This window comes from Quercus suber, unplaced genomic scaffold, assembly GCF_002906115.3.
Source record: "Quercus suber isolate HL8 unplaced genomic scaffold, Cork oak 2.0 scaffold_293, whole genome shotgun sequence".
In the NCBI taxonomy this organism is placed as follows: Eukaryota; Viridiplantae; Streptophyta; class Magnoliopsida; order Fagales; family Fagaceae; genus Quercus; species Quercus suber.
In genome coordinates, this window is record NW_027069749.1 from 711,767 (window position 1) to 783,855 (window position 72,089).

The window sequence follows — 72,089 nt, forward strand, 5'->3', positions numbered from 1 at the left end:
TTTTGTTCAAATGTGATTTGAAGAGAAAGAGAGAGAGAGAGAAAAAAAAAGCCTTTACTTCTATGTGTGTTCTTTCAAAGTGTTGATGACTTAAGAGAGGTTTTGGAGTAAAGGCTCTAATCTAGATTGTTCTTGGTCAATGCATGTTTGGAAAAGCTGGTTTGATTGGATAGGCTATGCGCGCGCACACACACACACTCCAAAAGTGAAGCTAGTAAAAACTCTTTAATATGATGGATAGTATCCCAACTCAAAAATTGAAAATTCATTTGTATGATATAATGATAAAGCAGACTAACATTTGCTGCAGAAACTTTCAGGTAACCTTTGACTTTTGTGGGTAAAGTTACTGTAAACCCTCATGAGAGTAAACTTGTCCACTGGGGGTGACCTATGGGTTCAAAGACTTGCTGCACATGAGAAGTGCAATTGTGTAGCCTACGAAAGTGGCTTATATTTTAGTTTTAATTTTTCACTTTCAGTAGACATGGGTGCTTTGTGGATTGCTAGGGACTAGCAAGATTTAAGTTAGGGGGTGTGATAATACCTTAAAATGTATACGTGTTATATATTTATGTGAGCGTTATCTCCTTATTACTATGCTTAATTTGCATAATTAAGCCATGATTTGCATTAGTCCATATTATTTATCTTTACATAATTTCTTGAACAAGATGTTATTCATTGCGTGTAATTTTCTACATTTAAGAAATCATATGAAAAAGATGAGTTTACAGGGGTTTATAAGAGAATGGAGGCCAAACTAGAATTAAAGAGGAGCTAAAGGATCATGCTTAAATGTCTAAGGAAGTGTAGCTGGAGTGCTTGGGTTGTCTACCATGTTTGGAAGCTTCAAATATAGAAAGAAATCAAAGAGGCGGAATCTGAAAAGGAAAAATCAAATTTGAGCATTGATCAGTAGTTTAGGCGTATCTCTCTCTTCAAAAATCCAATTGATACAAGGCTAGATGGGTTGGAACTATGACTTAAATATCTACAACTTTCTAGTTTTGAGTTTTTTGAAGTATACAATTTTGAAGGCCCAAATTAACTCACAAGTTACCGTTGTAAATCTAGACGAAAATTAAAATAGTAAAAGTTTTATTTTCTTTGAACACTTTTACATTAGGGTTTTGAAGGGAGGTGATGTAGAACCAACTTGAAAAGAAAACCTTGTATTTTCCTTTCTCTAATGGCAGCCTGAACTCTTTGCTAGGGCTAAGAGTTATGTTTTTTCTATATGGTATGAATATTCAATGTGATTCTTCCTAAGATTTTAGACAATAACATATTTGATTGTTCAATTAGATTTCTTTTGATGTATTAGTTCGTCCATGCTTTCAATAAGTTCAATTATGTTTTTCCTGTTGTTTAGATGAATTCTAATAGTTTCAAATAGAAATCATGTTTTAAAGTGAATGGATTTTTCTGAAAACTATTCTAACCGCATTATTAATCTAGGTTATCATGCGTTCTTGAATTGTCTCAGTTCAATCAAATCATAAGTTTTTAGTTGTATAAGAATAATCAATTATGAAATATATATTTTCTTAAGTCGCAAAGAATTTACATTATTGATTTAAATCAGTTTTTATTATTATTCTTGTTAACAATCACCAAGCAAAAATAATTTTCTTCTTCACCCAAATTGTTGTTTAATTATATTGTCCTTGAATTTACCCAGCTCCTTATGCTTCGACCTTGGTACTTAGAGAATTATATTACTACGATCTTCTGCATTAGATTGTATATTTTTAAAAGTCAATATGTGTTATTTGAAATTATGTTTTATATTAGAAGTTTTTCTTGTGGTATAACAACTAAAAAATTAAATATATTTTGTAGTTGGGTATTGTATATAGTGAGATATGTATGAAAATACAATGCAATAATTTTTTAATAAAATAAAAATTTTATAGTGTGAGAACTATTAGACCAAGTTCAAACCATGTATATTTTGTTTATTAATTACTATACAAACGTATGCGATTCAACACTTATAGGTATATTTTTCTCCAAAACATAGATTCATGTCTCTTTCTTCCACACAATTGGAACTAAGTGAAAAAGTATATAAAGATAACTATGCAAATGATCATAATCAATAAATCATATATCATAAAGTGGAAAAATAAAATAAAATGCAAAGATCAAACTTTATTTCATCGTAAAATCCCGCAATATATAACTCTTCAAATTCATAAACCACACGATTACTTAGATTTTATAGTAAAATAAGACCAATCCATCCATCATGACATTGCAGTATAGTCTAGATATAATTCTATAAAAATCACGTTTTGTTGATCATGTTTCATAAACCAAAAGTACCATCTATACATCTAATTAAATCTTTAAAGAGTAACACATGAGAATTCTTAATTTGAATAGCCGATTATATATATATATATATATAAAGAGAGAGAGAGAGAGAGAGAGAGAGAGAGAGAGAGAGAGAGAAGTACATGGTGGTGGAGGGGGGATGGTGGGTTTGAACCACAAATAGGGGACACCCGAAGGAATGTTGCTAGGTGATCACTTGAACCTCTAAAAATTAATCTGAGAGGTTAGACGTAATGATAATAGGAATTCTAAGAAAGAATTAATCAAGTTCCTTAAGTATCTATACATAAAAACGTTAATAGCATAATGATATTCTAGAGTAAATTATATTTTGGCTTATTCTCTTTTTGGCTTTTTCCTTAAAGATGATCAACTAAACAAAGTAAAAGCTTACCATGAAAGCTAAAATTAGTGAAAAATTTAATAGTGGAGATGTCTATTATTTGTAATGGAATGAACAAAATAAAAATCACAAACAGATTTGAGAAAGACGTATAAGATCTCTAAAAGAAATTTTACCAAGCACATGGGATGCAACAATAACAAAATTACTACACTGAATACATTTTGAATTTTTGACATTCTACAAATAAGCACCAAAAATATTCATTATCAATATGTTTCATATCAGCATTAGGAATTTCCACAACAATGATAGGCCAAATAAAACTGTATTAACAATTCTAAGTCAATTAAAAATAACAAAAATCAATATCATTGAAGATTTTGGAAAGGAAAACAACAAAATCACTTCAAAAAATGCAAGAATACTAAAAAGAAAGGAAAATGAAAAAAAAAAAATTATTGTGCATTTTGTTTACCTCAATGATCTTCCTATTGTTGCCTTAACTTTGAAAGTTTCTGACAAAAATAACTGATATCTTCTCAAATGGTGAAAACTAAAACTTGATTGAAAAATATGGAGAACAATTAGTATTTTGCTAATATTTTTGTTGTAGATGATGGATGATTGTATATAGAATGTGCATTGGTATATATAACATTGTAAAATTTAAATAAATAATCAATGTATGAGTGAGAGAGATAAGGTTGTGAAAAACCAAAATTTTGGAAGAGAAAACACTATAACGGTAAATAAACGAAGAGACACTTAACACTTGATGTCTTCTCAAAATGGTGAAAACTAAAGTTTGATTGAAAAATATGGAAAACAATTAGTATTGTGCTAAATTTTTTGTTGTAGATGATGGGTGATTGTATCTAAATGTGCATTGTTATATATAACATTGTAAAACTTAAATAAATAATCAATTTATGAGTGAGAGAGATAAAGTTGTAAAAAATTGAAATTTTGAAAGAGGAAACACTATAACAGCAGATAAATGAAAAGACACTTAAGACATCTCTGGGTTGGAGATTTAAGTGCTAAAGTTTGGTTTGGATACTTGAAATATTAATTTTATCCACTAAAAGGATAATAAATTATTCAATTTTAGCAATTACTTGAAATTAGAAAGAAGAAAACAAAAAGTTGAAATCAATTTAGTTAGCTGAATAGTCAAATATTTGTATCTAATGAATAATAATGTTTGTCCATGATCTATATTTAATTATTTTATATAAAAAAATTCAAAAAATGATAAAGAGAAAAATGATTTAAAAAGAAAAAGAGTATGATGTGACTGATGAGATAACTCAACAGGAGCATAGCAACATTAAATTTGGAAATGAACAAAGGTAATTTAGGTACCCTTATACAATTTTTTTATTTATTAAGTTTTTTTGTTGAAGACTTGAAGCTAATGTTTTTACACTTTTCTTTTTGGTTGCCTTTCAACATAGTTTTGAGATGTTTAAATTTATCAAGCTGACAAAATCTCAAAAACTTATTGAAACCCCAGACATCATTAAAGTCCCAAATCTTATGACATTGGTTATTGAAGATTGTATAAATTTACGTACGATTCACCCATCAATTGGAATTCATAAAATGCTTACTATTCTTAATTTAGAAGGATGCAAGAACCTCACAAGCCTTCCAAGCAAGTTTGAAATGGAGTGTTTTACGCATCTTAATCTTTCCAGATGAGCCACATCATCATCTATGTCATTATCTTTTTTCTTTCTAATTTTCCTACAATTGTTCTTAACATTTATATTTTTTTAATATTTACACTTTTCCAAAATTTCTCTTTCTTTTACTTTTTCATCTCCTCACTACTTCTCTAACATTTCTCCCTCTCTTACCTTTTCATCTCCCCACTACTTTATACATTAATATTATTCTTCATTTTTCCCTTCATCTTCCCTTATTTTTATCTCTTCTTATTCACACCCTCTTACTATAAAATTGTCACTATCTCTTCCATTCCATGCATAGTTTTCCCTCACAAAAAAAAAAAAGGTTGTTTCTCTCTGTCAATTTTTGGGTAGATTTTTTATTTTTCTTGCATCTCTACTTTAGGTTGATAATTTTTTATATTCTTTAAAACTCTACTTTGGGTTAATGTGATTTTGTTTTGTTTTGTTTTTTTGTTTTTTTTTTTTTTTTTGTTTTTTGATTATTAAATGTTATCCTATTGTGTTGTAAATAATCTATATATATATATATATATCTAAAGCTAAAGCGTAGCATTTATTGTTGCTACGCTCTAGTTGAACCATATCAGCATCTACGTCATTATCTTTTTTCCTTCCAATTTTCCTATAATTGTTTTTAACATTTATTTTTTTAATATTTACACTTCTTCAACCTTTCTCCTTCCCTTACTTTTTCATGTCCCCACTATTTCTCCAACATTTCTCTCTCCCTTACTTTTTCATTTCCTCACTATCCTTAACATTAATATTATTCTTCCTCTTTCCCTTCATTTTCCCTTATTTTTGTCTTTTCTTATTCACATCCTCTTACTATAAATTTGTCACTATCTCTTCCATTCTATGCATAGTTTTCTCTCACAAAAAAAGGTTGTCTCTCTCTCTCTCTCTCTCAATTTTTTGGTAGATTTTTTATTCTTTATTTTGCATCTCTACTTTAGGTTGATAATTTTTTTATATTTTTTAAAACTCTACTTTGGGTTAATGCGATTTAGTTTTGTTTTTGTTTTTTTTTTTTTGTTTTTTTTTTTTTTTGTTCTCTTTGATTGTTAAATGTTATCTTATTGTGTTATAAATAATTAAATATAACATATAAAAATATAATATTATTCTATTACAAAGCATGATTTGGATAATTTGGTATTTATTCTATTACATAGCATGATTTTTTTTTTTATAGTGCTCAATTTAGACGTTAAACTATGAGACTTTACTAATTTTTGTTTATTTTTTAATCCTTTGTGGTGCATAAAGTTCCCTTAATAGTTGTATTAGAAGTACTCTATATAATGCTATTTATTTAGTAAAAAGAAAAGGTTAGCCAAACGAAAATAATTAGATGGGTGACAAATTATAGTTTTTGCAATTTTATTTTTATTTTTATTTTTATTTTATAACAATGCATATATAGAAATTTAATTCTTAGATTTTGCTAATAATTGTTTATTTGATAATATGTTTTGGGTAGATGAAATTAAAATTTCTACAAAGAAAATAACCTTAATAGATTATCAACAAGAAATTGTTTTCCTTTTTGGTCCAATTAATCTTTGCTAAGTTTTTTTTAATTTTTTTAGTTATGTTTTTCGGTGTTTTGGATTGTAGGCAGAAAAAAAAATAAGGTTTGAGAAAGTTTGTTTAAAACTAAAAGAATAATTTTCAAATTTTATATTCTTTTTAATGATTCACAAAATGTTATAAATAACTTTTATTAAAAATGAATATTTTCGTTAACTTGCCTTTTGAATTTCTAAGAAATATTGTATTGTTTTCATTTTAGTACGACAAAATTTATATTTATGATTTATGATTGTTCCTATATTGCATTTATAATTGTTCCTATAATAAATAAAAATATGATTACAAAATGCATTATTCGTTATTAAATTAGTTTATATTGTAAAAAAAAATTATAAAATCACTATAAAAATAATTATCACGCGTAACGCATGGGTTTGCAGCTAGTAGAAAATAAAACTCAAATCTAAAACAAAGGAAGGCTAGATTCTACAAATTCCACCCTCCTCCTTTGTTCTTACAACCGTGCCGACACAAGAGCAAAGGTTACCCCTAAAAATCCAGCCCATCGCAAGCCTTACATGGACTGCCTAACCATCTGTTATACCATTTATTTAGTTGTATTAGAAGTACTCTATATAATGCCATTTATTTAGTAAAAAGAAAAGATTAGCCAGACGAAAATAATTGGATGGGTAACAAATTTTAGCTTTTGCAATTTTATTTTAATTTTTATTATTATTTTATAACAATGCATATATAGAAATTTAATAATTTATTTTCTTCTCATACGTGCAACATTTTGTCAATACAAAATTACAAATATTAGTTTGCTTTACGGCTTTACTCATTCAAGCCAATTTTGAAATTGTCTAGAGCTTTCTGCCGGTTATGATAAAATAGAGGAGGTAACGGGGCAGTTTGCAATCTTTTCTTTGTTTTAGATTTGAGTTTTCTTTTTTCTTTTTTTAATAGGAAAAGAAAGAAAATGAATTAATAAACTCAAAATATGATTTTTTTTTCTTAATAACTAATGTGGCACCATTATTTTAAGAATTTTATCAGTAAATTAATGACATGTCATAATTTCAACAATTTATTATGTAATGATAAGTTAAAATTAAGAGAACTCTATTTAATAGAGTACTCTAGAAACTTTAAAGGATTTTAATTCATAAAGTTTTAAATAGTGACTTGTCCTTAATTGTAAGGTCTAAATGTTTAATAGGCACAACTAAAACCCTAGTTTTTAAGCAAGTTGTACACATACAACTTCTTGAAATGCCCTCTCAGTATGAAAAAGTAATAGCTTTCATAATGATGATAAAAAGTAATAGCTTTCATAATGTTCTCTTAGTAAAGGCCTCAACTTGAAAAAAAAAAAAAAAAAAAAAAATCTCATTATGTGCTTTCATTCTTTTATGTGCCATATTGGCCTCGTGCTTAAAAGTTTCAGCTACCTTTTTCATACTTCTCCTTCATAAATATTTTACCCATATTACTTAGGTTATCCACTCACTGCATCGATATGTGATCATTATTAATTCTTTCCTCTCTTCTTCCTGGTGGATGCTGCAATTGAAGTACTAGATGGATTATTTGAAATTGTAGCCGACCCAATTGCTCTATCTTCCCCAAAAGTAAGGGTAAGTTCATTGTAGTGAGGGAATGACTTATTCCTTAAACGAGCAGCAGATGGGATGGACTCATGGACCTACAATATTAACATTTTAATTTCATTATGTATTAATTAATTTCATTATTAAAATTTAATTTGAATCCCCCTCAAAAAAAAAAAAAAAAAAAAAATTGAATAACTCACCTTAAATAAAGAATGACATGATAAGCATCTGGCACTACCTTTTCAATAAACTGGTCTTGGAGTAAATATGAGGTAGAGCCCCAAGGTTACAACTAGTTATCTTTTGTAACAACATCTTCTCTAACTCCAAAAGGAAACCATTCTTCCATCGAAAGTTCCCATTTATGACCCATATTATTCATCCCCACAAGACATCCTGGTCTTGGAGTATTGTCACTTTGCTTGGACCATCTTCTTCTTTTTCTTTTTCTTTTTTCTCTCTCTCTCAAATAGAATTCTACTCTAGTCTAATATAAATGTATAAATGTTTGAAGCTCATTCCTGAAAATTTGAACTCCTGCCCTTACCTTCCTCACACCCCACAATCACTTGTGGAGTGACCATCACACTAATGATGCGCGATGGTGACCATCTTTTGAAATAGTGGCCATTTAACCATTTTTCCCTTTGCCAGTTTGTGTGAATTCACCATTCCTTTGTTGCAATGATATCACCAGCATCTAAAAAAATTATCATTATATAACAATAATAATTTTTCGTTTCACAATTTACAACAATATCAAGTAAATTTATCTCTATTTTCTTTAGTTCAGGTTAGTGTAAATAAATAAAAGTTCAAGGCAAAAGAAGGTGAAAAAATCAATAATTAGGCAGGCAAAAATTTCAATACTCTAGTGGGATTCAACTTTAATTGGCTCGTCAATCATTATTGGAAAATAAATAATAATAATAAAAAGAACTCGCAATCTAGAAGTTGGACATTTGATATATGGTTTACTTGAAAATTATGCCACAGTAGAAAATTCATAATGGTTAACAAGTCAAAAAGCAAAAGTAGTCAAAAAGTACATAACATTCATACTTATGAAGAATATCTATGCGGTTAAGTGAAAAATGATCATCAAGTGGAATAATTGTCATTTGTTCCCCATTGAATATTTAATTTTATGCTCCAGTAAATGTGATATACTAGGCGTCCTATTCTTTCCACTTTGATTACTTTATTAGGGAAAAAGTAATCAAAGTGGATAACATTGGAATTTATGTAGAATATCTATGATGTTAAGTGAAAAATGAGCATCAAGTGGAATAATAGTCTTTTGTTCCACTATGAATATTTAAGTTTTTGCTCCACCATCTTGTAGAGTGACCATCACGCCAAGGGTGCACAGTGGTGACCATCTTTTGAAATAGTGGTCATTCAACCATTTTTCCCTTTGCCAGTTTGTGTCGAGTCACCATTCCTTCGTTGCAATGATATCACCAGCATCTAGAAAAATTATCATTATATAACAATAATAATTTGTCATTTCACAATTTACAACAATATCAAGTAAATTTACCTCCGCTTCCTTTAGTTCAGGTTAGTGTAAATAAATAAAAGTTTAAGGCAAAAGAAGGTGAAAAAATCAACAATTAGGCAGGCAAAAGTTTCAATACTTGTAGTGGGATTCAACTTTATTTGGCTCATCAATGATTATTGGAAAAATAATAATAATAAAAAGAACACGCCATCTTGAAGTTGGACATTTGTTATATAGTTTTACATGAAAATTATGCCACACGGTAGAAAATTCATAATGGTTAACAAGTCACAAAGCAAAAGAAGTCAAAAAGTGGATAACATTCATACTTATGAAGAATATCTATGCGGTTAAGTGAAAAATGATCATCAAGCGGAATAATAGTCATTTGTTCCCCAATGAATATTTAATTTTATGCTCACTATATGTGATATACTATGCGTCCTATTCTTTCCACTTTGATTACTTTATTAGGGAAAAAGTAATCAAAGTGGATAACATTGGAACTTATGTAGAATACCTATGCTATTAAGTGAAAAATGAGCATCAAGTGGAATAACAGTCCTTTGTTAATCCATTATGAATATTCAAGTTTTTGCTCCACCAATTATAACATACTATGCGTCTTATTTCTTTCCACTTTGATTACTTTGTTAGGAAAAAATGGTGTGTAGCAAATTGCAATTAGTGAAGGACAAAGTGGAACATGAAATTTTTATTTCGTCTAATGAACCTAACATATCTCATCACTTATCTGTGGCAAGAATAGATCTATGGGGGGTTTCGCTTAAAGCCTATACTATCACTAAGGGAATTATGCCATTAATAACACACATACACATGAGATTTTACACCATCATGAGCCTTAAGCTCCGGACAAATGAATTTCTGGATTTGTATTTCTTGTATACTCTCATTTCCTTACCTTCTAACAATCACATTGCTTAAATATTGTATCAAGTATCAACAACACTGTAATGGAAAATAGCTCCCCAAAAAACCATCCTTTAGCATGGAAAATTTGAACCAAATATTTGTAGGCTGCCTAAAGAAGGAGCACGTTGCCTGCAACAAGCACATTCAAAATCAAATCAGCAGCATTATCAATTTTGTTAACTTGTAGGTGATAGATTGGTGTCGTTGTAATTTTGTTACAGGTGTCGCAACAATAGTAGTAATTGGCTGGTTACAAGAAACAAAAAGTAGTGAACAAATCAACTCAAAGTCTTGAAGAGCAATCACTATGCTATTTCGAGAAACAAGAGTGTAGACACTTGATTTTGCACCCATAATTTAATTTTGGAAGATGGCTTAAATGACCATTCATATACCAAAAAAATTAGAGTTGCATTACATGCATTAAATCATTTTTTGCATATCATAAAAATGATCTTGAGATTCTAACAGTCGCGACAGTGTGCTCGATTTCCAAATCGGACCGTCAGATTGAAAGATATGACATGATCAAGTTTTCACAGTCTGCATGCATTTTGTTTGGGTGGAACCGATCACGTGTGATTAATTTAAATTAATTTTGATTGGTTAAACAATTAAATTAATTAAATAATTTTGTGATTGGTTGTTGGTTTTTGACAAAAATAAGCCTATTTGCATGAGAATAATGGATAATCAGATAATAAGGAAATTATTGATAATTAAGTCTTTTTAGAATATTTATCTATCAAATAATTATTACTTTGAAGACCTGATTATCAAGATTAATTTTAGAATATGAGTTAAAAATGCATCTAGGTGCAATTCCCAACTTAAAAATGCTTAAAAAAGGGTCCAAATCGAACCAAAATTAGAAGAGGGGCTCGGCATCCAAGAGGGCTAGTCGAAACTCTTGGAGTGCTGATTGGCACAAATTTGAGGCCTGGCCTGGGAACCTTTTGATTAAGATAAAACCTATCCTAATATCTAAATATCATTTTTTTTTTTTTTTTTAGAATCAAATATCTAAATATCTAAAGGTGACTTTACACATTCTAAAATAATAATTAAATATATGTAACTTACCAACTATAATAATGCTATTATAATTGTGGGGGGAAAAAGCCCAAAGCAACTTAATGGGCCCGAAACCCCCTGTTAAGGACTATTGTATTTCCGAGGATCAATAGGTGGTTGGGGCGGCCCATCTAAAGCAGGAAGCCCAGAAGCAGTGGGGGAGTGTCGTCCGAAGAGGTCACCATTGGTCCGAAGATGTCTTGCTCCTCGGCTACGATGAGCCTTGATCAAACGAACATGTGGAGGGTTCGACTAATCTGCCTAACAATCCCAACGGTAATGATAGGTCCTAAGTGGATCCGAAGATGATCAGAACTAAAAAATATCTAAATGAAAAGCTGCTACCACCGCATTTAATGCTCAGCAATAGCTTTTCTGGCCGCATTTATGTGAAGAAGACCCCTGAACAGTACAACCTCAACTACTGCCACTCACAAAGAACTAAAGTAGACACATGACATGACATGCACTTGAGTAGATGCGCGATGAAGAACAGGTGGACGATGGAGATGATAGGAAGGGATGCTATATAAAGAAGAAGAGTCACTGATAATAGGGACCGGAAAAAGAAAAAGAGAAAGAGAGAGAAAGGCTTTACTGTAGCTCTGAATGTTGTAATCACTGTTCACTCAATAAAACGCCTCTTTGGACATTCATTCATAGAGTTATCTGAGCTTTAGTTCATGTTATCGTCATTGCACGTAACCTAGCCAACTGTTCTGTGCTTCATAACCAGCCCAGCTCTTTCGCCCACTCTCTACAAATTCATTGTTCTGGGTTCGTTGGGCCTTTAACCCATATCCTTTGGGCTTGGGCTACAAAAACAGACCCTACAATAATTATCATCAAAAATATGTAGTCATAAAATACGCTATTTATAAATAATTTTTTTTAAAAAAAAGTAGGAATTCTTCACCGAACATATCATCAATTTTTTTTTTTTTGGTTAACCCCTCTTATGTGATAGAAAACTACAAATTAATGGTGGGATTATCTTTAGCATGCCACTTTGTTGATGGCAATCCATAGTAAAAGAGACATGATAGAAATAGAAATACCACTTAACACTCCAATATATTTAGCATTATATATATATATATAATACTAAACATATTAAATATTAAAATATTCAATATTGGACATAAAAAAAATAAAAATAAAAATTGTATTATCAGTTTATGACCTTACACATTCTCTTGAACGAACATATGAATACTTAATTATCCCCAAGTGAATTATGGCAAAATAAATTATCATATTACACATGTAACTTACCAACTATAATAAAATGTTAATATCTAAATATCTAAAGATGACTTTAAACATTCTAAAATAATAATTAAATACATGTAACTTACCAACTACAATAATGCTATTATAATTATCATTGAAAACATATAGTCATAAAATATGTTATTTATAAATAATAATAATAAAAAAACCAAAATAGAAAAGTAGGAATTCTTCATTGGATATACCATCTTTTTTTTTTTTGGTTAACCCTTCTCATAGGCATTTTATCAAACATGTAACATAAAACTACAAATGGTGGGATTATAATTTATTGTATTGATTGTTTGTTGACACATGATAGTTTATCATTCAATGTCTTTCTCTCTTCCTTCTTGCTAGAACTTATAGAATGTATTTAACAACTATTATCATATTGGACAACACAATATGAATTGGATCTGCAATTAAACTTTTTTTTTTCTTTTTTTGTTTAGGCTTGGTGCTCCACAAATGAGTATGCTCTTTCTCGAAGTTTTCTTTTGTTTTCTTCTCTTACTATTTTCTTGGTTGATTTGTTAAAATGTAGAAATTGTGTTTGGCTTCATCTTACTTGGTTCATTTTTCATGATAATTGGTTTATATGGTTTGTGAAATTTTAAAGTATTCACAAGTGTATAAACCGTATCGAAGTATAATTTGACAAGAACGAGGTCGAACCCACAAGGACTTGAATAAACATAGGAAAATTAATCAAATCTTAACCAAATTAATCCTAATCTAGTTTAATGAAAATTGGTTGTTTGAAATTAAATATACTAAGCAAATAATTAAACTAAGCAATGATATAATATAAAGTAGTAAAGAGATGTAAACAATCTAGAGAAAGGAATTAAGGTTTTGGAATTTACCTTGTTAATTCATATCAGCATATATTTATGATCATTAATTTTTCCCAAACACTGCATGATAATCTAGAAATGAATCTTGCTATCATGGAAAATATTCTCATTAAAATCCTTATTTTAAAAATCTAAAGCATGCTCTTCTTCGCTTTCTAGGTATAAAATCAAATCATCAATTGTATCAAACAAATCACAAGAGATATCAAATTTTTAAATCAAGAAATAATAAACCAAACATTCAATTAATTAAGACAAATCTTAAATCATGAGAAAAACATGTTTGAACTCATATCTAGAATTTCATCTTAGTCAATTATTATGAAGGAAGAACAATTTAAATCATTAAAAAACAACTATTGTGGGAAAAATCAAATCACATAAATATTACTGATAATCCTTAACAAGGTTTCATCTTTAACCATAATTATAAATTTAGCTAGGTAATTGAAATAAAACACAAGAATAAAATACTAAACATTAAACTAAACAAATAAAATAGAGAAAGAAATAGTTACAATGCTATCATGGAGAAAAGCTACAGAGAAGCCACATGCAGCACTACCTATTGCTGCAATTTTCTATTTTGCATCCCAACCCTGGCACTAGCATCCCTTGAATTTTTCTCTAAAGAGTCTTGTGGGGCCAGAAAGTCAGACAGCCCCGGCCCACTTCGAACTAGGCCCAAAATCCCATGCCAAGGATGTATGTAGGGTCCGAGAATAAAAGTAAGAAGTCCAGTGTCCAAGGAGCTCATTCGAGGACGATTCTGTCCTCGGACATCCGAGGACGATTCTGTCCTCGAACATCTGAGACCATAAAAGTGCACAAGCACCACACCATCAAGGGGGGTCTTCTTGAATATCCGAGGAGGAAAGAGCAAGTGCCACGCGTCAACAATGGGAGCACGGTGGAGGAGCAAGTCTAAGACGAGCTGTCACCTCTACATTAAATGTCCACAACTAACGTCTTGGTCGCATTAATGAGGAGGGGATAACAGAACAGTGTTGCCTTGGTTGTTGCAACCCACAGGAAGAATGGGAAGGTGGCTGATGGGACAGGTACTCAAGTAGTGGCCTGGTTGCTCAACAAATGTAGGGCTAGGATCAATAGGGAAAGGAGTATATAATGTAAGGGATCTCTCTTGGAAAAGAGGGAGAGAGGAAAGGAAAAAGAAAAAGGAAGGGGAAGACGGTAGCAATCTGCATTCTCCTGGAAGCAATTGTAACCAATCACCAAAGAAGTAATAAGAACTGCAAGCTCCCAAGAGAAAGGCCGAGGAGCATCATTGTTCACCTTCATCTGCGAGTTACCACGCATGGTCGTTACATCCCTTACTAGGGCCTAGTTCTTGATCCCGCTCTCTACAAATTAATTGCAGGGTTAGCTGTGCTTGGGTCCACTCCCTTAACACCGAAGGAGGCCCGAACCTGGTCCCTACAAGTCTTTAAATAGGTCAAGGAATTCTATTACAAGTTAAATTTATGTTTGGAGAAAATCCCAGATTTTTAGGCTTCAATTAACTGATGATTTTGGCCCATTTAATATCAGAATTAGGACTTTTGGTAAACTACAAAGTTGTAGCCCTTTAAGTTAAATTTCCAGCCCAACTTGAATAATCTCAATTGGACATTTGATACTAACTGATGTGCAAGCAAAAATCCTAATCCGAATTGGACTTCGATTTAGTGTAAATTTCCTTTGATTCCTTGCTCCAATTGGACTTAAATTTAATTGGGTTGGTCTTCTTTAACTTCATCATAGCCCTTGTAAAAGTAAAGTCCATTAGCTTCCTTCTTTGCACAAATCTACTTATTTAATTTAATTTTCCTACAAAAGACAAATTTACGTAATAAAATTCAATTAAGAACAAAATTGATTATTTAGCATTATTCCAAAACCAAATATAAAATGCATGAATTACCTTAAAATAAGTATGATAATGCTTTCTAACAATGATATAAATATTCAAAATTAAGCTATTATCAATGCACATTAATATGCTACGATTTCATTCTCAAAAAAAAAAAAAATGCCACGATTTGGGCTAAAGCTGTAGACATGGAACTGGAAGAGATCAAACCAGATATAGTCATAGAGCTTCCATAAGAATCTTTTAGAGAACAAGAGTATTAAATGTATAAATTTGTGAATGGCTCAATAAAATGAACTGGTTCCATGGTATTAAAAAACAAATATGAGCATGTATAAACAATTCTAACATGAATAATTTTGCTTTCTCCTACTCCTTTTGTGTTATTCATTGATTGACTAAGATTTACTACACATTTAAATTCCTCTGTTTTTCAGGTTTATTAAATTGTGGAGAAAAAAATTCTATAATGAGGGCGTTTGGATTCAACGTTTTTCCACGTTTAGGATCTGCGTTCACGTCTAAGGAGGGGCCCACGCGCACGCGCACAGGAAACGCAAGGCTTGCTGAAACGCAAGTTTTCTCCTTTACACACACCGTTTCATTTAAAAGAAGTTTCACTGTTCATGGACAGCCTCCTTTAATCTAAACGCACTGTTTCATTTATCTCTACGCACCGTTTCATGTGAATTAAACTGCTCTTGCGCGTACTGTTCATAGATCCAGCTGTGTGCTAAACGGTGCGCTCAACTCCTGCTGAAGGGCTTGCACTTGCTGTTCACCGCAGAAGCAGCTTGGAGAGAGACCATCAAAACGGGGCGTTGCGTTCAATCCAAACGGCTATTTTTATTCTCTTCCCATTTCAGATTTTCCTCTCAACTACCGATGGCAGAATGCTTTCAATCTCCTTCAATGCTATGTCCGAATCGTCTTCAATTTCTTTCACCTACCCACCAAACACAAAGCTATCAAAACATATTAGGCCAGTTGATGAACGCAATCCCAGTGCGCAGAACCAAAAGAAAAGATCCCCTCTGTTCAACAAACGCTCCAGCTCACCTTCTCTCTGCTTGGGTCATCGTTGCCACCACCATTTCTCTCTGCATTCACGGGTAAGGTGTTTTCCATGAAGCTTCATCAATCTATGGGTTTTTGTGTTTTACCGTTTGTGTGTGATTTTTGTATTATATGATCTGAGTGTGGTTATCTCTGTTGTGTTTTCCATGACACTAGTATATGGGTTTATTGATCCTTTGTGTAATACCATTGTTTCTCTTACACATCTGTGACCATGGTTGAAAGTCCATCCCAAAAAAAAAAAAAAAAAAAAAACAATTACAGTCCCTTCCATTCCCACATCACAAATTACTTCAACTCATCCTCTTCTTTCAAGGTTCAAGTTCTTCAAATTCTTGATGTGGCCAAGTTTTGATCTACATTAATTTCACATTCCAAAATTACTGAGCTTGAGGATTCACATTGATTCTCTTTGATTTTCCACATCTTCAACAACTCTTGTGGTCAAAATTTTTCCAACTATCATTGAAAAAATTACATAGATATTCAATCTTACCAATATTGCATAATTTCACATCTTTCATTTAAGAATCCTGTTAATTAGGGCCACCCATATCCTACACTTCAAACCAGTAGTGACCGAATTGCCTGTGCCAGAGATCTAACACTAGTAGCTCTGATGACCGGACCATGTGAACATGTGCGATAAATAATTAAATATCACGTAAACATGTGCGGATGAATGAACCACAAATTATAATATATAATATCAAAGAAACCATTTCAAAATTTTTGAATGATGATTTTGGTTGGCAAAGCGTCATATATATTAGAGTATATGGAGTAAAAATTATTTTAATATTAATTTATGAAAAGAAAATGCATATAAGCAATCTAATTATTTTCTAATTATTTTGAATTTTGGAGTGTGTAAACAATCTTAAATTATTATTTTCTTATTATTTTGAATTTTAGAATGTGTAAACAATCTAAAATAATGTTATTTACAGTTTCAAAAATGTCGTTTGGCAAGGGTCAAAAGATTTTAAAAAATTATTATGTTAACAATTGATTTTCTCACAAAAGCCACATATGCTTATTAGAGTGCAATAAATATGAGGTAAACATAATGTTTGGTTCTAAGGAATTAGGATCTAATGTATTAGAACTTCAATGTGTATTGTTGGCAAACCATGATCAAAATATTTAGTTTAGATTTAGGCTGCTCAAAGTGTGTTTTTATGTAAAGTTGGAATCGAGTGTACTGCAAGATTTATTGTGTAAATCTGCAAGGTTCGATCGATCGAAAATTAGACCCGATCAATCGAAGCTCGTGCAGATTATTTTTCTATAGAATTTTCCAACTCAGCCTAAGCCCGTATGACGTGTAGGGTATTATGTTTGCCTTCATACATACTTAGGGTTATCAAGATTCATGTAAAGAGCTTGATGATCGTTTCAGTTGCTGCACAAAGAGCTTAAAGAGAAACACAAGTGGGAGTACTTATGGTTGCTGTGAATTCAAGAAAGAAGTAGCATGTGGGCTCGTGGTCGTGGTAGTAAGTTTTCTACTCAAGGTAGCAATAGGATGTTAGTGGTCTAAGTTGCTATTGCAAAACTTCAATTCTTTCATAGTAGATCTGTTTTACCTTGAGGATAGTTAGGTTAAATCCTCTCCCGGTTTTTTACTAGTTTGGTTTTTCAGAGTTATCATATCGTTGTGTTCTTTATTTTCCGCACTGTGTCAATGATATGATTTATCTATGTTAACCTAGATCTGCTTAATTTACCTAAGTTAATCACTTGGCTAAATAACTAGGTTAATCTATGTGAGTTTAAGGGGTCTAAAAATGTACACATATGAGGATGAATGAATCACAAATCGTAGTATATAATTTCAAAGAAACAGTTTTAGGGTATGTTTGGTTGGAGTGAAAACAGGAACGATGAAAAATAGAGAGAGGAAAATATGATGGAAAATATCATTTTCAACTGTTTGGTTGAGAAGAGAAAACAAGAGAGACAGAAAATAGAGGGAAAAATTTTCCCTCCGAGCCCACCTTTTTTTATCCTCCTAATTTGGGAAGAAAGTGAGGAGGGAAAAGTACTTAAAGTTTTTGAATGATGATATTGGTTGGCAAAGCATCATAGATATTAGAGTATATGGTGATTAAATTACTTTACTATTCATTTGTGAAAAATAATGAGGGCGTTTGGATTCAACGTTTTCCCACGTTTAGTATCTGCGTTCACGTTTAGGAGGGGCCCACGCGCACGCGCACAGGAAACGCAAGGCTTGCTGAAATGCAAGTTTTCTCCTTTACACGCACCGTTTCATTTAAGGGTAGTTTCACTGTTCATGGACAGCTTCCTTTAATCTAAACGCACCGTTTCATTTATCTCTATGCACCGTTTCATGTGAATTAAACTGCTCTTGCACGTACTGTTCATAACTCCAGCTGTGTGCTAAATGGTGCGCTCAACTCCTGCTAAAAGGCTTGCACTTGCTGTTCACCGCAGAAGCAGCTTGGAGAGTCAGACCATCAAAACGGGGCGTTGCGTTCAATCCAAACGGCTATTTTCATTCTCTTCCCATTTCAGATTTTCCTCTCAACTACCGGTGGCAGAATGCTTTCAATCTCCTTCAATGCTGTGTCCGAATCGTCTTCAATTTCTTTCACCTACCCACCAACCACAAAGCTATCAAAACATATTAGGCCAGTTGATGAACGCAAACCCAGTACGCAGAACCAAAAGAAAAGATCCCCTCTGTTCAACAAACAATCCAGCTCACCTTCTCTCTGCTTGGGTCATCGTTGCCACCACCGTGGCTCTCTGCATTCACAGGTAAGTTGTTTTCCATGAAACTTCATCAATCTGTGGTTTTTTGTGTTTTACCGTTTGTGTGTGATTTTTGTATTCAACGTCTGAGTGTGGTTCTCTCTGTTGTGTTTTCCATGACACTAGTATAGGGGTTTATTGATCCTTTGTGTAATACCATTGTTTCTCTTACTACCTCTGTTGAATTTGGATATTTGTGAGTTTACTTAATATTTTTCATGTGGCATGCCTAACTGATTGTAAAATGCACCCGAACTATTTGTTTAAATGCCTTCACTTTATAGAAGGAAGTTGTAGCAAAAATGGTTAAGCAAAAGAAATCGATGGACGGTGGTAGTAATGATGAGAGAGCTGACTGGAAAGACCCTAAGGAACTAGAAGCCTTTTGTCGGTTCTGTGCTATTCAAGTCATGGATGGCCAGAGGGTAAAAATTGGATTTTTGTCCAAAATTGGGGTTGCTGAAGTGATTCGGCAGTTGGGTGAGATGGACAAAGTAGTGACTTGGCTGCAGGTAAAAAACAAATGGGATCATCTAAGAAAAAGGTGGAAGAATTATAACAAGTGTTTGGAGAAGGAGACTGGGTTGGGTTATGATCCTGTAACTGGGATGTTTGACACACCTGAGGAGTGGTGGAACCGAAAGATTGCAATTAGTTTTGATCAATACATAATTGTCAACAACTTTACTGTCTACCACTATATTCTTATGTTCTAACTACTGGTTGTCCACATGTAGGCATGTCCCGATGCAAAAACCTTTAAAACGAATGGTTTGCCAAATCGGGAGCTCCTGAACATCATGTTTGGAGGCACGCTTGCAACGGGAAACAAAGCATTCTGCACGAGTGGTCCAATACCAACGGAAACCACCGAAGGGTCTGGGGACTCTACTGATGACCTAGAATTTGTTGACCCCCAATGTGAACCCGTTGTGAATGTTGACGAAATGGAGGTTGAAGGTCCATCATTGTTGAGGGCAGGACCGGCAATGAATAAGGGGAAAGGCTTGGCAACCAGTGTCCACATTTTCAAGCCAATTTCCAAGAAACCAAAAAAAAAAAAAAACGTTTAGCTGCGCAAGAGATGTCCGACTCTTTGAAGAGCATCTCAAATGTTATTGTTGAAAAATCTAGTCTAAGTGCCCGTACACCATCTGCTCCCACAGCAACTGCTCAAGTTAAAGCAATTCTGGACATGGTGTTAAGTCTTCCTGGGATGTACTCAAGTCATTACCTTCATATGTTCAGTGCCACCTACTTCATGGAAAAAGAGCGGGCTAGGCACACGTTTGAAGCACTTCTCGAAGACAAGGATGTCCACCTGAAGTGGCTAGAAAAAGAGTACCATAGGCACCCTGAATATCAATGATGTAGTGAAGGAACAATAGATTGTCTCGATAGGGTTGTGTAGCCTTGGTGTAGTAATCAAACTGTCAGTGTTGTACCTATTGCACTATTGTTTTTCTTTTTCTTTTTTTATTGGTAGAAACTAATGTTGTTATGGGTGTGTATGTAAGACAATGCTCATCACTCCTATGTGATTGAGCTATATTTATATATGTTTGTCCAATGCTTCTTTTATCTGAGTTTTTTGTATTTTTTATTGTTATGCACTGTTATGATGGTTGTTTATTTGACTTTTTTATAATTTTTTTTTTTTTTGGTTTCTAGGCTTTTCTTTGTTAACCAAGCTAGAGTATTATCTTCTTATGTAATTTTTATTATTTAAAGAAAATAGTTTCAGTTCTGTACTGTTGGGATTGAGTATGGTGAATCATCATGTGGGGTTTTGTCTTCATCGTTGAAGATATTGATCAAAGGGGGAATTGTTGTCAATGCTCATAGAGAGGAGGTTGATGATGTTTATGTGAAGGATGGGACCGTTGTTGCTGTGAAGCCTAATATCAAGGTACTATCTTCCTATATTTTTAAATTGTTGTAGTTATGTAACTAGTCTTCTTAACTAGTTAAATTGCTCTGCCCTGGAATATGAAGGTAATATGAAGGTACTTTTTTAAATTGCTCTGCCCTGGAATGGAAGGGGCAAGTTGCATTAAAACCTGGTCTTCTAACCTTGAAAGGCATATTTTAATTTCCAGTTTAAGTTGCAATGATCATGGCTGAGAGGGATTGATGAACCATTCCAACTAACCAAGTTGAATATGTTAATACAGATCATATTCTTGCCATATTTACTGTTTCCAAAAATATATATATATACATGCCATAATACTTCTCCAGCCCATGTTGCATTGGTTGCTACCTTACAAAGTTACAAACTTACAATTGAACAATGAGGGTCACTACTAGCTAGTAATGAATTTGGTATGTGTTGTAGGTGCCAAAACTGTTTAGCTCCCATGGTTTGGTTAAAAAAGAGTTTCAGTTTTTCTCAATCCCAATCTGCCCTGATATTTTGGCAGACAAGGTCTGCTTAATCTAGCATAAAAGGTTGTATGCTGCACACAAGAGCTTTGCAACCTTAAACTACATAATCTTGCATAAAGAAAGAAATTTTTTTTAAGGTTCAGTAGCATGTGAGCCTCTAGGGCTTTCACTTTTAAGACTTTTAGGGTTATCTTTCACTAGACCAAAACAATCATTTCGATCTGCAATAATTTTAATTGCTATTCCCCTTTCGTATATCCATCTCATACACACATGCCAAACGCATGTGCACATTCATTAAGGTTATCCCAATCTGCCTTGATATTTGCTACATGTTTACTATAGCTGAAGTTGTTGGTGGGAATTATGGAGAACAGATAAGGATCCTCAAACGGCTTACAATGAGCTGATGAGGATTGTTCTTATTCTGCTAAGGCAGTTAAGGTAGCCCTTAAGAAGTGCCACAAGTCTGAAACTGATCCTGTGCTGAGGAAGGGAATAAAGATGCTAAAAGGAAAACTACATAGAACTTTGCTGCACTGACCTGTAAAAGTGATCTGTAAAAGTGTTTTCATAGTTAAAAAAGTGATCTGCAAAAGTGTTTTCATAGTTAAAAAACTGATCTGTAAAAGTGTTTTCATACTTAAATTTTCATAGTTAAAGGAAAGAAGCTAAACTGATCTTGTCATAGTTAAATTGTCACAATGAAATTCTCTATGCAGCTCAAGGAAAAAAAATGTTTTGCTGCACTAATTACTTTTACAGATTGACAAGTATAGGTTAGGCATAAGTTGATAAGTTTATCCTTGTGGCCTATGCTAACGCTATTAAACGTATTATAACAAATTAAACTGCTAATTAGGCAATCATATAATGATTGCTCATTATTATTAGAGTAAGAGACTGATTTTGTTTTTGGTGTTGCTGGAATTCGAACCCAACCACCCAAGTCACTTGTTTGACGACCAGAGATTTTTTTAGTTTTTCTTTGAGATGATAGACTTTACTAGTTAGCTAATTCAAACATGCAAGAATCTTTGAATTTTGATAATACTCTTTTTGATGGCAGCCAGCTTCTTCACAGCATAGCGAACTGAAGACACTGCAGATAACGTTCAAAAAAGTCTTTATTATGAAGCAACTATGACCAAAAAAAAAAAAAAAAAAAAAAAAAAAAAAAAAAAAAAAAAACCCAAAAGGATGTCTACTTGGCACAAAATAAAATAAATTACATAAGTCTTTTTATTTTTTTGGGAAGAAACCCAAAAAAAGAGCAAAGTCAAGTCACATGTCGCGGCCAAAATTGGAAACTAATTTCGTTTTCAAACTATATTACTGACTAACATCTCGAGCCTAAGAGGCTTGATTTTGGGCTTATAAACCGAGCCTTTGAGGCTCGGTTTTCATATTCTGAAGGAGTCTAACCTGGCCCTTTTTCCACATGGAAATCGAGTCTTAGAGACTTGNTTATCCACACTCTTATATTCCAACTTCTTAGCTGAGGAACTAGCTTTGACAGCCTAACAAGAAGTTTAAAGGCCTCACTTGTATGGTTGGCTACACAGTATCCATTAATCTTTGCAGAATAGTTATCCACACTCTTATATTCCAAACTTATTGGCAGTTCCTCAGCTTCCTCCACCTTCACCTTTACAAAAACCTTCAATAATCATGTTATGTGTAACAGAGTTTGGTTTCAAACCCTGTGCCTCCATATAATCCAAAGGGTCACATTCCGTGGATGTGAAGCCATTTCTAGAAAAACCCGCCAGTATGTGCATCATAAACAACAATGTCAGGCTTGAACCCCTTTTCCTTCATTTGCTCAAATAGATTCAAGGCAATAAAAACTTTTCCAAGGAAATAGTATCCTTAAATCAAGGTCATATAGTGCTTAATATCTAAATCCATATGCTTACCTTTCATGTCTTGGCTCTTCCACTTTCCCTGTTTACACAAAACATCCACCACAATATTGTATAGAAGCTCATCAGGAAAATTCTTCATCCCTTCAATTCTTCAAATAAACACAATGCTTCGAAAGGCATGCCCATGTTACACAATCATTGAAGAATCAAGCCAACAATCACATAATTACTAACTTTATATACCCTTTTACATCATATAATTAAGCTTATAGAAAATTTCAATTCTTGCAATGCCTATGGATCAATGCACCATACCTTGTCACAGAACCCACAAATGACAGCACATAAGCATATGCATCAATAGAGGCAGATGCCCCTTTCCATGCTTGTAGCACTTTTTATCCCAAATCTGACCTCTGATGGGTGCAAAGCCCTTCAATATGTTCTGTTCAAGCAAAAGCTCTAGGGGTAACCCCAAGTTCCTCCATCTCCTGAAAAACATGAACAACTTCTTCCATATCACTAGTCCTGCAGAGTGCTTCAATCACAATGGCATAGGTGTAATCATTAGGGCTCCATTTTGGCATGCTTAAAAAATCGATTCATGAGAAAATTTTAGGTGAAGATATGGCCAGCACTTCTTCATTTGGAACGAAACATCAATGGCCACATCAAACATATACCAAGATCTAACCAATGCATTGTATGCTCTAAGCAATGTCTCATCAGGCTGCAGCCCCTCCGCTGCAAGCCTGCATTCAAACAAATCAGAAATTTCCATGGCTTTGTATATAAGGTACAATCTAAAGAAAAATAAGAGTTACAAGACTTATACTCCGGTTGCAATCCAACTGAAGATCACGAAGTGTGTGGAGGATATAACCTCCTTGGCCTAGTTCAACACCATTTCTAGCTCTTCTTTGCTCTTTCTTCATGCTCTGAACACCAATTCCATTTCTTTATTTGTCTGAGAGAGAGATGCACATTCATAGTTCCTCAACCAATTATTTTACTGCTATTCTGTCTCTTTGGATACTACTTCAAAGTGAAATACTGCATTTATCAATTCTTGTAGGTCTCTTACATCTTGAGAAACAACTCTGGGATATAAACATCCCTAAAATTTGAAAAACATCAGCATGAAGCATAAAGCTCTACTGATTACAGGACTTGGCTTTAAATGGGCCATTCAAAATTTAAGCAGGTGACAGTTTATACTTTTCAAAGTCTTCACATGTCTGAATACTTAGAAGCCTTCACATGTCAGAATACTTTGACATTTACCATGCTATTTTTTGGCTTTCAATCTTTAGAACTCCCTAACTGATATTAGAGTCTTAGGCATACTTAAGGGCTACTTCGTTTTTCAATTTATTGGAAATATCTATCCACAAATTAAGCATTTGAAGAGCTTTTCCTGATTCTTGTGTTTCACGAGCCAAAATTATCCCTTCACCCAAGGTGTTCACATGACGGTGTTTAGTATCTTAGTTGATCACCTGGCCTGCACAAATACAAAGAAACAACAGACTCTCAGTTAGAGGGATATTCCAAATGACTTTATGTATATGCTATAAATCATTCAATTTGATTTTGATATGTGGTTTTCTATTAGACCATTCTCATTGGTCCAGTAAAATGTTTACCTAAGTCAGAGGTAAAAGCCCAATTTTTCTATTTTAGCCACACTTTTTACATTGATCTCCATCAACTTTTATCATTCTTCATTTCCATTTAAATATTCTTTTTATTCTATGCAATGCAACAATTTAAAACTTCTACTTCATTCTACATTTCTACCTAACCATGAAGATGCAAAAAACACTAAAGCACTCTTCGAGCTATAGTAATATGGAGCCAAATGCATTAAGGTTAAATTGCATATTCAGTCATAAACCTTTGATTTTTGCTTCAAATCATCATTATACTTTAAAATGTTTTCTCTTTAAACCTAATACTTTCAAATTATTACTTTAAGATAGGTATGATAGGAAAAGAGGAGGTGGGACAAACCACAAACATGAGATACTACAAAAAGACTTCATGAAGTCCATTTTCTTGGATTGCAGGAATTGGCAGGTGATGTAGTGACCCTTTAAGCTTTGTTTGTGGGGTCTTTTCAACCAAGCTTCAGCTTTTCAAAACCCGAAGCTGCCTACATCTTTTTTTTTTTTTTTTTTTTTTTCAAAACCTGAAGCTGCCTGCCTGCTGAAACCACCCTTGCTTGTCATTGTTTTAAAACCTGCAGCCCTTGATTGGGTGATTAAGCCTTTTGTTATGATTTTAAATAGTGCAGCTCATGTTAACCATAAGGCAGTTAAGGTAGCCCTTAAGAAGTGCCACAAGTCTGAAACTGATCCTGGCCGAGGAAGGGAATAAACAAGCTAAAAGGAAAACTACATAGAACTTTGCTGCACTGACCTATAAAATGATCTGTAAAAGTGTTTTCATAGTTAAAAAACTGATATGTGAAAGTGTTTTTATACTTAAATTTTCATAGTTAAAGGAAAGAAGCTAAACTGATCTTGTCATAGCTAATTCAAACATGCAAGAATCTTTGAATTTTGATAATACTCTTTTTGATGGCAGCCAGCTTCTTCACAGCATAGCGAACTGAAGACACTGCAGATAACGTTCAAAAAAGTCTTTATTATGAAGCAACTATAACAAAAAAAAAAAAAAAAAAAAAAAAAAAAAAAAAAAAGCTCATAAGGAGACCCCTGACCTGACCCTCAACTCCAGCTGATAAGGAGGGGCATCTGCCCTGACACTCAACTCCAGCTCCTCTTCGACACCAGAGCAGAACAAAAGGCTTGAAAAAGCACTAGCCATTGCATGATAAACTCTTCCCCTGACCAGGTGGCAGAATGTAGCCAAGGCTGTGGGTGTAGACAGTGACAGCTGAAGCAGTGCCTTCCAAGCTGAAGAAGAGAGGTAAAGACTTTATGAAGTCCATTTTCTTGGATTGCAGGAATTGGCAGGTGATGTAGTGACCCTTAGCTTTGTTTGTGGGGTCTTTTCAACCAAGCTTCAGCTTTTAAAACCAAAGTTGCCTGCATCTTTTTTTTTTTTTTTTTCAAAACCTGAAGCTGCCTGCCTTATGATCTGTAAATAGTGCAGCTCATGTGAACCATAGGCAGATCCAAACAAAGGCCCCTACATACTTCTATTTATAATTAATTGCTAGTACTACACTGTGGATTGAACGGTTGAACTTCGACCCATTGTTATACATGATAAGGGTTTGCTTATATATATAAAGTTGGATTACAATAATGTCAAAAGAGTCTTCATGTTAACATTTCTTGGTCTTCTATGTGCCTTGGTTCTTTCTGTCATGTTGGTTGCATTGTTTTGGATTCTACAAATCCTGATTTTGAAAATGTGGTTCCTAAGCCACGCAAGCCCTTTAATTGGCTGGTTGTGTAATCACTTTTGTTGGTGCTGTAGATTCAACTGGTTGTGTAAAGCAGTCTAAGGAATACATAAGGATGGATTTGTTAAACGACTCATCTGATTCCCAACACCAATGAGTTTCTTACTTTCCCCTCTACATGTGAATCTACAATTTTGTGAAATATTGGATGAAATCGTGAAAGCATATGCTTAGGATTGTTTATTTATTGGTACGACCACAGTTTCAGCCTAGTACCAATTTGAGTTCCAGTTTAANAATACATAGGAAATTGGAATGCCCACCATAATTTAAATCTCCAATACCCAGCATCTATTTGTGAGTAATTATACATTATTGTTTCAATTAGCCAAGGAAAGAAGGGAAAGCAAATAGAGAAGAGAAGCAGAGGGCTGGGCCAACAAAGTTTGGGGCCAAAGGCAAAAATTTTATATGGGGCCTTTTTATATGTATACATTAATTAAATAAAATTATATAATACTAATTAAATTAAGACTAATTTGATGTAAATACAGAATTGTTATTGCTTATACTATTTTCTGATTTTTATTTTTTCTTGGTTGTGTGCATTAGATATCATCCGCATTTCAAGGCTTTGAATTTTAAGCTCGATATTTTTTAGATCATTGTTCAATACCTATAAAGCAGTCTCAAGGAATACATAAGGATGGATTCGTTAAACGACTCATCTGATTCCCAACACCAGTGAGTTTCTGTACTTTCCCCTCTACATGTGAATCTACAATTTTGTGAAATATTGGATGAAATCGTGAAAGCATATGCTTAGGATTGTTTATTTATTGGTACGACCATAATTTGAGCCTAGTACCAGTTTGAGTTCCAGTTTAACAACTTCTTTTTAGACTACATATTATAGTAGCACATGAATAAATGTACATGCAATTAAAGTTGGTAACATATGCAGGGACGCAAACTTCGACCTGAGCGATGACCTTGTACTCGCAGCGTATCTAGCCGGGTGTGCAAGTCTAGCTTACGTGGATACCTATATCACCAAAGTACCATTGCATATGAATACACAAACAGGCTTAGAATGGGTACAGTATATTTTAACTGGACATAAGAAGAAATGTCGAAGAAATTTTAGAATGTCAAGCTATGTGTTTAGACAATTGTGTAATACACTGCGCCAGTATGGATATTATGGTACCAGAAGTGTTTGCGTGGAAGAGTCTCTGGCAATGACATTGATGGTACTTGGTCATGCTCATGGCAACAGAATGGTGCAGGAAAGATTTCAGCACTCGGGTGAGATAGTGCATCGACACGTGGCCAATGTAGTTACATTGTTAGCCACTGTTATGGCACTGGACATTATCCAACTTGCTGATCGTACATTTCAGGATGTGCCAGAAAATATTCAACATTCAGATCGATATTGGCCACATTTTGAGGTACTTTGTGAATTTGACATGATGACTTGAGTTAAGTTAAATTATCTTTATGGTCATACCACGTATTTTATTTTACATGGTATTTTTGTGGCAATGGTTAGGGTTGTATTGGTGCGATTGATGGGGTCCACGTGGGAGTGGTCATTGGTGAGGATGAGCAGCTTCCATACTATGGCAGGAAGGGAACCACCACAACAAATTGCATGTGCGCATGTGACGTTGACATGAAGTTCACATTCGCATGTGTTGGATGGGAAAGGTCAGCGCATGACACGAGGATTTTTTTTAGTTGCCTCAATAATGAGAGTTACAACTTCCCAATAGCTCCACCTGGTTTGTAAATATGCGGTTTAATTACAATAATAACGTATGTATTAATGTAGTGAAAATGCTAATGTAATAAACGTGTTCACATGCAGGAAAGTATTATCTGGTTGATTCAGGATACCCTGTGAGGAAAGGGTTCCTGGCACCATATAAGGGGGAGAGGTACCACATTGGGGAATTTCGGCCTTCTGAAGTGCTGCATCGTCCAGAAGAGAGGTTTAATTATCTCCATTCATCACTCCGTTCGGTCATAGAACGAACGTTTGGAGTTTGGAAAAGTAAGTGGAAAATTTTGAGACATATGCCAGGCTTTAAGATACACATGCAAAACTTGATCATTGTTGCGACAATGGTTCTTCACAATATCGTTAGAGCACATGAGATAAACAATGAATCTTCATGTTCAGGATCTACAGGGGGCACATCATTTGATAGTGACAGAGGTCATTATGATGCCTTGGCAGAAGCAGTCTCAGTCTTGGACGAACCTGAGATGAAACAAGTTCGTATTGATATCACAACATCGATATGTGCGGACGATGACTGATTTTTGTGGGGACCATAACTGATGGTTCAAAAACTTCGTGGATTTATTTTGTTGTGAAGCGTAAGAAGTGTTAAATATGTATCTTAGAAACTTTCAGGACACTTGATTGTTTATCCAAATTCACACAAAAGAGTGTTTTGTTGTTGGCATAGAGTGTTTATTTTCACAAGTAGAATTAGGGCCAATTATCACTTTTGTACTACACTTCTCACATCTCAAATTTATGATACGTTAGTGTTAAGAGATTTATTGAACACTCAAAAAAAATTTCCAATGACTTGTAAAATAAATTTGCATAATAAAGGCAAAAACAAATAGTTTGTCTCCGAATAGATTGTAAAATAATCCAAATAAATGACATAAGTAACAAATGTGATTTATTTAAGTGCCATTTAGCCAGAATAATATCAAATAGAAAAGAATCAATAGAATAATATCAAATACAAAAGAATCTACATCAAACCCTAAACAAATTTTAGCTACCCCCAATAATTAAGATTGTACTCTTTCTACTACTTTGCAACCTAGCTTTGGGTCAGAGATAGTACCACTCTCTCTAACATTACAGAGCAAAGCATCACGCCCAGTTAAAACTACATCAAAAAAGTCATCATATTGGTTTGTAAGAAGATCTAGTCCCTCTAAAAGTCCCTATGCTCTCCTTGCCAAATTTGAAACAGAATTCTAGAATGCTTCCACTTCAATAGGGTCCACACCATCTTGGATCATGGGATACAATTTCTTTACACTTGTATCAACTGCCTCGAGCTCTTTCAAACACTTCAATAGGGTCCACACCATCTTGGATCATGGGATACAATTTCTTTACACTTGTATCAACTGCCTCGAGCTCTTTCAAACACTTCAATAGGGTCCACACCATCTTGGATCATGGGATACAATTTCTTTACACTTGTATCAACTGCCTCGAGCTCTTTCGAAACTGTAAATATTCCAGTTGAATATAAATTTCTAATTTCGCTATTAATGCTAGTTTGCAAACTGATCAAAGCTTGTGCCCACAAATATTTGTCATCAACATTCAAATCAAACAACTTCACAGCAAAATCAGAGAAGGCTGAAGCAAAGACACTGTAGATAAATACTGTCTCCACCTTAACCCCATACATAACACGCATTAACACCTTCCCTTTGGCTGAGTTCTTAACCTTGGGGTGAGACAGTGATTCCACAAGCTTGTTCGAAATGGGTGGAACAGTTTTCAACTCTAGGGTTCTTTGAACTAATATGCTATCTCCATGCATCAAGTGAAGATCAAGCCTTGATAAACTGCTTTGAAGAGCTGGAATCCAAATTGTGCAGCACACACTGAAGCAAGAGATGGCCCTGGTTCACCCTTGAGATTTCAGAGCTAAAAGCATTGCATATATTGAGCAAATTCACACTGATGACTGATTTTTGTGGGGACCATAACTGATGGTTCACAAACTTCTTGGATTTATTTTGTTGTGAAGCATAAGAAGTGTTAAATATGTATTTTAGAAACTTTCAAGACACTTGATTGTTTATCCAAATTCACACAAAAGAGTGTTTTGTTGTTGGCATAGAGTGTTTATTTTCACAAGTAGAAGATCTAGTCCCTCTGAAAGTCCCTATGCTCTCCTTGCCAAATTTGAAACGGAATTCTAGAATGCTTCCACTTCAATAGGGCCCACACCATCTTGGATCATGGGATACAATTTCTTTACACTTGTATCAACTGCCTCAAGCTCTTTCGAAACTGTAAATATTCCAGTTGAATATAAATTTCTAATTTCGCTATTAATGCTAGTTTGCAAACCGATCAAAGCTTGTGCCCACAAATATTTGTCATCAATATTCAAATCAAACAACTTCACAGCAAAATCAGAGAAGGCTGAAGCAAAGACACTGCAGATAAATACTGTCTCCACCTTAACCCCATAACTAGCACGCATTAAAACCTTCCCTTTGGCTGAGTTCTTAACCTTGGGGTGAGACAGTGATTCCACAAGCTTGTTCGAAATGGGTGGAACAGTTTTCAACTCTAGGGTTCTTTGAACTAATATGCTGTCTCCATGCATCAAGTGAAGATCGAGCCTTGATAAACTGCTTTGAAGAGCTGGAAATCCAAATTGTGCAGCACACACTGAAGCAAGAGATGGCCCTAGTTCACCCTTGAGATTTCAGAGCTAAAAGCATTGCATATATCGAGCAAATTCACACTGATGACTGATTTTTGTGGGGACCATAACTGATGGTTCACAAACTTCATGGATTTATTTTGTTGTGAAGCATAAGAAGTGTTAAATACGTATCTTAGAAACTTTCAAGACACTTGATTGTTTATCCAAATTCACACAAAAGAGTGTTTTGTTGTTGGCATAGAGTGTTTATTTTCACAAGTAGAAGATCTAGTCCCTCTGAAAGTCCTTATGCTCTTCTTGCCAAATTTGAAATGGAATTCTAGAATGCTTCCACTTCAATAGGGTCCACACCATCTTGGCTCATGGGATACAATTTCTTTACACTTGTATCAACTGCCTCGAGCTCTTTCGAAACTGTAAATATTCCAGTTGAATATAAATTTCTAATTTTGCTATTAATGCTAGTTTGCAAACTGATCAAAGCTTGTGCCCACAAATATTTGTCATCAACATTCAAATCAAACAACTTCACAGCAAAATCAGAGAAGGCTGAAGCAAAGACACTGCAGATAAATACTGTCTCCACCTTAACCCCATACATAGCACGCATTAAAACCTTCCTTTTGGCTGAGTTCTTAACCTTGGGGTGAGACAGTGATTCCACAAGCTTGTTCGAAATGGGTGGAACAGTTTTCAACTCTAGAGTTCTTTGAACTAATATGCTGTCTCCATGCATCAAGTGAAGATCGAGCCTTGATTAACTGCCTTGAAGAGCTGGAAATCCAAATTGTGCAGCACACACTGAAGCAAGAGATGGCCCTGGTTCACCCTTGAGATTTCAGAGCTAAAAGCATTGCATATATCGAGCAAATTCACACTGATGACTGATTTTTGTGGGGACCATAACTGATGGTGCACAAACTTCGTGGATTTATTTTGTTGTGAAGCATAAGAAGTGTTAAATATGTATCTTAGAAACTTTCAAGAAACTTGATTGTTTATCCAAATTCACACAAGAGAGTGTTTTGTTGTTGGCATAGAGTGTTTATTTTCATAAGTAGAAGATCTAGTCCCTCTGAAAGTCCCTATGCTCTCCTTGCCAAATTTGAAACGGAATTCTAGAATGCTTCCACTTCAATAGGGTCCACACCATCTTGGATCATGGGATATAATTTCTTTACACTTGTATCAACTGCCTCGAGCTCTTTCGAAACTGTAAATATTCCAGTTGAATATAAATTTCTAATTTCGCTATTAATGCTAGTTTGCAAACCGGTCAAAGCTTGTGCCCACAAATATTTGTCATCAACATTCAAATCAAACAACTTCACAGCAAAATCAGAGAAGGCTGAAGCAAAGACACTGCAGATAAATACTGTCTCCACCTTAACCCCATACATAGCACGCATTAAAACCTTCCCTTTGGCTGAGTTCTTAACCTTAGGGTGAGACAGTGATTCCACAAGCTTGTTCGAAATGGGTGAAACAGTTTTCAACTCTAGGGTTCTTTGAACTAATATGCTGTCTCCATGCATCAAGTGAAGATCGAGCCTTAATAAACTGCTTTGAAGAGCTGGAATCCAAATTGTGCAGCACACACTGAAGCAAGAGATGGCCCTGGTTCACCCTTGAGATTTTAGAGCTAAAAGCATTGCATATATTGAGCAAATTCACACTGATGTCCAAGAAAAACCATTAGGAAAACCATAAGACAAAGCACCAATTTCCTGCACCTATTTGAACACATGATTAACTAATAACAAACTACTTATCAAATAAGTAGTACATTAAACATATATGCTTTAAATACTGGGTCACCTATTAGTTTTTCACAAACCAGCAACAATCATTGGGTAGTAACAAAACTACACAGAACCCAATGATGCCACAATGAGACTAAAGTGCAACACTTACAACTCGTGACCTGAAACTCGAAACCAGATACCAGCAGTCCCTACAATTGCTTTAATGTAAGTTGTCAAAAGTTTAAGTTGAATGCAGTGATATACATTTATTGGTATAGTTCTTGTAGTGGTGATGGCAATAATGGTCGTAATGGTGGTAGTGCAGTGGTATGACAACATCCAAGGTGGTGGTGGTGGTATTGGTAATGCAGTGGTATGACAACATCCAAGGTGGTGGTGGTTCTGATTGTATAGAGGAACTAGAATGGAAGCAACGAGAGAATGAATACTTTGAAGAACCTAAAGGTTTAAACATTTGTTCAACTCTCGTCTCAAAGTGAATTTTATGATATTTAGACATTTTAGTGTATGGATACACTATGATGGGACTACAACCACAAAAGTTGGAAATATTAAAATATATATATCCTATAGTTTTGATACATTCTAATCATTATAATTTAAAACTTAACAAAGTAAACTATAGGCTTGGGGACGGGATCGCCCAAGTTCAAATCCCCCCACCGTAATTGTTAGCAAATTATTAAAATAAAATTTAAATTTTAAAAAAAATTGCCAATTATACAACCATTTCAGTTAAAGATATTTGCAGGCACAAAGTGCAGATGTGATGCTTGAGCTTCAAGATAACCCTATGTTTGGTAAAGAGGAGTTGAGTTTGGAGAGATGGTCCAATCTCAAGAGTTTTTTCAGCAACATTTTTTTATTAATTTTTTTCCTCAAAGCAGAGCGTATTGGCAAAGGATCCAAATAGATTCAGCCACCAACAGTAGCTACAGTTCGTTTGGACACTCTTCCTCTTTTCATTCTAATTAAAGACTCTGGAGCAGTAGATTAGTATCTTATCCATGCCAATACTTGGCTTTGGGAACTATGAATTACAAGTATTATTAACATAGGTTGAGCATTTAGCTTTTGTTTAATATTGGCTAAGACCCAAAAGAGGAGGGAGAATGAAGTAAATTATAATTACAACATTTTGGGTTGCAATCAGCAACAATTGTTATTAAAACAGCTGATCATTATCAATATGGTATTAGGAAAATGAATGTCACCAGCTGTGAAAGACTTAATCAAGGAAATATTTATATACAATGAGAGAGAGATGTGAACAGTTTCATAGAGAAACCTTGCAGCAAGAAGCATGATGAGGAGACTAGGCAGTGGCTGCTGCTGTGCTTGTTCAACATGTGATGCTGGGAGAAGGGTGCAGACAAGGTTACCAGCAATGAACCCCATGTCACTCCAACTGCACGCAAGGTTACCAGCAAACATGAAATTGGAACCAACATTCTGAACCACAGAAGCTTCATTCCCAGCACTAGCATGGCTTTCTTCCAAATTCCAGACTCAACTGTACAGGATTGGTCACCAACCACAGTTGATCAGCATCAAGAATCAGAGAGCGATGGTTTGGCCACTTGGGGTATGCACGCTTGAATAGGCTCATGCACACGGTGTCATTCTGCTGAAGGACCCCATTTAAAATACACTTCATCACCCCTGAGCCAAAAATGAAGAGAATACCATTTAATTACTGAATAAATGGAACAAGACATGACATAAGTTACAAAAGCAACGGGTATTAGAGTCCTTTAATTGACAATTTCATATAGTGGGCATGTTTGGAATTTTACATAGGACAAAGGTATGCAAATACAGTTATAATCTTCATTAAAAAAAAAGCGTATACACTATTCACAGCCAGATCCCCCAATAAAGAAAAAGCAATAAATCACAAAAAAATAGAACTCATAATAAAAGGATTGAAAATGCTTTCAGGATCAAATGATGCCACTTTAATTTTCTATCATCGATATCGATGATGGCCACCATTTTCTGTTGTGGACACATTCCCCACCACAGGAATATGATTATTCTCTGGCATCCATACAAGACCTTGAAAACAAGGCAATCTAAGGATATTTGCATACAATGAGAAACTTTGACAGATTACCACAAAGATTTATAGATTACATCAATGTTTCTATTTATTTTCCCCACATAGATCCCAAACAAAATTTGAAAAATCCCCTTTCTAGTCTTTTGCTTTTCTTTTCATTTATAAAACACTTTAATATCATTACTGTGAGTAGTAGCACAATTAGTCTTATATAACATCTAAAAGTTGACACCACCTTCTCTGAGGATCTCCTGAACATATCAATAGATATATATGAACCAATAGAGTGTCCAACCTTCACAAAGAAACTAATGTCAGCTACTACAAATTTCAGGACAAAAACAAGAAATCAAGTCACACAATATTATTAGCTTTCCTAGGATCATAGGAAATAACACAAATGATTCAATTGGTTATCTCTACGCTAGAGGAGTCAACTGACTTATTACAGCAATAATAAAGATCACTGCCTGAAAATGACATATGGACAGAAAGCAATGAAACTACATAAATCATTGTAGTTCAAGGACTGGAATAAAAAATGACAGTTTCCATTGCCAAGTCACTCAACAAAGTTGGGCAATACTCTGTTACTTGGAAAGTGCATTTTTATCAAAGTGCAAAACTCTTCTTCATTTGAAGCACAGAATGAAGAACACCACAATTAAAAATCAGATAAAGAGAGGGCATTCACAATTCTAACATCTTTGTTGAGAATATTTGGGATCACAGTATATGTAAAAAATAAAATTAAAAGAAACACCTAAAACAAGGACAACTTTAGACAAAAACTCCCCCCATATTAGCAAAATATTAATACTCAGACGTGTTTATGCACCAACGAATCATTAACAAGTACACACTAATCCCTCTTGTCATGTGTAGGAGAGTGGTGAGACAAATGGATAACTAAAACTACAGGATGCATAATTTTTGTCAAAGGAAACAGGGAGATTCAAAGAAACATTACATTTTCTGAGCAACCATTGTCAGCCCTATGAACACTTTCAATGGCTAACTGAAACTTGGAAAAATGTGGGCACTGCAAAAAACAAAACCAATGGATTTATTATCACTGGGAAAAAACAAATTAAAAAAAAAAAAAACTGAGCAACATTTATGGAATTAAATCGATTGGAAAGGGGGAAAAAATACCTTGACTACTGGGTAATATGACATCCATTTGCAGATAGCACTAGCACTAGAAAAATCGATCAATTTACATTCCCATATATTTATGGGAAGAGAGGAGTCATGGGTCGGAGCTTGAGGGACGGTGGGGAAGAGGGTGAAATGGGTTTCTAGAAGGAAGAGAATACAACGGCGTCGGACTGGGGTTGGCTTCCAAAAGATGGATTTCTCACCTGGGCTCTTCGCTGGCGTCGGACCGATGTAGGTCTTCCTTCATCAATCTCTGGTGGGCGTGGAACTCTTCGAAGGCACAGGCTTAGCTAGGGTGAGGAGTGGAAAAAAAGAGAGGTCGCGTGTAAAATTTTAGTATTTATATGCTACAGTAGTTTCAGCTGAGCTACAGTGCTTTCAGCCAAATTAATCACCCACATTTTTACAACTTATTTGCTACAGTGTTTTCAGTTCTCAGTTTCAGCAACAATAAGTCCAATCCAAACGGACCCAATGTATATAGTGACAGTTATATGCAAAATAGTTTGCTCAAACTTCGAGAGAAAAATTATTCCAAATTTTGATGCGAAATTTAATGTGAAGCCAATAGAATAAATTGACTCGATCAAAGAAAAATTTGTAACTTGGAATTGAAGTAAATCAATGGAAGATGCTATATGGGAAGCCTATATAGATTTATATATAATTCGAGAAATATTAATAATTTTAACGTCTGATAAAATATTAAATGGACTTATTTTTTAAATTGACTATGTATCTTACCCATAAGAATTTTAAAAAGAGCTGTAATGCAATTAATATGTAATTGAAGTTGTGATTCACAGTGGCTAAGAGGCATACTGTTGCCTAGGCGTCAGGATTAATAAAGAGAACTTTGCATTAATCAGGAAAACCAAAAAAATTGTTAAAGCCCTAATTTCACCTGAAACACATATCAACACCTTGAATTCATCTCTAACAATTCCACTTGGTCTAATAATCTAGTCAAATACTGTGATCAAAAAACCAGATCTAAAGTTTGACAGAGTTAGATCAAGGTTTGACCAACTTTTGCACACTTTGATCGATTATTATTTTTACACATGAGTATGCATGTTTGGTTGGATTTTAAATATGGGTATGCTACTTTGAGTTAAAATTTTAATTCAAATGTTAAATTGGCTTGATAATCCATGTGTTCTGTATTCTGAGTTGAAAATCGAAAGTTATGTAGCCATCCTTTGCATGCTTGTTTGGATTATGTGCTTACCCATTTATCATGTCATCAAATCCATGTGTCCACATGCTTGAATTTTCAATGTACTTAGATGACATGCTACCCATATATGCATTTACATGCTTAATCTACGTTTTTCTAGTATAATTTCTTGGATCTAAATAGCAACATGCTTTAATCCATGTTTTCCTTAGTTTAATTTCTTAAATCTAGATATTTGCATGCTTTGGAATATAAATAAATGTATAAAAAATTTATTTAATCTTATAATACTTTTTTTTTTTTTGAGAAACATAATCTTAGAATACTTTTGTTCAAATAAATATATATTTTTAATAATTTTGTCCTTTGGAATGTATAAGCAATCTAAAGTTATGTGACTTATACTTTTAATAATGTCGTTTAGCTATGGTCAAAATATTTGAAAATCTTTTTATGTGAACAAGTAAATTTTCTCACAAAAGCTATATATGCTCCTAAGAGTGCAATAAATATCAAGTAAACATGTGCGGATGAATGAACCACAAATTGTAATGTATAATAATACCAAAGAAACCATTTTAAAATTTTTGAATGATGATTTTGGTTGGCAAAGCGTCATATATATTAAAGTATATGAAGTTACAAATTATTTTACTACTAATTTATGAAAAGAAAACGCATAAAGCTATCTAATTATTTTCTAATTATTTTAAATTTTGGAATGTGTACAATCTAAAATTATTATTTTTTAATTATTTTGAATTTTGGAATGTGTAAACAATAAAAAATTATGTGATTTACAGTTTCAATAATGTCGTTTGGCTGGGGTCAAAAGATTTAAAAAAAAAAAAAAATTATGTTAACAACTGATTTTCTCACAAAAGCCACATATGCTCCTTAGAGTGCAATAAATATCAAGTAAACATATAAGGATGAATGAACCACAAATCCTTTTGACAGATATTTTTTCGACTTATACAAAAGGCTAAGGCCAGATTTCGACAAATTTTACTTAAAACTCGATCAATCGAATCTCTAAATTACTGGTTCGTGATTTCAGCCCATCAAGTGTTAAGGGTTTTTGTTTACAAATTAAACAAACCCTAACACACATCTAAAAGACATTTGAAACTAATCTTGGTGTACATCTAAAGGTTTTGTGCCACTTGCTCTCAAAAGCTTCTACTGGTGATGAAGCAAACCATATATCGAACTAGTGATGTTTAAGTTGATGCAATACCAGTTCCTACAAGTGCTGGATTTGAATCTTCAAGTGGGTACTTAAAGTTGTGGATAGGAAGTTTGCATGCAACATCTCCATAACTATAAAAGTTTATGGATTCTGTAACATCCCAGCCTAATTGCATTATTAATTTTATGAGTTTATATGCTTATTATTTTTCTAATTAATTTAAGTGCATAAGGCTTTGATATTTTGATGTTATAAAAGATTAGACTTTGTTTTTAATGATATAGAAAGAAGTTTTTAAAAGGTAAGGTTACCTATGCATAACTATTTTATTCATTGGGCCTTTCTAGAATATAAGCTTATGAGAGGGGGGGGGGGGGTCATAAGTAAATTTTAAAAATTGTAAGGGTGACTCATCAACCCTTTTACCCTTAGTAAAACACATGCCCCACCCAAATTCTTTTCCCTTGTCTTCTTGGCTACACCAGAATGTATATTCCTTGTTCTTCCTTCTTTTTTCTTTCTTTCCTCTTTCTTTGTTCTTGAATCAGTAGCACCATCTCACACCAACAACCCTCCTTTCTCTCACCGAGATTATATATATATACCATGAGATGGGCGGAAGTGCACAATATATTAAGTTAAATTAAAGTAATTAAGATAAAAACAATAAAGTAAAAGTATTTGAGATTTTAACAAAATGTAGCTTCGATAATAGATTAAAACACTTACAGGATAATAGTAGTTAGAAGGCTTGGAGCTGGAAAGGGAAAGGTTATAAGATTAGATAGCAATCTGAAACTAAAAGGGATTTGAAACTAGGAAAATTTCGTGATGGTCTTTCTGAAAGGGACATCCCCCCCCCCCCCCCCCTTTTATAGGCAAAATAAAACACTATTTAAACAGTGAATAGTGAATAGTAAACAGTAAAATTGACTTTTCTACTATTAATCATAGGTTAGCAAGGTTGTCCACATGTGTTGTCTAGAGGGAATCATCCCAGTGGGGAATAGTCAGAGCAATGGCCATACCCTTATCAAGGAATCAAAACAACTTTAGTAACATCAACAGGGAATCAATGCAAATAGTAGGGAATCTTGGCAAATCAATAGCTTTAGCAGGAGATTCTTTTACTTAGTAATTTTGGAGTTTATGTCGATAGATTTAATCCTCTCCTAAATCTAGAGTGGAGGCTTCATCATGTCCAAATAGGTCTGGATTGTAAGGGTAATAAGGATCATTATTAGTAACAGAGGCTTCTGAGGATGCCTTGGATTCTTGGTCATCCTCTTCTCCTTTTGAATTAGCATTTACTGCTTCTTCTTCATCCTTCATTTTTTGCCTTAATAGTGCAAATATAGTAAAACTATTGAGATCATCAAAGGCAAAGTTTTTCATTTTGCTCTTAGTAGAGGACTTAGCAGGTTTAGTAGTAGATATGGTAGCAAGTGTAGTGGGTTGCCCCTGCTGGTATGCCAGAGCTTGAGTTTTAACCTGAGTAGAAGTGTTAATAGCATTTTAAGAATCAGATGGAAATTCTCGGGCAACATTATCAATAACATCTTGGGTGTGAGAAAATTTGTCCCACCATTTAACAAACCATTGTCGTGTAAGAACATCGCCTTCCTTAACATATTGCCATTTCAGGATCTAGGGCACCTTATATTTTTTATCAAAATTTAGGGTAGTAGGAAACTTAGCACCATGTGCGTCTATCTTAAAAGCACTTGAAAAATACTTGAGGGAGCCAGTCAGAGGTCCTAGGAAAATGTTAGTAATAGGGCCAAATTATGTCCACTAGTGGATGAACCATAAAGGAAGCTGAGAACTGAAATCTTTATCAAACTTAATGAACCAGGAGTGGGTCATAGTAGCATCTTGGTGTAACATGAACTTGAACCATGCTTGAATATAATCATGATATGAATATGGAATAGCTGAACCTGGTAAAGGTTTTGTAGCAGCAGGATGGAGTCCCCATTTTTCTTCAGTAACCACATTGAGGATGAAAATACTATGGTAAATAATTTTTTATTTATCAATCTTATCAGGTATAGATTTGATAAGGACTGATTTTTCATGAAACAGAGTGATAACTTAAATTTTTACCAATTGTGTTCTGGTATCCAGTGGAAGTTCAAGGGAAAATAATCTGTCGCAAGTTTAAGTGGGTCTTTGATCATAGCTCTATTGGGTTCAATGGAGAACTGGTTTTGGAAATATTGTTTTTTAACATATTGAGAAGCATTGGGGTTTTTGGGGAAGGTGGCTTTAATAGGTTGGTTAACAGGGACCAAAGCATAAGGATCATAAAAGGATGCTAACATAGTGGAGTAGTTTGGTTTAGGGATAGTACCTAGGGTAGTAAATCGGTTAGCAATGGCAATAGGGGAAGCAAGTTCTTGTTTGACAAGTTGTTTAGTAGTATATGTAGTAGGGTGTTTGTCTTTGGACCTTCTACTTGCCATTTCGAAACTGCAAGAATTCACGGGTAAGGAAATCAGGGATAGTATTTTGAGAACCTTTAATATATACAATTTCAAAATCAAAAACACTTAAAATAGCTTGCCATCAAGCAAAAATATATTTTGAAGCAATATTTTCAACATCTTTTTTTGTAACATATTTAGCACTTTTGCAATCAATTCGTAACAAAAACTTTTGATTTAGCAAATCACTTTGAAATTTGGAAATATATAATACTACAGATAAAATTTCTTTTTTTAATAGCGCTATAATTTATTTGTGTATTATTCCAGGCTCCTGAATAGAAATGAACAATTTGTTTAAATGAGTTTGGTGAAACATGTTGTTTCAGAACACCTCCATAACCAATGTCAGAGACATCGGTTTCAATGATTTTGAAAGCATTAATAGTAAAAATACCAAAACAAGGCAGAGTTTTAACATGGGACTTGATTTGTTTGAAAAGAGAAGTATGAATGTCAGTCCAAAGCGGAGAATTATTTTGTAACCAATCAAATAGAGGTTTACATTGTTTCCTCAAGTCCTTATAGAAGTCTGCAATGTAGTTTAGAGACCTAAGGAATCTTTGTAGTTGTATTTTATCAATAATGACATCGTGAAACTTTTCAGCAAACTAAATGGCTCTATCAATGGGACGAATTTGTCCTTCATAAATGTCATAGCCAAGGAAACGGACCTTTGTTTGAAATAGCTTGATCTTCTTAGTAGAGACAATAAGACCATTGCGTTTGATGGTATCAAGGAACGAATACAAATGTTTCCAATGTTCATCAATGGATTTGGAGTAGACAAGACATCATCAATGTAAACAATGGTGAAATGACTAAAGGAGTTGAAGATATCATTCATAATGTTTTGGAATTCACTTAGGGCATTCTTGAGATCAAAAAGCATAACATTCCACTCATAATGTCCAAAAGGGGTGGTGAAAGCAGTTTTGTACTTATTAGCTTCATTGATTTGGACTTGCCAGAACCCAGATTTCATATCGAAATTAGAAAATATGACAGCATCACTTAGCCTATGTACTAGGTCATTCTTGTTAGAGATAGGATACCTAATCCATTCTAATACTTTATTCAAAGGCTTGTAATTAATAACTAAGTGAGGAGTCCCTCTTTCAATTTTAGCATTTTTTAAACATAGAAAGTAGCACAAGACCAGGGGGACTTACTATTCCTAATCAGCTTTTTCTCAAGCAAATCATGAATTTCCTTTTTACAAAATTCAACAGTTCTAGCATTCATTTGAATGGGGCGAGCCTTAGTAGGAATTTTTTTTTTTTTTTTTCATTAAAATCTTTAACATAAGGCAAATTAACAATATGTCTTTTCCTATGCCAAAAGGCATTAGGGATATCAAAACAAACATCATTGATCAATATTTTATGAAAGCTATCAATTTTGGATTGTAATAATTTATCAGAAAGTTGTTCAGCAATCTTCTTAATCTAACCTCTTACTTAAGAAAATTTAGATGTTTTGTTTTAGCATGAATCAAGTTTAAAGAAGCATCATTATCAATTTCAAATCTTGAAGCAAATTGAAATTTGACTTTTTGCCTAAAAGGGTCTGTAGTGATACCATCATGTTCAGTAAGAAAAGGATATAAAGAATTTATGAAGGGAATACCAAGAATCACTTTGTTAGTCATGTTTTTAACAAGAACAGAAGGAATTTTAAAACAAACATTGTCATGGCATACATGAGCATTATTTAATTTATATTTGATTTTCATTTGAGAACCATTATTAGAAAACTGTTTCTCAGTGTATTTTTCATAATATTTGGAAGGAATTATTCCTTCTTGAATGTAATTCATATCAGCACCAGAGTCAATCATAGTAATAACATTGAATTCATATTCATGGCATACAACAATTTTAACTTTTGAAAACCATTTTGGAGGGATCAATCTGTTAACAAGACTGAGACTATTATCAATAAGAGCAGTATTAGAAAGAGGAGTTTGTTGGCTGGAGTCATCTTCATCTCTTTGCTCATTAGGCTCACTATCAGATTGTTCATTGTCAAGTTGTTTATCAATTTTTAAAAGTAACATTTCTTGTTTTAAGTCAAAGTTATCATTTTTAACTTTTTTAAATAATTTTTTAGCTCAATGATTTCTTTCTTAATAATAGTAATTTCATGTTGTAAATAATTAACAATTATCGCTTCGGACTTCTTTTTATTAAATCTTTCCAAAGTTTCATCAAGACTTATCTTTGATTTCATCCTTTTATCATTTTCATCCTTAACAAAGGTTTTCTTGAGCTTTTTAAGATATTCTTCTTTTAGCTCAGGATTATCAATTTGGCTTATCAAATTTATTAGCAAATTTTCTTGTTATTCTCCTTTGGTTAAAACATTAATGGTTTTGCGACCTTTGGAGAGAACATTAATAGTATTGTAACAAGAGTCTCTACAACCAATTTTAATGTTAAGGGAATCAGAAGTTTCATTGTTAGAGTGATAGCTAGAATCAGTTAAGGAGAGAAAATCATCTTCTGATGAATCAGATGAAGCAGAAGATCTTGATTCAAGGATCCGAAACAGATCCTCTTTATCATTGTCATTGATATCTAACATATTAAGCTTATTCTTGAATTTGCCAAGTTTTTGTTTGCAGTCTTTACTAAAGTGACCAAATTTTCCACAATTGAAACAATTTCCTTTACCAGATTTCTGCTTATCATGTTTCTTATAAACATTTTTCTTTTTATCATAAAAATTATTAGGTTTAGTAGAACGTCTTCTATATTTCTTATATTTGTAATCTTTATGGACTTTATCATGTTTCTTGTTCCCTTTTTGCCTGGAAGGAGCAATGGGGGGTAAACCATATTGTTCACAGAAATTATCTATCATAATTAGCCTTTTTACTATTTTTTAACTGTTGTTTTAACATTTTTTGGTCATTACACATGTTAGTACCAAGTTTTTTAAGAGTGCTAAAAATATCATTGTAAGTTAAATCATCATAATTAATAGTACCATTTTTATCAGTTAATTCTTTTTTTACCTTATGAGCAAAGAAAGGAGGCAAATCAGCAATAAACTTCTCTTTCTAATAGGGTTTCAAGCAGTCTTTCCGAAGCATTACTCTAGAAATAAAAACAACTTGGTACCATCTGTAATTAGACATAGTAGGACAACGTAAATTGTTTAGATAGTCATTGCTATGAGAAGAAATATTAGAAGGAGTTCCAACAAAATATTTAATAATAGTATAAATTAAAGTATTGACTCCATCAAGAATACCTACGCCAATTCTTTCATCAAAAATGGGTAAACCATCATCATCTTTTTTAATGGCCTTTTTGATGGATTCTCTAGACTCTTCGGTAAGATATTTTTCCCACCAATTGTGAAGGGTTCTAGAAAAACCGGTCGTAAGAAGACCAACAATTTTAGTACAGTTAAGATTATGGTTGGTAATATAAGCATTAGCAACCATAGATATATGACCCATTTTATTAATAATTTCTTGTTCAAGCAAGCCATCAATGTTCCATTCATAAAAGCTTATCAACAAAAACAGAAAACTAGGTTTGAAAAAATCTTTTTTCGAATTGCATATCAGCAGGAATAGGTTTTGAATACTAGTTTTTTGTAAAAGACATGAGATTGGGTTTTCCAACAAATCTTTAATTTGAAAACAAATTTATCAGAATCAGAGGATGAGGAGTCAGAATCTAAAACTTCGGAAAAAATAATCTCTTCCTTTTTTCTTGAAATAGCATTCTCTAATTTGATTGTTAGAAGCTAGAAATTGTGGTTTTGTGTTAGAAATTCGAAAGATTGAAGATATTATGGTCAATTGGATGCCTATTAATATATTCTAACATGTACAGTATAGGTATAAAAAACCCACACGAAATGAAGGCCGATTGTAATTAGTTGATGATTTTGTGAGAAAATATGTTAAATCTGTCACTGTGATAGATTCAGTGTTTACAACATGAAAAAGCTAGATTAAATCATATTCTATGAATTTGGATGCTAGGAGTAGTTCTTATAAATTCTATGACACACATTGTTGTAATGGAAGTGGCCTCACAGCAATTGGATCAATATAAAAATAATGGTTTAATTTCTAAGTTGCATGAAATTTTGTTAGGACAGATTTATGTTATCTTTTATGATTTTTATTAAATCATGGTTTTATGCTTTGACTCTGAAATTGATATGGTATCTACTAGACATCCAGAGGAGTGGCTTTGTAAAATTGAATGAAAATTGGATGTGATTGGATAGCCCATTTGTATTTTATAAATGAGGTATGTGCTGCTAAAATAAGTAGTAAACAGTAAATGATATACCTGACTTTGAGGATTTAATTTTAAAGTTAGGGTGAATGTTTTGAGCTATAAATTAGTATGCACATCTTTTCGTATGTTTGGATTATAGATAAATTTTGTATGCCTTGGTTTCTCTATGGTTTGGCACATAATGTGTTTGATGAATGTATCTTATGCTATAGGAACCTTTTGAATTAAGAATTTCTTGAGTTTGAGAGTTAGGTTGTGATTCATGTATAAGTTTAAATACTTAGAAAGAATTTGTTAGTAATAAGTTTTGGTCTTTCATTTAGGTGACGAGAATGAAAACGTGGACACTTGAGCTTCTCTTATACAAATCTCTCGTGTCTTTTGTTTTCTGGTAAGGGATATGTGACATGTGTGTTCGATACGTATAAGGATTGTTTAGAAAATTTATTATGCATTAAAACCTTTTAATTAGAGATATTACATATAAGTATGATTTAAGTAAAGATATATGTTCATGATTTATTGAATCCTATATATATGATAATTTTAGCATATTGATGTTATTACTTATATCACAAACTTAATATTTAAGAATGAAGTGGATATGCTACTGTTATGAAAGATTTGTGTAAAAGCATAATTATCAGAAAAATATAGTTTTCGGGTTATTCCATTGTTATGATCTGAACTTAGCCAATAGGGGTTATAGTACTGGCATTTCCATGGAAATTTTGATTGACTGTTATAAGTGGTGAAAACTCTGCTATACTTGCCCTTGTTGGGAATGAATAACTTGTGGAGAATGCCAACCGACCCCATGGTTGATGATTGATTACACCGAAAGGGATGTGATACTTTCTAATATGATCCTGAGATTTCCTAGCATTGTGGAGAATGCTGGATGCCTATCACAATGTGCTAGAAGCTCCCTAAAGTTGTGACAACTTACAATTGGATTGACTAATATGCATTATAAATGAGCTATTAAGCTATTTGGAAATTATAAGAAAAGTATGAAGATAAGAAAGGTATGTTAAATATGTTATAAGTCTAATGGAAAGTTTATGATAAAGCATTTTATAGTCTATTTAAAGATAAAGTTACTGAATTATGCTTAAGTTCCTTATTATGTCCTTTTATTATTATATGGAAGGAAAATGATGTATTTTCATCTAAAAGTTCATAAGTTATTTTAAAAATAGTATGAATAGTATGAAGATTATTTATCAAAGCTGGCATATCCATAAAATATTTGATTTACATGCATTCTTATTAAATGCTCATAGAGCTTAAAACCTCACTGGACTTCGTAACTTACCCTATTATATTTTAGTGCACAAGTTCTTTCCTAGAAGCAGCGAGAGTATTAGAGATGGCAAGAAATCTGTGATTCTCGTTTGTTAGAATGTATAGGTTTTGTTGTATAGTAGTTTAGCTCTTTTGTTTTATAGGAGAAATCAAGATGTACTTGATCCTTTTGAGCATAGATGTATTTTAGAACCGTAGTTCGTTTTGAACCCAGTTGTATGCCTTTGGGGTTAGGCTTGTAAATGAGAATTTTGTTAAATGTTTAGTTATGTAAAATTTACGTGAATATCTTAAGTTACAGCCAAGTTGTAATCTTGCAAAGTTCGAAATGAAATGAAGTTTCAAAGTTTTTATCAATTTTGTATATTATGGCTTTTATGCAAGGAAATAAAAAGGAATACAAGAAGTGATTTTTGATAAGCACCTTTAGTTTTAGTTGGTTCATGTTAGTATTAAGGTAAACTTGATATTAACATGCCGGTTATGCTCTAAATTCTGAAGTACAGGTTTGGGTCGTGACAGATTCAGCACTGCGTTGGGTAACATTAATAAGTTTTGCTAGGAATAGAGTTATCTAGTGATTGTAAAACTTTTATTCAATTAGTGGATTTATTTTGCCTCAAGGGTTGGAATTTCTATTCCATTGATTTTCCTTGGGTCAACATATCACTATGTTCTGTGTTTTTAGTTGATTTTATTATTTGCATAATACTGGTGATTGTTATGTTAACCAAAGGCAATTCATAATTGATCTAATTGACAACTTGACTTTAAAACTAGTTAATGAAAGTTTTAATTAGGTTCTAAAAACAAACAAAATATAGTCTTCCAATTGTAAAATGCAGATTGGTTTTCATTTACAAACTATACAATATGAAAATCTTCTTCAACTATGTTTTAGATGTGGTTTAGTCACTCATGAAATGTCCACATGTCCATCCCTTCCTCACATGCATCCAAATGACTATACCCCTTCTCGACCTTTTGTCTCTCCTACTATCCAAATGCTACCATATGGCACGTTCTGGGAAATTACATTTTACTATCCTAAATTATACCATAAATTACACTTTGTATCCTAAACTTTTCGAATACACATTTTGCATCCTAAATTATGACTCTTGTTACACTTTGCACCTTGATGTTAAGTTTTCTGTTAACTTTGATGTAAATCCAAAGTTTAGGATGCAAAATGTAATCAAGAGTGTAGTTTAAGGTGGTAAAGTATAATTTCTTCTTTGTTTTTAAGGGGATTGAGAAAATAGACAATTGGGTATTTTTCATGTAATGTCATATTTTTTCATCCAAGTTAATGGCAAATTTAACATTAGGATGTAAAGTATAACAAAGGTTATAGTTAAGGGTGCAAATGGTGCATTCGAAAAGTTTAGGGTGCAAAGTTTAGCCTTCCACCTTATTATCTTCCATTACAATTATTGATTAACATTGAATGACGAATGATTTCTTTTTCTAAAAGACCTTTTTTTTTTTTTTTCCTCAAATTAATTACTTTCCCACTAGATTTTTTTTTAATAGTTTTCAAATTTGGGGTATATTTTTCAATTTGAGGCTCCTAAATCAAGGGAGTCAATTTCGTATCAGAGACCGTTTTGATTTAATCAAAGGAACAATATATTTTGGTACCGGTCAATACTACTGTCCCGTTTTGGAATTATTGCTATATATATATATATATATATAAACTAAATATTTTTTGGAAAATAATAAAAAAATTACAAAAGTAAATGTGAATTAAAAACATAATAAATAAAATTAAAATCATATTTTATTAGTAATATTTTAATTTTAATAGTTATACAATAAAATTTGTAATATTTTTAACATTACTTTTTTTTAGATGTGCTATGTCCACAATATTTTCTCAACACTTTTACAATAAATCATAGGTAGCTATTTGTTATTGGTTCTAGTTTGTTCCTACTACTAAAATGAATTTTTTGCCCCACCAATAAAAATCCGTAACAACCTAAAACTTAAAACTTGTTGTGAACGTATTGTAAGAAAATATTGCATTTCAATTTTTGTTTTGGTACACGTATCTCAATTTTCAACTACCATCTGCCAACAAATTGTTTTTAATAACTCACTTTTTTTTAACCTCCACTCATTCTCTTTTACTTTTACAATTTATCTTTCTTTATTTTTATCTTGATTTTATCTGCTTCACATGTTTACCTCCACTGAGTCTTATCTCATTTCAAATTTCAAAACAAGTCTTATCTCCTTACCTTTGGTCAGTCATCACGTGGGCACCCAAAGCAAAACTCTTTGAGAAACAGTAAAGACATAAAAAAGTGAAGAAGAAGAAGAAGATGACTAGAGGAACACAAACGTTGCAGAGACCACGAAGAAAAATGGGAAGCTAAGCAGAAAAGTGACTGAGATACGAGAGAGATGCATTAGATCGTGAAATTTGTTGAGAAATTATCTTAGGTGAGTGAAAAGTTACAAAGAAATCTGTATTTTTGTTTTGGGCCGATATCTATTTTTCGGCCGAAATTCGGTATTTTTGTCAGTACAGCCGAAACGCTCCCGATACTGCCGGTATTTAAATTGGTACGAAATAAAGATGTTTCTATACTATTTCAGGCACCGGTACAAAAAGTATCGATCCTACCGGCCGGTACAGTACAAAACTAACTACCATGTCCTAAATTCCCAAATTTGAGTTATATTTTCATATTTGAGATATACTTTTGTAAATGAAAGTTTTTAATCATATAATTATTGAAATTACAACAAATATTATTGATTTTCATTTTTCTTACGGGTCAAATAACATTATAAAAATAAAAAATAATAAAAAAATAAAATAAAATAAAATAAACTTACTTTTTTTGGAAAACGTTTTCCATCAAACAAACGCGTAGACAATATGACCACAACGAAACAAACGGGCTCAAAATTTCATTAAAGTCGCGTTGACTGTTGACTTACCTGAAAGGGTTAAAGACTTTTTGTGTCTAGAAGGACCAGAACCAAAGCTCTATTCACGGAACCTGCCTTACATTTCATATCAGCCAATGACCTAAATCGTGTACAGGTAGCATTTTACTGTATGGGAGTCGGCTTTGAATTTGGTCTACCTACTTTTTTTTTTTTCTTTTTTTTTTTTGGCGAGAATTGTTAGTTAAGTTAGAACATGAAAAATCTAGTATACTAACAGGTCTAATATCACTAATGACTAACAAAAAGGCCTAAGTCTTGGTAGTCTAGCGGAACTTTTAAACCATTGTGTTAGTTCCTAGCAAAACAATGTGGGACTCAAGGTCACATTTTCTTTTGAGAGATTAGTTATTTTGGTCTACCTACTTTGTTGAGAGTACTCTTCATTCATATTTATTAGGTATATGATTTTATCAGTCTGCCGTGCCTTATACGAGGGACTGACCAAATCAGACTGTAAATAACATTCATCTAAATGTTCATATTCATCCCAAGAAACAAAGTTTGAATTATAATTGGATAATAATTTTCCTTGAATAAAATTAGTTTGGAAGAAAGTTCCTTCAAACTACTACACACACAAAAAAAATTTAAAAATTAAAAAAAATTTAAAAAAAAATTAAAAAAATTATTCACTTGAACTTGTATTTATATGACATGCTTAATAGTGATATGACTTGTTTAAATAATATAAATACACATAAATTATTTTATGAACCACTACGTAATGTGCTTGGAGGAAAACTTTGTTCAATTTCTTGTGTGTATTATTTACAGTCATGACTTCTCTATTGGCACATATTATGAATATTAAATGTTGAGTTATGAGTTGGAATGCGCTTTTAAAAAAGAATAAAAACAAATCCAAAAAATGCAAAATACCCCCCAATTGGTTCTTCCTAAAACATGAAACCCTTTGAGGTTTTAAATGAAAAACTTAACTCCATGTAATCTTGTTTTATGTTTATCGTTAAACATCCATTAAAATAAAAAGTGAGTTACTCATATAATGACGCATATTAATATTTAGAGCTATAATTTTACAAGAAACAATACTGCATCAGGGTTTTTTGTTATACTCTAAAGTTCTAAGGGGTTAAGAATTATACAATTAGCAATTTACACACAAAACAACATCATAGTGGGATTTGGTGTTATACTAAAAAACTCAAGTGTTGGGTTTTGCGTTTTATAGAAAAACCACAACAGTTTTTTGTGTACTATTTCACCCAAAAAAAAAAAACTACTATCAATAGAAAAAAAAAAAAAAAAAAAAAAAAAAAAAAAAAAAAAAAAATCCCTAGAGCTTTTAGGGTAATTCCACAATGGGGTTCCCAAAAAATTTCCATTCCATCCATCTTGAAATGACTTGATTAAATTTTACCAACTCACCAACATTTAAATAGACTCTGACATTCACTATTTTGATATGTATTTAAACTATGTTGATATAGGAAAATTTAATTTACTTTTTTAAAAATGAATGTTTAAGATTTTATAAATCTCACAGTAAAGCTACCCTAAAAATTTTAGATCTTAATCCCTTATGAATGATTCACAATTGGGCACGCTCTACAGTAAATATAAAAAACTGAAGGTGGTTTTTTCCTTAACATTTTAAAAAAAGAGTAAAGGGAAAATTTAATTTTAACTCTATACTTTAAAAAATAACAAATTAACTTCAATCCATTTAAGTAGAATGATATTGTCTTGGAGTTTAATATAGATTGAGGGTTTAATTTATAACTGTGGGGCTTGTGGGCCTGGTAACCTCGGCCCACTTTACATCTGGCTCAGGGCTCATGCCGAGGAAGAAGTATTATACAAAGACAATGTATGAAGACCTAAGCTCTTAGAATCCCCGCCGAGGATATCCCTGTCCTCGGCAGACCGAGACTAACCCCAAGTGGTGGAGGGGACAAGCCTAGGACAGGTTGTCACCTCCACAATAAATGCGCTCACCTAATCCCCTGGCCACACTAATGGAGATGTGACTCTTGGACTGGATAACCTTGGTCACTGTAAATCACTTGAGTACTGATAGTACAGCTGATGGGACGGACGGTCAGAAGGAAAGTGCAGGATGATCAACAGATGAAAGAAAGAGAAGAAAGGAAGAGGGCTATATAAAAAGAACCAATAGAACGCCAAAAGGGGGGGAGGAGGGGGAAAAAAGGAGGATCCTCGGACGAATGCCGAGGAGGAGCCTTGGTGAATAATCTTAATGTGCCAACCTCCAATGGGTGAAGATCCGACTTTCGGGCGTTGTCCGTTTGTTAGGGCCTAGTCCTTGAACCCATTCTCTAAAAATTTATTGTTTGGACTTGTTGGGCTAGAAATCTATCTTTTTTCTGGGTCTAATCCAAATTGAGTCCTTACAATTGGCGCCATCTGTGGGAATGACTAGGGCGTTGGCAGGCGCAACGGCTAGCAATTTCCACCGTTAGGGGCTTACGCGAGCTACCCCGATAAAAAAAAATGAAGAAACAACTAACAAGAACGCCTTTGCACAAGATACGATCGTTGCGGGAAAGTAAGAAATTCGGAGAATAGGAGAAGGAAACAAATACAACAACATTTTATTAATCGAAAAGCAAATACAAAATACAAACAGAGTCTCAGACAGGCGTGTTTTAAAGCTAAGGCTACAAACAGAGGCCCAGACGAACCTGTCCTAAAGCTAACTAGAGGGAATGGGGCTGAGGCAAGCCTGTTTTAATGCTGCCAACAACTCCTAGGCCGTGCGGTGGTGCTGGCGAGAAGAGAGGAGCAGATGCAAGGGCACCGAACGGCCCTTCCCCATGATGTTCCCTTGATCCTCTTCCGGCCTCACGGTGGTTGGCCGTTGGAGACGGCAACACTCGAGCACCGGACGTGACGTAATCTTGCGCGTCTCCTCCGGCAGGGATGCGCCCTAGAGAAGAGCGTTATGTACTTCAGGGACCTCCCTTCTAGCCGCCATGCGCGGCACTATCACGGTGACACCCAAATTTTGCCGTGCCAGAAGTCTGACGTGGACTATAGCCGTAACGGCTCTCGGTCGAGGGAGGAGGGCCTTTAGCCTGTGCGCCCTCACTCCCATCCAAGGCTGCCCCATTTCTCTAAACTCTTATCACAATTCTGACAGGGTTAGTGAAGGAGCTCAGAAAGTTGGGAGGACATGTTTCCTATTCTGTTAGAAGGTTCATGAAGTGCAAAAGGACGTTTCCCTCCTAATAGCCTTATATAGAGAGTGGAAGTTGGTGGGAATTGATCAACGCAGAATTCGAGAGAAGAATTAACGGCGACATTAATCTCAACCAAATTCCAAGGCGGCTGTTAACCATTGGATTTGCATCAATCTACGAAAATATTAATGAGAGCACGCCTCGTGCATCGAAACGTCAAGCGAAGAGCACGAACAATCAGGAGACGCCTCATAACTGAAGAGGGCAGAAACTTGAATTGAAGGCGGGATCACTGCCACGCGTAAGGTTAGAATTCCAAACCACCCTTGCCCAGGGCATTGAGAGGTCAAGGGTCAGGTCCACAGGATGGCCCACTACCAACGAAGCAGGGCCTATACCTGGGTACTAGACAGAACCAAGGTCTTACATGATCCTTGGACTCAAACCTATTAGGAAACTAGCCATTTACAGAAGAACAGAAGTGTTAGACAGAACCAAGGTCTTGCATGGTCCTCGAACTCAAACCTATGGAAAAACTAACCACTCAAATATACCTGGGTACTAGACAAAACCAAGGTCTTGCATGGTCCTCGGACTCAAACCTATGGGGAAACTAGCTACTTACAGAAGAACAGAAGTGTTAGACACAACTAAGGTCTTGCATGGTCCTTGGATTCAAACCTATGGGAAAACTAACCACTCAAATATACCTGGGTACTAGACAAAACCAAAATCTTGCATGGTCCTTGGATTCAAACCTATGGGGAAACTAGCTACATATAAAAGAACAGAAGTGTTAGACAGAACCAAGGTCTTGCATGGTCCTCGGACTCAAACCTATGGGGAAACTAGCTACTTACAGAAGAACAAAAGTGTTAGACAGAACCAAGGTCTTGCATGGTCCTCGGACTCAAACCTATGGAAAAACTAACCGCTCAAATATACTTGGGTACTAGACAGAACCAAGGTTTTGCATGGTCCTCGGACTCAAACCTATGGGAAAACTAGCTACTTACAGAAGAACAGAATTATTAGACAAAACCAAGGTCTTACATGGTCCTCGGACTCAAACCTATGGGAAAACTAATCACTCAAATATACCTGGGTACTAGACAGAACCAAGGTTTTGCATGGTCCTCGGACTCAAACTTATGGGGAAACTAGCTACTTACAGAAGAACAGAAGTGTTAGATAGAACCAAGGTCTTGCATGGTCCTCGGACTCAAACTTATGGGAAAACTAACCGCTCAAATATACCTGGGTACTAGACAGAACCAAGGTCTTGCATGGTCCTCGGACTCAAACCTATGGGAAAACTAGCTACTTACAGAAGAACAGAAGTGTTAGACGGAACCAAGGTCTTGCATGGTCCTTGGACTCAAACCTATGGAAAAACTAACCACTCAAATATACTTGGGTACTAGATAGAACCAAGGTCTTGCATGGTCCTCGGACTCAAACCTATGAGAAAATTAGCTATTTACAGAAGAAAAGAAGTGTTACCTGGGTACTAGACAGAACCAAGGTCTTGCATGGTACTCGGACTCAAACCTATGGGAAAACTAACCACTCAAATATACCTGGGTACTAGATAGAACTAAGGTCTTGCATGGTCCTCGGACTCAAACCTATGGGAAAACTAACCACTCAAATATACCTGGGTACTAGACAGAACCAAGGTCTTGCATGGTCCCCGGACTCAAACCTATGGGAAAACTAACCACTCAAATATACCTGGGTACTAGACAGAACCAAGGTCTTGCATGGTCCCCGGACTCAAACCTATGGGGAAACTAGCTACTTACAGAAGAACAAAAGCGTGAGATAGAATCAAGTTATGGTAAGGTCCTCGGATTCAAGCTTGAGGGATAGCTGATTGCCTCATGAGACTAGGTCCAGGGTTGAATCAAGGTATTGAGCCAAACATTAAAGTATAACAAGTAAAAGGAAGCATCAATCAAAAAACTAAAAGCAAACTATTGAATATATATATATATATATATATATATATATTTCAACTAGAAAGTATGTAGGTTTGTTACATTGTCGCCAAGGCAAAAAGCAAAATGAAATGAAAAAGAAAACAAATAAGAGTGTCCTATGCCATTAAAGCGGGGTGGTCCAACGAGATGGCTTACTCCCCTAACTCGGTAGGCAGTTTGTCTTGAGGAGTCTGTTAAAAGGCTTCGACTAACACCTAGGGACCCTGACTCGGAGGGGCTACTTCAGAGGACCCTCCCATGGTAGGACGAATCTGAAGGACAGTGAGGGTGGCTTGGGAGTCAGCAGGAGGCCCCACCACATCTTGGGGCACCTCTTGACCGTTGGTTCCAGCCCCCTCCAACGCTCCATGGGGCTCAGCCTCCTCAAAAGGTCTGTCAGCTGAAGATGTGTCCTCGGCAATCTTGGTCTGACTTTCACTTGCCGCTGGTAATGCAGACTCCTCCTCGGAAGTAATAGGGATAACCTCGCGAATTGCGGGGGGGTAATATATTCTCTCTGCCCTCCTAAGGTCAGATGAGGCATCAACTCCCGCTTGGTTGAGGGCTTCATTCCAGGTCTGGAAACAAAAGCGCTTGCATACTTAAGGGATTTGAGCCTTGAAGGTAACTTCAGTCTTAGCAACCCCCTCAGCAAAGGCCTCCTCCTCCGCCTGTTCTACGGAATGCTCAGTGTCTATTCTTGCAAACACAGCCTCTTCTTTGGCCCTCACAGCCTCGTCCCTGGTATACTCTACAATACCCTTTGCCCCAACCACCTCGGCTAACTTTTTCTTCAGGTTAGCGACGTCCTTTTTAGCAGCCCGTAGTTGGCCCTCGGCATCCTACAAGCGCTTTGTCTGATCCTCGGCCTGCTTCGCAACCACAGCTAGGTCAGAGGCCGCTCTATCTCTATCATTTGTCATCTCCTCCAGACTTTCGACCGCCTTCTTGAGATCTGCCTCAGATCTCTTAAGGGTACTTGCAGCCTTCAAGAACTTGTCGCACTCCTGCACCAGAACGTTACTCTAGCCGTCGACCTCCTCATCCAACCTGAAAACAGCCTGGATAGCCTGCTAACCAAAACAAATACGCCGTAAAGGAGAGGGGTGATGCTAGACAATAAAGTTCAAATAAAATAAACAAATATCAGAGGTCTTACCATGCCCAGGTATCTCTTGAGGTTGTAGGTAACTTCTGGCCCATTCATGCTCCCCAGCTCAACCATGTCGACGGGGAGAAGGAGGGATCTCTCTAGGGCATCGGCTACGCGAGCTGCCTCACTTCCTCAAGATTCCCGGATCGTAGTGTCATCCATCAAAGGTTCTTCATGGAGCATGGCAGCAGGCAGCAGGCAGCCAGGCCTAGGGCTCAGATTGTTGAGCGATTTCTTTTCCTTTATGCTGGCTACCAATTCTCAGTTGTTTAGAAGGTCGGCTTGCTTCATCTTCCCCTGGAGAAGAATGGGATCTGCCCCCATCCACGGGATCCTTGCCCTTAGAGGATCTCTTCCTTTTTGGGTCGGAGGAATTAGGCTGAGAGTTTGAAATTGGAAGGACAGAGGACGACCTAGTCTATGTAGGTGAAGGCTTAGGTCCTGGAAGAGGGGGCTTGGGCTGTAACTCCTTTGGCACACTTTTCTTAGACTTGCCCTCAAGCAGGTCAAGAAGGCTGGTTTGAGGCTGTCTCTTAAGACCCATCTATGTTTGGGTACCAACCGTTGGGGGCTGAAGATCAGCTTCGGACAAGTGGGGGTCCCCAAGATCACTGGGAGGATCCTCGGGTTGTTCAACTCGGTCAAATACACTGAATTCATCCTCAGACAAACTTAGTTCAACCACTCTTCTCCTTTCTCCGAGCTCTCTTCCTCGATCTCTGCTGCTTTATGGGACGAGAAAGAACCTACTAACGGAATGCCTTCCAGAATGGGGGATCCTTCGAAAAATGTAAAACCGTCCTCTACCACAATGATTTGCCTAAGCCGAGGATCATGAGCCCTGATAACATGCTTGGGGACTGGAAACGACTTCTGGGCTAGATCGCATCCAAGGATCTTGTGGGCAGCTCTAACTTGGTTATCAGCCTCGTTCAGAAAAATTTCTACCCTAAGAACGGTTTCCAAATCCTCCTTGTTGACTAGGTGAAAATGTCACGCGAAGGCGTGTGGATCTGCAGAAAGGGAAACAAAACTCCTATGATCAATCAACCAAAGCAGATATGCAACAAAGAAAAAATACAAGAATCTAGACCGCCTCCTACTTCGGGTACCCTACCTGGCTCTCCCTCTATTGTCGGGCAGTGGAGACCGTCGTGCCATTCCCCCAACACAATGAGGAAATCTTGAGTCAAACCCTTACTAAAATCGGGGAGGCACTGGATGAGCCGAAGCCTATCGTCTCTCGTCTTCATGTAATATAACTTACCTTTCAGGTGCTGAAGATTGTAGCACCAATTCACATCATGGTGGGTTAACCTCAACCCCATCTTCTCATTCAAGGCGTCTACGCACCCTAATATCCTAAATACATTAACGGCACACTAGGTAGGGGCCAGCCGAAAATGCCTAAGGTAATCTCTCATCATTGGCCTCATAGGGATTCTCATGCCTCCCTCTACGAAAGCTACTATGGGAATCACAACTTCGCCCTCATTCCTTTTAGCGTACCACTCTCCCTCCTCATAATACCTCAAGCCCACATTACGGGGTATCCCATAATCGGCAACAAATTTCTCCAGCATCTCTTCAGACTCAACTAACTTCATAAATTTCCCCATTCCTAGCAACGACTAAAGGATTCGAAAGAGGGAAAGAGAAAGAAGAATCAAAGAAAATTTTGTGCTACAGAGAGAAGAAGACTTACAGAAATAGGGAGATTCTCCTCGGACAGGCTTTCTACTCTGGAAAAGGGCGCTGGACAGTGTGGAAATTGAACCAGATTCGAAGTATGCGCATCAAAGTTAGCGAATGAGCAAATAAGGATGCCAAACGGATCAAACAAGTATTTATACCCCCAATTTAAGTTAACCAAGCGTAACTTCCCGCCCATAAAAGTAGGAAATCCCTGCCGAGTGATTACCATCACACCGTTGGAAGTGGAAAATATGAAGCCGCTAGAATTTAATGCGAGCGCACACTAAGTCTCAAAACGCCAGAAACGTACATTAAGCAGGCGAAAAGACTCCAACGCTGACGTGGACTGAGGTTGGGTGAATCATGTAGAGGGCCCAGGGATATCAAAACCCTCCTCCCCGTCCGAGGGTACGGACAGCAGGATTTTGAGTGGCTATTGTGGGGTCTGTGGGCCTGGTAACCTCAGCCCACTTTACATCTAGCCCAGGGCCCATGCCGAGGAAGAAGTATTATACGAAGACGATGTATGAAGGCCTAAGCTCTTAGAATCCCCGCCGAGGATATCCCTGTCCTCGACAGACCGAGACTAACCCCAAGTGGTGGAGGGGACAAGCCCAGGACAGGTTGTCACCTCCACAATAAATGCGCTCACCTAATCCCCTGGCCACACTAATGGAGATGTGACTCCTGGACTGGATAACCTTAGCCACTGTAAATCACTTGAGTACTGATAATACAGTTGATGGGACGGACGGTCAGAAGGAAAGCGCACAGATGATCAACAAATGGAAGAAAGAGAAGAAAGGAAGAGGGCTATATAAGAAGAACCAATAGAATGCCAAAAGAGGGGGAGGAGGGGGAAAAAAGGAGAATCCTCGGACGAATGCCGAGGAGGAGCCTTGGTGAATAATCTTAATGTGCCAACCTCCAATGGGTGAAGATCCGACTTTTAGGCGTTGTCCGTTTGTTAAGACCTAGTCCTTGAACCCACTCTTTAAAAATTTATTGTTTGGACTTGTTGGGCTATAAATCTATCTTTTTTCTCGGTCCAATCCAAATTGAGTCTTTACAATAACTTTTTTGAAATTTCAAAGTTAAATTTGTTAGTTTAAAAATTACAATATTTAATGTGTTATGTCATTAAATTAATGCAAATAAGTAATCAATAGTGTCATTTGGATAAATGGAAAGGTTTTCTACCATGAGTTTCTATTAACTTAATTGGTAAGATTTTTTATTTTCAAATAAGGGATCTTACTTTGAATTCCTTCTACATTAAAAAAATATAATAATAAAATAAAAATAGAAGAAGAAAAGACCACCACTAATTTCTTGATCCCTACTCTCAGTAAAAATAAAAATAAAAACTCTTAACCTAATGGTAAGGAAAAATAATCATGAAATGATTCATAAGTTTCCATTCCTCTCGCCCCCACCTACAGCAACAAGAATAAATTAAATGAAAATTTTATTTAATAATAGACAAAGTTTTTTCTCCAAACACCTATTACATAGCTGTTTATAAGACCGTTCACGTGCATAATTCACCAAATTATATGATTATCTAGTAAGTTAAAGGACTAAAAGTACACTAAGATATTGTATCGAGTCACCACACGTGATGAGTGGGAAGAAAAACTCTACCCTTTAACAGTAGTTTTAACATTTTTTTTTTTTTTTTTGAGGAACTAACAGTAGTTTTAAATAACAAAGAATGAGTCAAATTTTGGCAATAAAGGAGAGTAAGTCATTTGCTAGTTCTATATATATATAGCACTCGCTGCCTTAATGTATCACTCATTCTGGTGTATATAACGTATATACTAGCATGAACAAAAAGTTGCTGCGAAAGACCAAAATGAATGGTGCATCAAATCTAAAAGCACGGCTCCTCTTTGTTTTAGCCATAACTTTTCTTGGCAACTCAATACTAGCTGCAGGAAATAATCAGAACGCTGGAAGAAAACTTGATGAAATTCCCGGTAAGTACTTCTTCGAATTTTGGTCAACCAACATTTCTATCTTCGTCTTCTTCTTCGGTTCTTCCCAATCTTTCTTTGGTGTGCTTGCCAAGTTGTTGTGCATATATGCATGCTTTTTCTTGGACTCTTTAGTCTCTTACAATGGAGCCAGCAATTCATGGGGACTATCTGTTATAGAAAAGTTTACAGTGCTTTTATACTTAATACAACCTTCTTTTTCCTCGAGCTTTGTTCTTCTTAGAAGCTGTATTCCTATGACCAAAATTACTCGACTTCTTAGACAAGCTTATAAACTTCCCCTTTCATGTTTAATATATATTTTACGGGGAGGGATTGTTTGTTATTCATCTCATCTCATAAAATATAAATATAGGCAATCTAAATGAAGTGTTGTTTATTATATTCCCCTATGATGAAATTTTTTTTTAAAAAAAGGCATTTTTTCTCTCCTAGATTTCTCATCAAAACATGCCAGCTATGTATAGAATGTGACCTTAGTCAATGAGTGTTATTTTTATTTTTTTCTCGGAATAAGAAATTCATTATTAGACATTTACAACATTCACATTAGTGGTTGTATAATAGAAAAAATTGTCAAATTTACACATTTTTCTTCCAAAAAATACCCACAACATCTAAAACACTGTAGATTTATATTTTTGCTATAGTAATCATGTAAATATACATTATTACAATAGCTTTGTACACTAATATTTTATTAATTTCCCATTATTTCATCTCTCTCTCTTCCTCTCTTCTTTTCACTGCTCTCAAATAAACCCAATCACCACCACCACAAGTCACAACTCAGATCATCCTATCACAAAACCTGATTGACCCACCAACCGAAAAACCCAACGGTAGCTCAAACCCATCAACCCAAATACAATCAAATCCAATTAGCAACACAAAAGAAGAAGAAAAAGAAAGAGTGCAACCTAAAGAAGATACAGAGAGTGAGAGAGAGCTGATAGGAGAAACTTTGAGAAGAGAGAGAGAGTTTTGATGTGGGTAGGAGAAGAAAAAGAAACGACAGAGAATGAGAGAGAGGCAGAGAGCTAAGAGGAGAAGGTTTTTAATTGAAAAGACAGAAAAAGTGTTTTGATTAGGGTAGGAGATATAATAAAATAAGAAATTATTATTTAAAAAAGAAAATAGATTGGATAATAGACAATCTGATGTGGATGTTTTTGTAAAATGGTAGTGCAAAAATGGAAAAGTATGTTATTATGTTAAAATTGATAGAAAATAAGAACTCACTTGATGTATAAAACACTAGTGAATGTTTAGACCCCAAATTCAAAATAACCAACACAAGCTTATACTCAAACAATATATGTGAGGAATGGTAAGTACAAGCAATACCCAAATAAACAAACTACTCTAAGCCATAATTAGTCACAACACAGCAGCAATTAAATGACAAGAGTAAGGGTTAGAGAGATGCAAATACAAAGATAACACCGGCACGTGTTATCAAAGAGGAAACTGAAGCAATTAGCGAAAAACCTCACTGCCGCTCTCCAAGCGATAAAATGATCCACTAAAGAATAAAGTTGGGATACACAAATAGTAATAGACCCTCCAAGCCTAATCTACCCAATACACCTAAGCCCTCCAAGCTTCTTACTCCAACAAGGTTAAGCCTAACCGTATCTTCTTTAGCTTTCCAAATCCCAAAATAAGCCCAATGCATCAACCAAATGAATTGGTCATCTCTAAACTGCATCCCAAGCACCAAATAATCTCCTCATAGATATAGGTATGGTGAGATAAAGATTTGGCTAGTGAACCTCTCAAGGGTATGTCAATGGAGAGGGTAAGAGTAGAGGAATTTGAGAATCAAATGTATAAGATTGTGGATGAGTCAATCTTGTTTTTTTCTAGAGTTTCTCTCTCAAAATTCTCTTTAGAAACTCTCTACATTTCGTGGATATAAGGATATTTATAGTTGGGTACATGAGAAATGTGAAAAGTCATTTTTCCTGACTGACTGGCCAGATTGTCCTTTTTTGTCCTGTAATGCTCCAGCTATTGTGATCCTTCAGCTTCTTGCATACTTCATACGTGTGGCATTTTAGTGAGTCATCATTCATGAGCTGCTCACGAGTTCCAGTCGCGAGAATGCTTTAGAATGCACACACACACTTGAGTTCTTCACACTTTCTCACACACAGCCCTTACATGATTCCCACCTAAATATAGGGTATCTAATTGCTGAAATACAAGAAAATTTGGTACGAAATAAAGCCAACACATGGTTGAATAAATTCAGCCTTAATGAAAATTTTAGACAAACTGATGTAAATGCTTTTAGAAAGAAACAAGGTCTCACACGTTAATTAATAGACAATGGCTACTTAGAACTACACAAATAATGTTGGGTCAAGAAGTGTATTGTGTGTAGTATACTTTTCTCATTTTTCGTTAAAAGTTATCATGACTTTTAAGTGGAGTTTGTGACGTACCTTTGTGTTAGACCTTGTTGAAATTTGATTGTTGAATGAAATCTAAAACTGGCTATAAACAAACTTTCTTTTATTTCCTAATTTCAAATTGAAAAAAAAAAAAAAAATTTTCCTCTTCAGCTTGATTATATTGCCTTGATTTTTAGAGTTAAAAAACAAACCATGTAGTTTATTTATACATATGTCCAAGTAATCTCGAGTTGACTTGAAAGTTTGAACTCTCAACCATAAATGACTTAACTTTTTTTTTTTTTTTTTTTAAATCAAGTAGGAGAAAGTAACTGTGTTTGCCAATATTACCAATAAATTTGGACCTGAGTATTAATTTAATGGTTAAAATTTTTAACTGGTTTATGATTAAATTTTTTTATTACGGGAAAAATTTGGATCCAAACATATTCAAGGCCTTAGGTTTCAATCCACACTAGAAAGATAATGCGTATTCTTGCCACATATAATGTCCATGTTCACTTAATCATACATGCATCATATGTGTTTTTTTAACAGTCTTATACATAGCATATGAGAGAGACACATATCATCTTTTTAGGGTAAGTGGAAATATAAGACTCTTTTTACCGAAAAAATTAAAAGGAAATATAAGACTCCAAACAAGTTTAGAGTCAAATTTTGTCCATCTTTTAGTGTCTTTTGTTTTTAAGTCTAAAAATTAAATTTGATAAGTAAAAGTCTTTATTTACATTCTCCAATCAAACACTATCATGTCATTTTTGTTTTTAAATAAAAAATAGTGACTAAGACAATCGAAATACCTTTAAAAGCCAATATAATCTTTCTTTCTTTTTTAAGACAAAAAAATTGTCCCCATCTAAAAATTTCCCCACCAAAGAGAATAGTTGCACATTCGACTGGGATACAAAGACCGGGACTATGTTTTTAACTTTTTATGTCTCGCCCAAACTCTCACCACCTCTACATCTGTTTTGTATGGCTCACTATTCCTCCAATCTCTCTCTATTTCTTTAACTGGAATTTGAGATTTTTTTTCCTCATTTTATTTTTTATTTTTTAGAGAGGCGTCTGTCTTTTTGTTGCAGTGGACTCAGATTCCCTTTAATATTGGGCTTTTAACGGGATACCTATTGGACCCAAGCGAATGGCTTAATGCCCAATTTATTGTGAAAATTGGGGATCTATTCATTTCACTTTAAAAGTTTAAGGATAAATTATAACTAATTCACTTACGATTTAATCGATCGAAATTTAAAGTGTCTTCCTCTGGTTTGGAATTTAACATTTTACCCTCTTGAGGTATGACCAAAATTTCATGGATGATGGATATAAGTCCATCACATTAAGTAGGAGCAGCTACTTTAGGGGATCTTGTCTAGCAGCTTCAGCATTTCATCATTCGCCTATATATTTGAGCCTTCGCACCCATTTTTAATGCACTGAAAATATTAGAGAAACATTGAGAGCAAAAGAGAAATATGTGTATATCAATTTCAGAAATGATATTTTGCGGTGGATGGCCACTAGACAATAAGCAATTTAGATATAATATCTTCCTCATATTTTATTCTCTTGCCTATTTATATTTCCTCTATTTTACAACAAATGTGTTTTTCTTTCTTTCTTTTGCTGAATATAAAAGTCATTGACAGACTTGTACAAAAACAAAACCTCATACATCAATCAATAGACAAGGCTGCTTGCAGTCACATAAATAACATTGGATAATTAATTAGGGTCCTGTTAATGGATGGCCTTAGAAAATTTGTTAATAAACTATTTTAAGGAAGTTTTGATATCATTTTCATGAGAAATATAAAAAGCTTGCAAAAATCAAAATAATCAATTGCTTTTTTCTTTTCCCCATCAAAGTTTTCTAAACATATTTTCTAAACTAATGCTTTTAGGGCATTCATTAACTTGTACAATTAATATAGAGTGTTGACGAGGAAATCTAAAACTAATAATAACAAACTTCCATTTATTTCCTAATTTCAAATTGAAAATTTTTTCTTTCTTAAACATGATTTTATTGTCTTTAATAAGTCTTAGAAAATGTTTAAGGAATTATAAGTTTTACTATACAAATGATAAAAATTATAAATTGATATAATAATAAATGTGATTAGTAGACTTCAATCATCTCATAATTTGTTTTTTTACATAGCAATCTTTGCTTCTCTCTCCAAAGTGATTTTAGGTGGACAATAGTCCACTACGGTGGTCTCTCTTTTGTTTTTGACTAGATAGTCACTGATATTGGTCATCAAATGGTGTAAATTTGTTACACATAAGGAGGCTATTTAGAAAGGTAAAAAGTTTGGCTATAAACTTGGTTGGCTACAAGTTTCATTAAAAATATATATGTATATATATATATATATATTAACATGGTTACATATTTTAAAAATCTAACCATTAGACTTTAAATTTTTTATTAACATACATATTAAATTTTGTGTCAATCGAATATTATTTACTGTATAATTCAAAACTTATTTTGGTGAAAATACACTTTTAGTCTCTATATTTTGGGTCAATTCTCATTTTAGATTCTAAATTGATTTTGAGCCTATTTTAGTTCCTACAATCAAAAAATCATTTCTGTTTTGGTCTCCATTAACCTATTAGTAAAAAAATTCTACGTGACAAATAGAGTGTCATATTTGTACAACCACCACCACTTGGGGTTCACAACACCACAACCACCAACCCCCAATCCCTTTTTCACAACACCCACCAGCAAGACTCTAAAATTTTTCCCATTGTTTTCTTCACATCAAGACACTATGGCCTCCATGATAAAAACCTCGAACATCAGCCCCTTGATCTGCTCGCCGTTGGTTGAGAGAGAAGCCACTACCATGATGAATGGTCAGATTAGGTGTAAGGTTTTTAGTGGAGATGAGATTTTAAGATTAGAGAGAGTTTGGGTTAGTCAGCAGTGCGTGGTTGAGAAGAAGGCCAAGCTTGTGAACTCTGGCCATGGAGCTACAGTGGAGAGAGAGAATTTGAGATCAGAGAGATTCTGTCCATAGTGGGTGAAGAAAGAGAGAGAGAGGGAGGATTAGTAATAGTGAAAGTGTAGAGATTTAAAAAAAAAAACAAAACAAAAACAAAAAACAAAAAATCTGATGACTGATGAGAAAAAGAATAAAAAAGATAATGATTTTTTATTTTTTAAGAAATAATTTTAATTAAATTAGATTTAAGTTTTTTTTTTTAAATTTTATTTCTTTTTTTAACAAAATTTTTTACATGGCTTTTTTTATTTTAAAAATTAAAATGCTGACGTATTATTTAAAAAATGTCAACTAAAATATTTTATTATTATTTTATTAGCCACATTAGTGTCTGTGCAAATAGGACACTCCGTTTGCCACGTAGAACATTTTTGTTAGTGGGTTAACGGCAAATACCAAAATATAAACGATTTTTAGATTTCAGGAACTAAAGTAGGCATAAAATCAATTTAGGAACCAAAATGAGAATTGTCCCAAAATATAGGGACCAAAAATGTATTTTCTCCACTTATTTTTTCATGCATAATTTTATACTACAAAAATGTGCAATTTAAACAATTAATTAATAATATAGCTATTGATTTTTAAATTTTCTAACAATTTTGCAAGTATAGATTATATAAGAAGAAAACGTTATTCAATAATAAATTTGTCAAAATCACATCCAATAAAAAGATATTGAAAAAAGTTGTAGCCTTAAATTGTAAGTTATAACAAATTTTGTAACCAAACTTTTGTCTTTTAAAAAGTTGTACTTCCCCGTGAATAATTGAATTCTATTTACTTGTGTCTTTTAATTAGTAAACAGTAAACACTACAAATTGGAAAAAAGAAAAATGAAAAAAGAAAAAGAGAAGAGGTTAACATCTGAAACTTTTAAATGAAACAAAAACCAACGGTTTAGCCTTCACGTATACTGTTTTGTAATAGCATGGGAGTTCACTAGGTAACAAAAAGGTAGGTGTTAAATCAACAAGGACTCAACTATATTTGGAGCTTAAGCTGTTTGATAGCTTGTATCTTAAGAATTTTGGTGCCTGTTTTGTTGCTGAAAAATAAGGGGTGTTCTGAAACTCATATTGGAACCTTATTTGAGGAGACCATGTTGATTGCTTATGTCTAGTTTCCTTTCTTTTTTTGCAAAATTTCAAGGTTTCATTAGCATTGACTGTGGTGGTGATGAAGATTACATTGACAAGGACACGGGAATTCCTTACAAGTCAGATAAAGAATTGATAGATAATGGAATAGTTAATACGATACCCTATGATTCATCTGGAAATCTTAAACAGTATCTAAAGAAATTGAGAAGTTTTCCTCAAGGAAAAAGGAATTGTTACACCCTGAGACCGGAACAAGGCAAAAACAATAATTATATGATCAGGGCAACATTCTTTTATGGGAATTACGATGGCAAAAACGAGACCCCTGTATTTGACCTATATCTTGGGGTTAATGTATGGCTAACAGTGGATAAAGCAGATGCATTTTATGATGTTATTTATGTTCCCTTGACGGATTTCATAGAAGTGTGTCTAGCAAACACTGGAAATGGGGTACCCTACATTTCGGCATTGGAAATACGGCATTTGGACAATTCCATTTATCAAACTGATGGCGGGGCACTTGCAAACATAAGGAGATATGACATCGGCAGTACAACTGAATCAGTAGTCAGGTGAATCAGTTATAACATTCTGAGCTAAAAATTAATTTGTCCAACAAAGTCCAGGATCTCATATTTGCATCATGTTCATTTTTCTTTTCTTTCTACAACAGTATTTCTTTCTCACACTTAATATTAATCTTCAATGACATGGCTATAACTTATTCCATTGCATATGGAGAATATTATGGCATGCCTTTCATTTTATGACAACTCTGACCTCAATCATGATTATCATCTTTACGGTTATATGTTCTAAAACCTTAATATGGTTAGAAAATGAGCTCATCATCCAGTTGCATCTTATAATTTTTTTTCCATGGCAACAGTATTTCTAATTTTCAAGTTACCTTTTTCATGTGCATCAATTATAAAAGCACTCAAATACCTATTAGTATAATAATATGTCAGTTTGTTCCAGTATCATCTTGTTGCAACACAATCTGAAAAAGAATTCTCCCAATTAGGTATCCAGATGATGTCTATGATCGCTACTGGGGACTTTTTCAATATGATGATAATTGGATTCTAAACGCCACAGACTCAACCATATATTCCCAGAGCACAGATAATGCTTATAACATACCAGATGTAGTGTTGAAGACTGCTGTCAAAACACAGAACGCTAGCATTCCCTTGAACTTCTCCTGGTATCCACCAGATTCTCTTTCAAAATGTTACGTTTACTTTCACTTCGCTGAGATTGAGAAGCTTGAAGCTGGCCAGCAGAGGAAATTGAAAATTAATTTGAATGGCGAGCGCTACCTGACAGAGTCTATTAAACTTGATTATCTAAACCCACAAACCGTAGTCCAAAATGATCCACCAATTAGTGGAGGGCGGCTTCACTTTTCAATTTATGCAGCTGAGGGGACTAAGCTTCCTCCAATCCTCAATGCTGTAGAGACTGCCGTGTTAAAAGAGCTGCCAAATAAACCAACTGCAACAGATGATGGTATGCTTTCTTCTCTTTTCTATCTTCCTTGTAAGGATTATGCTCAGTTTGTGGCTCCCTTATATGAATTTCAGACACTTCAACTGCTGATACAATAAGACTTCTAGATATGTGATGGTCTCATTTCAATACTTAAACAAGAGGGAGCCTTTTATAAATGGAACATGCTAGCTTTTAAAGCGATGATAATTTCTAAGATTAGGAAGGTTTGATATAGACTTGTGTTCCATTAAGAAGAGTTCGCAAGATGAGCCTTTGTTTGTTGCCAAATTAGAAATGAACCTTTTAAGTGTAGTAGTTTAAGTTGACAAGTTTTTGTTCTGCAAATTTGTTCAGAGCCACCACACTTTATATGTAAATAGTTATATATCTATCATTGTCAATGTAGTCTTTGTAACTCCCATATCTTTTTTAATCTATCCATGCCAAAATATGGCCATACATGTTCATTAATTAACTGCAAAAGAAATCTTCAAGTTATTTCAATTTTTTGATGAAATGACATGATATCATGAGTTGCATTGTTATTGTTCATCATGGAATTTGCAATTGTAGGTAGTTTGCTTTGAACATCATACATGCTACATTCAGGAAATTCATCATCAGACAAAGGCATATTTGTTCAACTGCTGCATATTTACTCAACAAAAAAAAAAAGGCTGTTAATTTTGGATCTGACTATCACATTTCATATTTCTGTTTCATTTTGTATTTTGAATTCACCCGCCTCTCTCTCCGACTTTCTTTAAGAATGATCATCTATGAATTTTTTTCCCCAATTAAAAAAAATAGTTGAAGCTATCATGGAAATCAAGGAACGGTACAGAGTGACTAAAAACTGGCAAGGCGATCCATGTGTCCCAAGTGAATTCTCATGGGATGGTTTGAACTGCAGTGACAAAAATCCTCCAAGGATCATCTCACTGTAAGTGCACTTCCAAAACATCAAAACTTGTGTTGTGGTTGTTAGAAGAATTGGTTAAATAATTAAATTTACCATATCCTAATAGTGGTTTGCTCTGGAATTTCAATCAATATATCATCTAATGGGAAAAGATTCTCATTAACTTTGAGGCATCACATAAAATGGATCCTCATTGTACTTAAGATGAAAATGTGATGCTTCATTATAGGAAATGGGACAATGGAACATGCACCTTTCATATGTAATCAAAGAGGAGTAAAAAAAAAAGTTCTGTCATGCTTTTAAATATTTAACTGAATGAATGAATTTTGACAAACACATAGTGTCTCCCCTGGTTGGTGGGTGTCAACTAATTGCATGAGAATAATTTTGTTTAAATAGCAAATTATTTTTCAAATCATGGCGACAGCTTTTCCTTCTTTCATAATGACAAACAGGAACTTGAGCTCAAGCAATTTGACAGGCGTGATTGCAACTTCATTCTCCAATTTGAAAGCACTGCAGTCCTTGTGAGTCTTAATTTTATTTGTGATTAATATGTGGCATTCAGTTACTATAAAATAATGCTAGCTTGACATTGGCTGGTCCAGCAACACCATCTGCCAGCTTGAGATTACCAATTGGCTCATGGATGAGGGATCCTTAATTGCCGATGGTGTTAAAGCTTGAAGAGTGTATTTTTGGGATTTGATCCCTGGAATATTCACTTGGAAAGTGATTTATAGGCAAATGTTGAATATCAAGTCATCAAAAAATTAAAACAATTATTTAGCATAACGATTATGGATATGTTTAGTTAAATCCTTCCTAATTCCTTTTTCAGGGATTTGTCATACAATGACTTAACTGGGTCACTGCCAGAATTTTTGGCACAATTGCAGAATTTGAACATCCTGTAAGTTGTTGTTCTTTGATCTTAGTATTGTAAACGTTAATTTTGGGAAAAGAAATTGAAGTGATCTACCTAACACTATCTTTGCAGTAATTTAAGTGGGAACAAGCTCACAGGTTCTGTTCCTGAGGTTTTTCAGAAAATGTCTAGGGATGGGAAATTGGTCTTGAGGTTAGCTTATTTTCCTTCCTCCAACATTTCATTTTCTTAAAAATTCTAGTTTCATTTTGTCATTTTCTTTTGATTTTTATATTTTCCCTTTTAAATGTGGCTTCTGTATATGCTAAATACTTAAAAAAGTATATGTTCACTTGTTCACTGATTTGTAATACAATTTCTTTTATATTTCCAATGTTAATTTGTATTTCATGATGACAACACCATCCATGTTTGATAATATACTTACAATGGCATATTACCGTGATGCACTTTATGCAAGTTTCGGCGAAAATCCAGATCTTTGTCTGTCAGATCCATGCAACAGAAAGAAGAGAAAGGTGTTCGTTATTCCAGTTATTGCATCATCAATAGCAGCAGTCCTGGTCCTTCTATTCATCTTTAGTGCTCTGGCTATCTATAGAATGAAAAGACATGGAGGTAGTTCTTTATTTTCTACTTTCGTAAGTATCATCAGTCATCACAATTCGCTGAGGTGAGGTTGTTTACAAGAGATGTAGTACCCAATCCTGGCTAGTCCTATTTTTCCTGTGGTACACCCAAGCCTTAATGAAAATTATGAAATATATTATAGAATCAAAGAAAATATAGAAAACACTAATTAATTTTCACCAGAGGCCGTTGTGACCAAGCACATGATCATGAAAGCATATTATGCAATTTATTGACAATTGAATACATCCAGGGACACTTAAACATGTGAACGAGTGGTAAATGCACTCATTCTCCGCAATAATAATTACATACTTGAGATGACCTAGCCCTTTTCCTTGTGTCCTTACAAGGTGGATTTGGTTACACATTCCCGAGAGTTTATTTGCACCGTGTCTAGGATAGGTGGACTTCGGATTTAATCCTAGTAACGATTCTGTTTAAGATGACCTAGATTTGAGGACACAAACATGTGAGAATTAGAACATAAACTGTACATATTCCCACACAGCCCACAATATTTTTTAATATAACTCTACATGTTACAATTATGAAAATAGTCCTTCCTGTAGGTACGGTTACCAAATCCAGTATCAAATCACAGAATCAACAGTATAGCTACTCTGAGGTTGTGAGCATAACTAATAACTTCAAAACCATCATTGGGGAAGGAGGATTTGGAAAAGTGTACCTTGGAAAACTGAAAGATGAAACTCAAGTTGCTGTTAAGCTCCTCTCTACTTCATCATACCAAGGCTATAAGGAATTTCAAGCAGAGGTTAGGTGCTGCTAGTCTTTTCAATTAGTTTGAAAATTTTATTTTAAATTGAAGCTGTGATGACACAAGGCATGCAGCTAAAATATTTTCATTCAACTAAATTGTAGAACTGGTTTTGAAATATAGGCACAACTCTTGATGAGAGTTCATCATAGAAACTTGGTTTCTCTTGTTGGATTCTGTGATGAGGGTGAAGAGAAGGCACTCATATATGAGTACATGGCTAATGGCAATCTGCACCAACATTTATCAGGTATTTACCATTTTCTTCAAAGGAACTTCATTCTTTGACTCAGTATAAGTAACCTTTATCAAATCAAAATCATGATTAAGTATGGGGCAAGCCCGCTTACAAAGTGCAACTCATACCAAATGCATAGGTAGTCCCATTTTGCTTGCTCTTAGCATGAAAATTCAACTAAGTCTTGCGCCTTAGTGAAGCCACTATGGTGCTATCTAAATATAGTAGAATGTGGGGAGGCAGAAAAAAGATTCAAAAGAAAAAAAAGAATGAAAAGCCTGAGAACTATCCAGAGACATTTACTCTTTTCATGATACACCTATTTGAAACATCAGACCAAATTAAAACAGACCAAAAAGGGGAAGGGCGAGGTGCCAACTAGCCAATCTAAGCTTTATATAACTGAAGTGCTGTTGCTGTTTCCTATAATTGGGTTTAGGAATGTGTATGTCTTATGAATGATTGCAAAACCAGAGCTATTTTCAATAACAATTCAGCTGAAAGAGAATATGTTTTGACTGCAGTTACAAACACAAATGTCTTGACATGGAACGAGAGACTTCACATTGCAGTGGATGCAGCACATGGTTGCAAATTAATCAATTACATGATTTTTAATCATCAATATTTTTATAATTGATTTTTTTTTTTTCTTGAATAAAAGTTTACAATGGTTTTCTGATGGAGTTGCAGGGTTGGAGTATCTACATAATGGTTGCAAGCCACCTATAATCCATAGAGATTTGAAACCTTCCAACATTTTATTAAATGAACACATGCAAGCCAAGATAGCTGATTTTGGGCTGTCTAGAGCCTTTGCAACTGAAAGGGACTCTCATGTGTCAACTCGCCCAGCTGGCACATTGGGGTACCTTGATCCTGAGTAAGCATTTAGACCTACTAATGGAATTTGCAACACACTAAGCTTTTTATCTAAAATTTTACTACTTAAAAATGTTCTGCCCGTAAGGATCACCACAATGAATTCCAAGTTCTCACCGCATCCAAAATTTGTAAAATTTACAACTTCTCTTAATTGCACAGAATTTGTCAAATTTTTTGGTTTTTGTTTTTTCAAGTACATGTTATTAATATTTGGATGAACATATCACTTTCTTAACTAGTGGGAGTTGTCCAAAGCATCCGGATTCCAACTGCTATTAATGATTGAGTGCAAATAGGATAT

At 34.5% G+C, this 72,089-nt stretch overlaps 2 protein-coding genes, 1 long non-coding RNA gene and 3 pseudogenes across 4 annotated transcripts in view; 2 read left to right on the forward strand and 4 right to left on the reverse strand.

Annotated features, from left to right (window-relative positions):
- Positions 1 to 22,325: 22,325 nt before the first annotated feature.
- On the reverse strand, positions 22,326 to 24,654 carry LOC112010905 (pentatricopeptide repeat-containing protein At2g26790, mitochondrial-like; annotated as a pseudogene).
- Positions 24,655 to 25,145: 491 nt separating this feature from the next.
- Positions 25,146 to 25,835, forward strand: LOC136071199 (uncharacterized). The gene is made up of 2 exons (XR_010632506.1): positions 25,146 to 25,253; positions 25,764 to 25,835. It is a non-coding gene; the product is annotated as an uncharacterized LOC136071199 (long non-coding RNA).
- A 3,424-nt stretch (positions 25,836 to 29,259) lies between these two features.
- On the reverse strand, positions 29,260 to 31,132 carry LOC112023761 (protein BPS1, chloroplastic-like; annotated as a pseudogene).
- Positions 31,133 to 31,203: 71 nt separating this feature from the next.
- Positions 31,204 to 32,696, reverse strand: LOC112023760 (protein BPS1, chloroplastic-like; annotated as a pseudogene).
- A 10,498-nt stretch (positions 32,697 to 43,194) lies between these two features.
- LOC112023759 (uncharacterized) lies at positions 43,195 to 43,716 on the reverse strand. The gene has a single exon (XM_024056386.2). The coding sequence runs from the start codon at positions 43,714 to 43,716 to the stop codon at positions 43,195 to 43,197; it is 522 nt and encodes a 173-aa protein (XP_023912154.2).
- Positions 43,717 to 59,206: 15,490 nt separating this feature from the next.
- The window catches only part of LOC112023758 (putative leucine-rich repeat receptor-like serine/threonine-protein kinase At2g19230), a 13,573-nt gene continuing 690 nt past the window's right edge, over positions 59,207 to 72,089 (forward strand). The window contains exons 1-12 of one of the 2 annotated variants that reach the window (XM_065782206.1): positions 59,207 to 59,373; positions 65,990 to 66,515; positions 66,971 to 67,458; positions 68,251 to 68,383; positions 68,821 to 68,892; positions 69,207 to 69,278; positions 69,366 to 69,446; positions 69,715 to 69,872; positions 70,445 to 70,662; positions 70,789 to 70,915; positions 71,428 to 71,490; positions 71,597 to 71,786. In XM_065782206.1, the coding sequence (XP_065638278.1) occupies positions 59,220 to 59,373; positions 65,990 to 66,515; positions 66,971 to 67,458; positions 68,251 to 68,383; positions 68,821 to 68,892; positions 69,207 to 69,278; positions 69,366 to 69,446; positions 69,715 to 69,872; positions 70,445 to 70,662; positions 70,789 to 70,915; positions 71,428 to 71,490; positions 71,597 to 71,786 (2,282 nt within the window). In that variant the 5' untranslated portion in view covers positions 59,207 to 59,219. The remainder of the gene's footprint in view (positions 59,374 to 65,989; positions 66,516 to 66,970; positions 67,459 to 68,250; positions 68,384 to 68,820; positions 68,893 to 69,206; positions 69,279 to 69,365; positions 69,447 to 69,714; positions 69,873 to 70,444; positions 70,663 to 70,788; positions 70,916 to 71,427; positions 71,491 to 71,596; positions 71,787 to 72,089) is intronic. The other variant, XM_065782207.1, reaches the window with a different exon arrangement.

Coding starts and splice junctions, on each gene's coding strand:
- LOC112023759 (XM_024056386.2), bottom strand. CDS start 43,716: ATGATAGATAATTTCTGTGAACAATATGGTTTACCCCCCATTGCTCCT.